The sequence below is a fragment of the Lycium barbarum genome, chromosome 4 (assembly GCF_019175385.1).
Source record: "Lycium barbarum isolate Lr01 chromosome 4, ASM1917538v2, whole genome shotgun sequence".
NCBI lineage: Eukaryota > Viridiplantae > Streptophyta > Magnoliopsida > Solanales > Solanaceae > Lycium > Lycium barbarum.
In genome coordinates, this window is record NC_083340.1 from 125,864,342 (window position 1) to 125,925,573 (window position 61,232).

The 61,232-nt window shown below is 37.1% G+C and overlaps 5 protein-coding genes across 5 annotated transcripts; 2 read left to right on the top strand and 3 right to left on the bottom strand.

Moving 5' to 3' along the window:
- The first annotated feature begins 11,246 nt into the window (after window positions 1-11,246).
- On the top strand, window positions 11,247-14,698 carry LOC132636379 (transcription factor bHLH123-like). The gene is made up of 7 exons (XM_060353221.1): window positions 11,247-11,758; window positions 11,857-12,256; window positions 12,531-12,638; window positions 12,738-12,803; window positions 13,122-13,187; window positions 13,782-13,832; window positions 13,909-14,698. Exons 1-7 carry the CDS (start codon window positions 11,454-11,456, stop codon window positions 14,050-14,052), a joined length of 1,140 nt encoding a protein of 379 aa, XP_060209204.1. The 5' UTR covers window positions 11,247-11,453; the 3' UTR covers window positions 14,053-14,698.
- Window positions 14,699-29,888: 15,190 nt separating this feature from the next.
- LOC132637746 (uncharacterized) lies at window positions 29,889-31,909 on the bottom strand. Its single transcript, XM_060354793.1, has 2 exons — window positions 30,688-31,909; window positions 29,889-30,145 (listed from the first exon to the last, which is right to left on the bottom strand). Exons 1-2 carry the CDS (start codon window positions 31,907-31,909, stop codon window positions 29,889-29,891), a joined length of 1,479 nt encoding a protein of 492 aa, XP_060210776.1.
- A 5,789-nt stretch (window positions 31,910-37,698) lies between these two features.
- LOC132638564 (calcium-binding protein KRP1-like) lies at window positions 37,699-38,582 on the bottom strand. The gene has a single exon (XM_060355403.1). The coding sequence runs from the start codon at window positions 38,189-38,191 to the stop codon at window positions 37,832-37,834; it is 360 nt and encodes a 119-aa protein (XP_060211386.1). The 5' UTR covers window positions 38,192-38,582; the 3' UTR covers window positions 37,699-37,831.
- Window positions 38,583-40,152: 1,570 nt separating this feature from the next.
- Window positions 40,153-40,920, top strand: LOC132637747 (uncharacterized). The gene has a single exon (XM_060354794.1). It carries the CDS (start codon window positions 40,153-40,155, stop codon window positions 40,918-40,920), a length of 768 nt encoding a protein of 255 aa, XP_060210777.1.
- A 4,751-nt stretch (window positions 40,921-45,671) lies between these two features.
- LOC132636380 (G-type lectin S-receptor-like serine/threonine-protein kinase At4g27290) lies at window positions 45,672-50,125 on the bottom strand. Its single transcript, XM_060353222.1, has 7 exons — window positions 48,778-50,125; window positions 48,135-48,272; window positions 47,842-48,005; window positions 47,025-47,235; window positions 46,490-46,727; window positions 46,216-46,366; window positions 45,672-46,132 (listed from the first exon to the last, which is right to left on the bottom strand). Exons 1-7 carry the CDS (start codon window positions 50,054-50,056, stop codon window positions 45,830-45,832), a joined length of 2,484 nt encoding a protein of 827 aa, XP_060209205.1. The 5' UTR covers window positions 50,057-50,125; the 3' UTR covers window positions 45,672-45,829.
- Window positions 50,126-61,232: the final 11,107 nt, after the last annotated feature.

The following is a 61,232-nucleotide window of genomic DNA, read 5'->3' on the forward strand; positions in this document are numbered from 1 at the left end:
TGAGAGATCTTGAGGAGTCTAGAAGGATCTGATTTTGTGAAAATATGAACCCAAGGTCGTGCCTCTCTTATTTATAATCAAGAAATAACTCTCCACCGCCTCAATTCGACGGCAGCATCGATGGTACCGTCGTTATTCGACGGCCCGTCGAATTGCACAGAAGAATCTCACAATTTTGTACAGGCATATCTTCCACTGTACGTCTCGGATTTTTGATCTGTTAGTTTTATTGGAAAGAAAACTCTATGAACTTCAATTTGCATAGGCTATGCATTCCATAACTCCTCATATTCTAGGAGATATGTCTCTCTCAAGTTGGACAAGAATTTCCTGTCCAAAATTCTGCCAAGTTTTTCCAAAATTTCGACAAACTTAATTCCTTCGATTCGCTTGATCCCGGAACCTTTAGACACTTGCTTGACACTTGTTAAAAGTATTCCTTAACCTTATAAGGGTTCCATGACCTCTCCGATCTTACGTTAGTTTACTTACGATGCAAACGGCGCGAGAATTTTCAAGGTGTAACTTTCTTCCCCCCCTTAGGAACATTCGTCCTCGAATGTTAGACTCTTAGGGGTATAAAAATTTCGGCCGAGCCTCCCCTGTAACTGTACCACTACCAACCTGCCACCCAGCAACCGAACAACACAATGCCACCTAGAGCTACAACAATCAGGAATAACAATGGCCCCGCACACCAATGATAGTAACTAACAACATACGCATACCTGAAGGTTATGATGTCTCGGTCTGAATCTCCTTTGATAATGGAAACAAATGCGGATATCTGGATCTCATATATTTCTTAGCTTCTCAAGTCATCTCTTCTACCTTCACATTCTTTCATAGTACTATTACCGAGGCTACATCTCTGGTTCTCAATCCATAACCCTAGAACTTTAGAGATCTAAGAGGGTAGTAGGAAATTCCTCATACGATAATTGTTCTGTACTCCAAATATCATCAATTGGTACAAATGTGGGGGATCTCAATACACTTGCGAAGCATAGACATGTAAAAGACTGAATATACAGATTCCGATTCTGAGGGTAAATTCCGTAGATCCTTCGACTATCATCTTGTGAAATCTAAGGTATCCAAGGTCAACTTATCCTCGTTATTACCTCTCATAAATCTTTTCGGGGGCGAGATTCAAAATTTCAAAGAATCTAACATTCTCCCATTCTTATAGAGCTTCATACGGGCCCATCTGGATATTAGAATGATGACTAATACCATATGCAAATTCAATCCACACTAACTGATCGTCCCAATTCTCTTCAAAGTTCTAATATACATGCTCATGACATATCCTTGGACATCAGAAAAATGTGCTCTACCTACCCACTTATCTCAAGGTGTAAAGCAATACTGGGGTACTCTATATTCTTCAGGTTTCTCTGAATGTAATAATCCTCAAACGCTAATAGAGAACTGGACATCTTAACTGGGTAACCAAAGTTACTAGATAACCGAATAATTTCATATATAGCTTGCCTGATTCCTTACAATTACAAAATCCATACTGATCATTCCCTCATTCCTCGATGACATATTCATATGATACTTCAGTCTCTCAGACTTCTGTTTACTTATTAATGGACCACGAACTCTGTAATATCTTCCTTTTATTGATTCACCAAGGTCATGATACATCTTTGTTGCCTCTGAATAGGCCATCTACCCTCGCTATATTTAGCATAAAGTCGGTTTGATATCTTAGGAATCCATTTTACTGAGATACTCTTTCCCTGAATCCTCTTTCGAGCTTTGGTTTAAGAGATATACCATTTCTAGGATACTATATCTTTACTCAGGTTTGCCAACATATACCATATATTGCTATTGCTATCCTCGGCTACGTTACGCTTCACTAGTTGAACCTCTATAGGGATCTTAGAAAGCCTCTCATATACTTATATTATCTATGTGGTATGTAATTCTACATCTTTCTGCTACCTTCTAGACTAAACATGTCCATTTCGGTACTAGATCTATCCTTATTCATCTTAATGCCATGAATTTGTCTTACATGAACTTACTTCCCATTATCCTCTTCACTATCGCCACTAGCCTTTAGTTCCTCATTTAAGCCCATTTTATTTCGTTTACTTACAACGCGACTATAATTCCTTTACGTCTTGAATATTCTATGCCTGGAATTCTTGTATCATCATAAGCTTTCACTTCCATATAATCATACACATTTATTCTTTTCATCATATGCTGTTACCGTCATATAATCGTGTTTCTTTCGAATAGTTCATTTTCATTTCAACCTTCTTCTATCGTTAACTCCGCATCCTTCTCTCAACCAAGACGTTACTAGATTCTGACTCGAATGCTTTTCCCTATAAGGCTTTCCTGTACAATGCTTTCCCAACCGATATATGATGCTAGACTTCGTATCCATGAAATTAGCTCGCGATGGCTATTTCACTTAACTTTTATCTTAGTCCACTATTTACTTCGAGTACCATCATACTCAATCCTGCTCTGTTTCTCTATTTCTGAACTTCCTATTACACCCTTATCTTGAAATTGTGAGTAATTTCCTCCTTGGTGTACTATCTTTCAGTCTTTACTTAGTCATGCATATAACTAATTAATTGGTTATGTTTATCTTCAAATAGTCCTTACAACTTATCGGCCTGCTAGTGTTATATCCCTTTGAGGTAGCTTCCAATTCCTTCATCATTATCTTTCCATCTTCTAACAAAGCATACTCCTGATCCAATACTTGTTGTCTTGTCTTCCCCCTTAAGGTGCTAACTCACTACTCTGTATTTGACAACATCCCATTTAGCTCTCCTCTTTCCTGCAAGTACTTACTCCCAGTAATTTCCGCTACTAATCTTAGTTGTAACTGTTCGTCGTCTGAGTCTATCTGGTCAGTCATACATACCTGTAAAGGGTCACATATCCTCATAGACATACTGGCCTTGAATGGCCTAATCTTTCATTAAAGAGGTCTTCATTGTTACATCCCGTGTTTTCACACGTTTGGAAAGAATTGGAAATATCCTTGACTTGTAAGAAATAAGGTCAAAATTGATTTTTTTTAACGTAGGAGTTATGCGTGAAAGAATATTGCTGTGAAAGTATGGAATAAGGCTAAGGGTAAATTTGGAATTTTGGAAATTAGCTTCGGGAATTACAAAACGTAGACTATGAATCATTGGGCTAAAAAAAAAAATTAATGAAATTGAGGCCCAAATCAAGGGGCATGGCCGGCCAACATGGCCTTGGCCCAAGTCCATTCACTTAGTCATGTGCTTGGTCATGTGACAAATTAATATAAGAAGACCAAGTCTTCGTATTATATACATTAGAAAGTTCAAGAAATTAGAAGGCAAGAAAACCAAGCAAAGCAAGAGCAAAAAAAAGAGGGGTTTCGGGTTTGGCCATAGAAAATTGACCACCAAAAATCTTGCTTCAAAATTTTTTCTCTTGTTGAATTTCTACTAAGTTGAGTGCCCTTTTCAACTTGGTATAGTTGTTTTGGAGGAAGGAGCACTTGGTTCCTCGAAGTGATCACATATCCAAGTAAAGAAGACTAAGGAAAAAGGTAAGAATTCATCCCTTTTATTTGTGTTATGAAGTCTTGTTTGTGTTGTAGTATGTGGGAATAAGTTGATTGTATGGAAATATGGAGGTTTACCAAGTGGACACATATATATGCATGTAGCCGTGTGTATATGTATATGTATACCTATAGTGTGTTGAATTTTTATGTTGTATTTTAGCTATGGTTATGGTGGAATGCACATTGGAAATGAAAGTTGAATAAAGTTGGTTGAAGTTGAAATATAGGTGTTTGGCCGTGTGGTATGGTGTTGGTAGGATGCCAACGAATTAATTTTGTTTAATGTGGTAGTTGTGTTGTTGTGATGCTTGCAATGTAAAGGAAGATAAAATGATATAAGTTTGCATTGAAATGGAAGGTAGAAGCTTATGTCGTTTTAGTACGATTTTATGACATTATGAAAAACGAAGTTGTTAGGTTGCAAATTGTGATGATCATTGATAGATTTGGAAGATGAAAACATGTTATGAATATGTATGCCAAAGATTAGAAGCTTTGGATGAATTATGACTTTAGCGGAAAGTTTGTATATTATGTATATTGTATGAATATTTTGTGAAAATGATACGAAATGCTTCTAAATTATATGGTGATGATCTTGATTAATGATGAATATGAAAACATTGAACTTGGTTTGGAAATGCGAAGTTGGAATGAAGGTTGCGATATTATGTTGGAAAGATACTAGTTGTGCTATATTATGTTATGTAGTGATTGTTGTTGTTGTTGAAGTTGTTGTTGGGTTGTTGTTGATTATTTTGGCCAAGTTAAATTCTCGGGGGTGCTATATGTATAGGGGAGGTGCTGCCGAAATTTCGGTAGACAAATATGAGTGAAGTTGAATTCGTAGAATCTATAACTCACAATTGGTAAATGTGACCATTTGCAGATTTTTGACGAAACGGGAAGTGAGCTTGGAAAAGAGTGAGGGGCCCAAAAGGTATGTGAAGCTACCCCGATTCTTCTTTTGGCATGCCCTAAGTATACTAGGATCGGATTCGGGCCTCGAAAGACTTTTTGCCCATCGGAATCCACAATTGAAAATGTCACTTTTTCCTTCAGTAAGACTGAACCCTTTTTGTATGTTTTCTTGTGAGTTATGCGAACCTTCCCCAAATTACTTGGAAAGTGATAGAATGTTCGTAGAACCTTCGTAGGTGACCCCATAAGCTTAAAAATGCGTAATTTGAGCCCACCGCCTTGCTTGTCTCGAAGTGGGCCCATTATTCCCGGTTTTGCCCTTATTGTACTTAAGACTTGTTTTCGAGCAGTTTTTTTTTTGAAAGAAATGTTCTGACTACTCTTTTAATTACTAAACAAAAATTGTTTTAAATATTCCATCAAGTTTTATAAAATGTTTTGACACTCGGAACGATTTCAGAAAAGATTACGCTTCTGTAATTCATTATGACATCCGAAACTCACTTATTATGAGCCCGTCCGACTTCATTGGATTGGTTTGCCATTGATATGCCTCATTGAGTCTTTGAAAATATTTATAATGTTTTAATTGCATTTAGTTTCTCACTACTCTATTCGTGGATGCCCCAATGTTTCCCACACTGAGCCCGGGCCAGGATATGTTGTCAAGCGTGATCCTCTGCATTGTTCGCCGTGCCTCGATGTGAGGGGGCAGGTATACGCGTACATGGGTTTGTGGGGTATGTTGTGCCATGTACGCTCGTTCTGATATGATTTGCTATGGCCATCTGATCTGACATATTATGTTACGGGGCTATGCCCCTATTCTGATTCTTCTGTGGTGGCACCAGTGTCGGGAGGGTGACCACGTTCTGTCTGCCGAGTCCCTTGGCAGGGGCCGGATTTGATATGACATATGTTTTCTATACGCAATCTGTATGTTTTGAAAATATGCATTTGATACTTTGGATTTTCTACTCACTTTTTCTGTACGTTCTGCACCAGTTATGATTTTGTTTCTGCAATTCAGGCTTTGCATATTCAGTACATATTTCGTACTGACCTCCTTTCTTCGGGGGCTGCGTTTTCATGCCGCGCAGGTACTAGCGACAGGTTTGCTGACCCGTCCGTCTAGGAGATCTTTTCTGCCATTTGGAGCGCTCTTTTATCCAGAGCCCATCTTTTGGTACAGTCTGTCACTATGGTATATATATGTACGTTATTCAGGGGTATGACGGGGCCCTGTCCCGTCTTATGATTTTGCTATGCTCTGTAGAGGTCTGTAGATGTATCTATGTAGGTTCTGTATATATATTTTGGGTTGTTTTGATCTGCGATGGCCTTATCGGCCTCCACGTGCCAAACCTGTTCATCTGTGATATTCAGTAGCGTCAACTAACCCTCTTATTAATATGTTCTAATAGTATGCTGGTTTAGGGTATCGGGTACGTCTAGGTGTCCAGCACGGGCACTAGTCGCGGCCTACGGGGTTGGGTTGTGACATTCATAATTCTCATTACCGTCCTTCCAGGAATCACCTTTCTTCTATTACTCGCTTCCCCATTTCATCACTGCAATGGTGTTTAGTATAGTATTCTATTTCCAAAAATCTACCCTGATTGGTACTACTTCTCCTTTCCTCGTTACATAAACACTCGTTCTTTAGGCAGGTCTCTTTCAGACTATACGTTCATCTCATTAATGAAGGGCGTATTTATATCAATTTGCGACTTCAAACTCTTCTAATGCCCCTTACATAAATAATCCATTTAAAAACATCACTCACTTCGTTCATTAGCTATTCAGCCTTGTACTACTAACTCAATAATCATGTGGTAATAAAACTTTTGGAGAGAATTTTTGAGTTCTAGATGATGTGAGGAATGAATGAAAATAAACCATGGATCAAAATTATATAATGACATAAGTTGCATTGCTTCACTTCGACGGGCCGTCGTTCCACTCGACGGTTCGTCCTGTTGCACCATTATTGTGTAGCCTTGGTTAGAGGCTAAGGTGGTGACTCAACTGGCCGTCGTTCTGCTCGACGGTCCGTCCTTCTACCCGTAGAGTTGCACAGCCCCTAAACTTAATTCGATTCGATTCAATTCGTTTAATCTCTAATCCTTCCAACTCTTATACTCTTTTCCCAACATGTATAACAATTTACATAACTCTAAAACACTCCGTAGGTCTCACATACAACCTTTTAGATGATTTTAAACACGAATCTTGCATTCCGTATCCTATCCCTTTTTAGATATTTAAGCAGCATCATCCTTATAACTGATACTCTTTTCTATTTTCGTAATTCCTGCTTTTACCCCTTTTTACTCATAAATCATTGGCATATTCATACTCAAGGGTTATATTTAAATACATACGTATCCTTTTCACGTCTTACCTCGAGGGAAAGTTACAATTCCCATCTAATCATATCGATGTATCGTTAATAAAACACTTCTAAGGCTACTATCCACTCAAAATATAACACAGTCTTTTACTATCGTCTGGCTAAAAATCCCCTCAAACTTCTCTCTCTTTTTAAGTCCCATCGGTAATACTTCAAAAGTTATCTTAACAAAATTGTATATGATAGATCGATGCCACCCTCAAGTATGTATAAACATTAATACAACACTAATTATACCTAGTGTCATTACTCATCCCCTCATACTGTACTATCTCCCCTTACTTGCAAGACATTCATATCTTACGAATTCATCTTGACATCCATCATTCGTAATGTTGTAAACATAATCTCTTTATCGAACTATGTTTCCCACACATCCCTTTCCTGCTTAATTATCTCTTTGCCTTATTACCACAACATATCTTTTTCCACCATTCTATCAATATATTCAACATTTTAACCCTTTGTCTGACCAAAGATTCCACTAGAGGCTCCTCTTTAATATTACTCCTTTCCCTTTCTTAATATAATCATTTGGGGCATTATAACTTACCGTTCTTGCATAAAATAAAATATTTCAATTCATACTTGCTTAATTTTCACACTATATAAAAACGACAAATATACCTTCCATAATTGGTTGCTCTGGTCTTGAAATTCCGACGGATGTGAGCCTCTCCATGGCCCTACTCTAGAACCCTGATTTGGCACGAATCGCTCTAACATGGGCTGGAAAAATTCTTCTTCCTGCTGTCCCTCTATTGGTTGTTCACCGCCACCTGAAACTTCCACAAATATACCAACTATACTAACCTGTTAGGTCTGACCACCGCCTTCATTTAAGCCTTGCCCTGAAGATACCGTCAAGTCTTGGTTAATAGGGTCCTTAGGTTGTAAACTCCTCGGTTTCTCGAAATGCCCTGCACTCTCCACTGGTCTACCATAATCTGAAGCTTGAGGTTCAACTCCCAGCATTGGCCTTTGTCTTACGTGTCCTACTATGGCCAAGGGTGAAAACGGGCAACATCAGAGCTTTTCCTGGCTCCTTTACTTTTATCAAAGTCGATGATACCTGCAGCGCTGATTCATCCTGAATCTCCGAGGGGTCTGTTTTTAAAGAAGACGTGATTTCAGATGGATCCGTCTCAATGGAGGGTATGTCCTCAATTGGGTCTTCATCCAAAGTGTAACTTAATTCTCCCCCTGTCATCATTACAATCCTCAAATTATCCATAATTCTTTCTGAAGAAGTCATCATCAAACTGTATAACAACAGAAGTCTGGGTTGAAGATTTACACCCTATGACTCAACTCTATGGCACGATCTAGAATATAAAGAAGGGTAGCCATCCTAAATGCCCTGAAGCCTCTTATTTATAAGTGTGGTGCACTTCACACCCATAAACAAGACTCTACTGGACACGGCTCGTAGACAATCCTTAGACAGAACTGCTCTGATACCACTTTGTCACGACCCAACTGGAGGGCCATGATCGGCACCCGGAGCTAACCTACCGAGCACCACAACACGTACATGCATCTCATATCCATACCTGAATGGGCCATCATGCTAACTCATAAATATTATAAACTGTATGGGACATAGGCTCGAAAGATAATATACATACATCATCAAACTGATCCAAGTACACATGCCGGTAAGGTTATCAAAATGATGATACAATAAAACATAGACCGAGAAGGTCACGAAAAATCTGACTATGCATAGCGGTCTACGAGTCTCTACTGGAGTGCATAACATAATAAGGACGGGACAAGACCCCGCCGTATCCATCTGTACACAAAAGGAACATACCAACTAGATTGCAACTCCGGAACAAGTGGAGTGCTCCTGTACAACTGCTGAGAAATCAGTCTATGAGTCTGAACCGTCTCCTTGTCTACCTGCGGGCATGAACGCAGCGTCCATGAAAAAAAGACGTCAATACAAATAATGTACTGAGTATGTAAGGCATGAATAACAACATAATGAAAAATTTAGAGATACCATAATATAAGAGAGATCAATCTGTACCTCTGAATGTCTCTTAAGGCGGATGTCATGCATGCTTGCCTTTAAAAAAAATATTTTTTTCAAATATATATATATATATATATATATATAATACCGTACCCGGCAATATAGGCTCGGTGTTATCATGATATCATCATCATCCTGCATTCGGGGTAATATCATAACATGCCCACTGCAGCGGTGTGCACATCTACGTGCCTGCCCGGCCGACTATAGCGCGGCTCAGTGTGAGAAAATACATATATATATATATATATATATATATATATATATATATAAAGCATGCATGAGAGCCCAAAGAAAAGCTATGACTCTATCGGAGTGACATAAGGTCGGTAAACCTCCGATTTTCATTATGGAACTACTATCATGGACATATGTCACCTTGAAGGAACAATAATCATAAGATGAGATCAACATCAATAATAAGATCAATAACCATAATATGAGATCAATAACCAATAATCATAAGATAAGGATCAACAATATCATAAGAACATCAAGAACATATGCTTCTAATATTTCTAAGAGAGGAATCATTATGGACATACTTTGTGTAAGCTCGAAGCAATGGAATCATGCCCAAGGTCGTGCCCCTCTTATTTATAATCAAGAAACAAGCCTCCACCGCCTTAATTTGACGGCAGCATCGACGGTACCGTTGTTATTCGACGGTCCGTCGAACTGCAACCGTCGAATTGCACAATTTTGTACAAGTCATATCTTCAACTGTACGTCTTGGATTTGCGATATGTCAGTTGTATTGGAAAGAAAACTCTATGAAATTCAATTTGCATAGGCTATTCATTCCATAACTCCTCATATTCTAGGAGATATTCCTCTTTCAAGTTGGACCAGAATTTCCTGTCCAAAATTCTGCCAATTTTTTCCAAAATTTCAACAAACTTAATTCCTTCAATTCGCTTGATCTCGGAACCTTTAGCCACTTTCTTGGCACTTGTTAAAAGTATTCCTTAACCTTATACGGGTTCCATAACCTCTTCGAGCTTACGTTAGTTTACTTACGACGCAAACGGCCCGAAAAAATTTCGAGGTGCAACAACAACACTCAACTACAAACTAACCGTCTACCCTAATCCACGACCTCCATATCCCCCTCTCTAAGGCATGTCCTCGGTAAGTTGAAGATGCGTTATGTCATAGCTAATAACCTCTCCCCATTAATTCTTTAGTCTCCCTCGACCTCCCCTTAACCGCATCATCGCCAACCTCTCACACCTACTCAATGTGGCATCTGATCTCCTCTTCACTTGCATGAACCATCTCAGTCTCGCTTCCCTCATCTTGTACACCATGGGGCCACTCCCACTTTGTCCCGTATAACTTCATCTCTAATCCTATCTCTCCTAGTATGTCCGCACATCCATCTCATCGTTCTCATTTTCGCAACTTTCATCTTCTGAATATGAGAGTTTTCGACTGACCAACACTCCGCCCCATACTACATAGTTGGTCTAACCACAACTTTATAGAACTTACCTTTAAGTTTTGGTGGCACATTCTTATCACACAAGACTCCGGATGCGAGCCTCCATTTTATCCACCCCGCACTAATATGGTATGTGACATCATCGTCAATTTCCTCATTTCTTTGAATTATAAACCCAAAGTACTTGAAACTTCCTCTCTTGAGAATGACCGGTGCATCAAGCTTCACTTCCACGTTAGTCTCATACTTAACATAAACTCTCTGACTTAAATCCTTTCTAACGTGGCATTTATAAAAAGTCAATTAAGCTGAAACAAAAAGAGATAATGCTGCTGCTTGCTATTAAGATAAGACTCATTAAAAGGAACACAAATTTTGTTGTTATTTTATTTCTTAAAATGAAAAAAGAGCTAATTAATCTGTTTGGCTAAGCAGAGAATTTATTCTCCTAATAAAGGAGATCCTTTCATTTGTCAAATTACTCCTCAAAAGTCAACCCAATTGTGGACATTTCTCCGGTCTCACTGACTCAAATAGTAGTACCAAATGAATTTCTACTCGACAAACTCCCTCCATTTTAATTTATGTGATATCATTTTTTAGAGTATATTTTAATTTTGATTTTGAATGTGAATATAATTTTTTTATATATATTTGATTACGTAAAAAATACTCTAAGTCACAATAATTGATAATTAAATCTTTTTAAAAGCATAATGAAAAACTCATTTGACTTTTCAATTAATCTGAAAGATGTCACATAAATTGAGACGAACGGAATAATATAAATTGTTAGATGCAGCGTAACGAATTCATTTCATTTTTTCTTTTCGAAAGAACAAGAGCCAAAAACCAAAGACCAAGAATAAAGCAAAGAGAGAATTTTACAATAAGATTCTTGCTTTCAACACCACAGAAAAAAGTGGGAAAACAAGGACATCACAACTTATTAGCTCAACTTGGAAGACCAAAGAAAAAGAATTAATTCCTTCTCTTTTTTCTTTATTTCAATTTTCTTTTTGTCAATTTATATCTTGAAAAGGCAACCATGGCAGAAGAATTTCAGATAGGAAGTGGAAACTGGTGGGAATCTTCTTCATCAACAACTAGGAATAGGTTTTTTGATAGTGGAATAATATCATTATCATCATCTACTACTACTCCTTCCACATCCACCGCACTAAGTAGCAATATGGCAAGCAACTTTGGTAATTGGCCGACAAATATTGTGGACATCAAGAATAGGTCTTCCTTGGATTCTGAGTCGGTATCTGAAGACGTAAGGCGAGACGTTTCATCTGATCCCAACTTACAAATGATGGGCTTAGGCCTTAATCGCAACCAAACTTTATTGTAAGTAACAGATATACGGCCAGCTAATATGACCAAGTTTTATTAATTGAAATTTATAGTACCTTATTAGGTTTTTTTTTTTTTTTGGTTACTTTCAGCAAGGGTACTACAAATCATCACCAAGAAGCATCATCTGAACATCAAGATCATCATTGGAGACAAACAATATATTCTGGGAATTCTGAGGATTCTTCTGTTAATGATTATAATAAGGGCTTATCTTTACATCATCAATCATTATACAGTTCAAATCTTGAAAACGCCGCTTATGGAAGCAGCCATTCAAATATGATGCAAGGAGTTTATCCTCCCTATAATCAATCAAATTATCATCAGTTTCTCCGATCATCCCCTCCGAATCAGCAGCCGCAGTTACATTTCTCGAATAATACTCCACTCTGGAATGGCACTGCAGATGCCATGAACGATGTCCGCTCAAGTTTTTTCCCTTCTTTACCTGTACAACTTCCTAACCAAACGGCTGATGAGAAACCAAAGGTACGTACGGAATATTTAGAGAGATAAGTGCGCATGTTATAGCAAGTAATCTGACTTATTTTTTAGGTTACTAATAGTCACTTTTGATGAAAGGTTATCTGTAATTATCTTTTAGGTAATTTGTTAAAAAGTTAAACTCATTTTAATTAGATACTAACTGAAAATCGGATGATATTGTCGTAGCAACTATTCAACATAAGTCACGTCTAGGGTTTTTGATTTCGTTTGATACATTCAATCCATACTTGTGATATTTGTGCGTTCAATGCAACAGGTTACAACAGAAGTTAGGGATGCAAATAGTATAGCAAAGAAAACTACAAGTGATACTTCAAGTAAAAGACCGCGGAACGAAACGCCATCTCCTGTGCCAGCTTTTAAGGTGTGTGCGTGATAGAGTTTTCATGATACAGATTTAATGAATAGTTACCTATAGTTATGCTTTAAATAATCAAGATATAGCTTTGTTCGTGATTTTCAGGTGAGGAAAGAGAAGATGGGAGACAGAATCACTGCACTTCAACAGTTAGTCTCACCTTTTGGAAAGGTAATCAATTGCAATTTAAAGCCGCGCCTGTAATCTTTAGTATATTCCTACTATAATTAGTGAGAGATGGATCTAGAATATGATATTTATAATTCACAACAATGATTTCAAGTTAATATTACAATAACATTTGAGTTCCCGGTTAAATATTTATAGATAGGTAGTATGGTCCTTTATATCAATAAAGTATGCGAAAAAGCTAGTTAGATTCACGTAAATCTATATCCGGACCTCTAAATCCGCCCTTGTCACTAGCTAGTGCACTTCCCTTGATTAAAACTTGCATTTATTTTATTTTATTTTTCTTTACCATTTCAGACTGATACAGCTTCTGTGCTCTCTGAAGTAATCGAGTATATAAAATTCCTCCACGAGCAAGCTACTGTAAGTTTCATACCATCCTTTATAATCTTATTCATTTTGCTTTCTATTCTCCACATTCATTTTCTTTTCGTGAGTGTAAGTTTCGTAAGGGCTGTTAAGCAAATTAAATCGGAGAAGGATCTTGAAATGAAAAGTACTTGAAATTATATAGGTCAATTACACAGATATATAGTGAAAGTTGAATTATTTTATGGTTAGGAAAGTAGTTTGATGATTTTCCTATAATTATACCATAGATTGAATGTCTTATTTTGTGAAATTAACCCTATTACTTTCTTCGTCCTAATTTATGTGACATACTTCTCTTTTCAGTTTATCCTAAAAAAATGTCATACTTTTTTATTTAGAAACAATTTAACTTAAATTTTCTATTTTTTTACACTCAATGAGACAATTTTAGACAAAAAGTTTAAAAATATTTTTTCTTAAAATTTGTGTTCCGTCAAACACTAGCTATCACATAAATTGAAACATATGTACAATATATACTACTAGTAAAAATTCAACTTGTTTGCACTGTCATTATGTATAATTTAGAATCTATATAGTAAAAATGACCACTTATTCATTTTATTCTTCAATATCAAATAACAGATGCTAAGCAACCCATACATCAAAAGTGGAGCTTCAATGCAGCATCCACAGGTACCCAAAATACTCGTTAACTTCTTTAATTTGCTGCTTAGCTCGAGAAGTTAAAGAGTATTTCCATATTGTGCAGAATTTTGATAAATCCAACGATAGAAAGCAAGATCTTAGAAGTCGAGGACTATGTTTGGTACCAGTTTCTAGCACGTTTCCTGTAACTAATGAAACAACAATAGATTTTTGGACTCCTAATTCATTTGGAGGAGCATTCAGATAATCACAAGGGCCCAAGAAGAAGGCATGCATGCAACATCATATAGTCATCAGTTATACTGATAATGTAAAAATCTTTTACGCTAATAATTTATATTTCCTCCGTTTTAATTTATGTGAATTTTTTTAGTTTGCTTAAAAAGTTAATCCTTTTTTAGAGATTTAAAAATAATTTAAACTAATTTCTCATTTTACCTTTATTAAGAAGCTTTTAAAGCAAACAAGTGTTATGACATATTTAACATAAATTTAATTTTAATTATAGCCTTAAAAATATTATGGCATGTATAAGATCACAAGTTTTAAAACAAATTTTTAAGCTAAGCTCATGCTCGGTAAAAATAACTTTACATAAATTGAAACGGAGGGGTAGAATTTATATACGCATTATATTGTTCCACTAGTCATTCCTACGATCTCATTCAACTCCCACACAAGTGGAGGATGAAAAGAAAAGGGCACAAAATTGGAACCAAAAATAGTACTCTACTATATATACCTGGCCAGGGGTGCAAGGAGTGTCAATCGAATCCTCTTCATCGGAAAATTGCACTATATATAAGGGGTCAAATTTTTTATTCATGTATAAATATTACCTTTAACATAATGGAGAACTCAGTTCAATGGCTGAGGTGCCTACTATTGAGCCCGTGGTTACATGTTCAATTCTCTGTAATGACATTTTTTTTAACCCTTTTTCATTCAGTCTTTTTTTCTTGAACCCCTTATCAAATGTTCGCTCCGCCCCTGTACCTGGCTGCGGCTGATGATCATGATGAAAAAGGATAAAAAGGATGTTGAAAGGGAAAGAAAAGAACTAATCCTTTAAATGGTAGGCATTTTTGGATAAGCTCCAAGCAAAATAATCATTATTTATAATCTTCGTAATCAATTAACTAGAAAGTAGCAAGGAGCAAAATATTGATTATTGATTTGCTAGTTTAGTAAAGCATTTGTCGTTTTTGATAAATAATTGAAATGAAGGGGTAAATGAGCTTTTAGCTAGATGATGTATCTACTGATTTGTGCGTATATTGCTGGCACTACCTTTCAAATTTTAAAGAAAAGAAATGAAGGAATAATTGAATTTCCAGAATATGTGTGATTGTGGAGGAGACCATTTGATTTGATATCTAACTTTTTCATTTGTTTATATATTTGGAATAAATATGTTAGTGGAAGTCAAAAGGTGGCCTAGGCCCCATGCCATCCTTCCCTTCTCATCCCCTCCTCCTCTTCTTCTTTTTGTTTTAGAAAAAAAAAAAAAGGATACATATTTTTATTTAGAAAATAATGAAATTTTAAAATTTATATTTTACTTTTAGTGAAAAAAAATTAATAATCATAAAAACATCATGATATGTTTATTTTAAAAATTCTTTCTTTCTTTACTCCGTCTATCCCGATTTATCTGAAGGAGTTCAAATTATGTGGGTCAAATTTTTTACTATGACTATGAATTCGAGTGTAAATTCTTTAAAATTTTCAAAAGTAAAAATTACCTATTTAAAAACTATGTGAAAAGAACTACAAGTTAATATATCTGATGATTCAAAATATTTATAAAAAGTTTGAGAAAATTACAATAAAAAAGAAAATAATTGACCTTTCAAGCAGTAACATAAAATGGGACGGAGGAAGTAGTAAGTTTTATATTCAATTAAACAAATTCACATACGAAATGAGTATATAATATTCTTGAATTGGTAATGGAGGGATGTAGGTGAAGGAGCTATCATTCATGCTTTTATGATTTTTTTATCATTTGGTCATATTAAAGTGCTTTTGTTTAACTTTAGATTTCGCTCTCTTAAATTAGCTCAAGATATCCACTAGTTTTTTCATATTTGATTCAATTTCTAAAGCCAGGAATGGCCCCATAGCACTTTTATTTTAGAATTCCTCACTCTTCCCGTAGGAATATTAAAATATATCATAATTAGAATTTGGTGTAAAAAAAAAAAGATTAAGATTTTGCAATGTATTTGTTGGCTTAATTTATTTTTCTATTAATATAAGAAGTTAGTTTTCACTAATATTTTCTTGAGTTATTATTATTTGAAGAAAAGCCGAAAGAGTTTAATTCAAATAGGAGTAAACATAATTTCAAATGAATGATAATCAAGAAATTTTAAGTGAGAGATTTACAAACGAGAAAAAAGACTAAAATATTAATTGAATAAGGACTCAAAACTCGAGAGTAAAATCTGAACTTTCGGCACTTGATGATTTGTCAATTGCGTTGACTTTGACTTCTGCTAAGACCAAAATGCTTGATGATAACATTTTCAGGAGCCAAACACTTAAAAGGCCTATTAGAAAACTTCCATAAAATTGGATATATATTAACACAACAAGTGCCCAAAATAGAAATGTATATTTTGGGTGGAAGAACCTTTGGGTCCATCAACCGGATAATGTAGGTTAAATTAATCGCAACTTTCCCTCTTCCTAATATTTTTAACAAACGGTAATTGATTAGTGCATGTTTCTCTAGTTAAATATTCAGCGAATCAAGCTGCTCACGCTTCAGCTAGGACGGTTGATTCTATGTTTGGTTCAATGGAATGATGCTCTGTCTCACAATCTTTTATTTCTAATGTACTTGCTTTTGATTTAAGTAATTGAGAAGACACCTTCTAAAGAAAAAAATAGTAGCTGGGAAAATGCAGGACCATACAATGATAGAGAGATATATGATCACCGATGAAAATTTTAGGGGTAGCAAAATTAGCCCATGACTTGTTCAACCCATTCAAAATTGAGCGGGTCATTAACCCGTTTATTTATTAACTTAGTATATTTTGAGCCGCCCAATTCAGCCAATCTAAAATCTAGGCTGATAAAGAGCCCAAATGGACCCATGAATAACCTTGCCAAAATATTTTCAAAATGACCTTTTTTTTGTTCAATATGTTATATTATATATAGTCAAAATAAAGAAAAATATATTAGGTATTTAAAAAATTATAAAAAATGTGTGTTATGTTCAGTTGATGTACACACGCTTTCAGCATGTCTCCGCAGTATCTGGCCTGAAGGTGAACAACAATATAAGCACTATCTACTTTGGAGGGGTGCCTGAGAACTGTCAAGAGGAGATTATGCAACTTCTGGAGTTCCCAAAAGGTGAGTTACCTGCTAAATACCTTGGAGTACCTCTTAGCACTAAGAGGTTGACAGTAGTGCAATGTTAAACCTTACTTGATAAAATGATAGAGAGAGTGACTTCATGGACCGCAAAGTTTCTGTCCTATGTTGGCAGGGAACAACTTATTAAGAGCATCATGTTCTCAATCGAAACTTTTTGGTCTCAAATATTTGTGTTGCCTAAGCAGATCATCAAATATGTTGAGGCAATCTACAGAAAGTTCGTATGGACTGGAGGCCTTGACCAATCTAGGAAAGTTTTACTATCTTGGTAAACTGTTTGTCTACACAATGTAGCAGGAACATAACTGATATGGAAGTGTGGAACAAAGTAGCAATATGTAAGCTCCACTAGAACTTGTGCCAGAAAAAAGATAAGAGTGTGGATCCAATGGACTCGTTTTTACTATATCAAAGGATAGTCTCTGTGGGATGTATGTCCTAAGCTATGCTTTTGGATTATTAGGAATATCCTGAAAGGTAAAGAGAGCTTCATAGATGTTGGAATGTCAATTGTGATGTAGTGTCTTTGGAGAACTTCTCTATCAGGAACATGTATTTGAAGCTTAGAGGTGAGTTTGCTAAAGTCCCTTGGAGGAAGCTGATATGTAATAACTTGGGGTGTCCTAAATGGATATTCATTTTGTGATTAGCTATTCACTCTAGACTCACAACTTGAGACTGGTTGATCAAATGGTCCATGACTTCTGAACCTGAGTATCTGCTATGCCAGAATGTTGATGAAACCTTGGAGCATCTTTTTTTCTGTTGCTGGTTCCCCGGTATGATATGGAAGAAATTTTTTGCTTGGTTGGGTGTGTACAAGGGAGTCTAGGGCTGGTCTGATAAACTTAAATAGGCTATCCAACATGGGAAAGGGAAATTTCCTAAAATGGAATTGTATAGGATGGCTTTGACTTGCTGCATATACCACATTTGAATTGACAGAAATCAGACAATTTTTCAGGAGAAGCCTAACACTTGTGAAAGAGTACTGAGGTTGATTGCTCAGGAAATAGCTAAAGGCGAAAGACAGGCCAGAATTGCTGGACAGCTGAAACAATTGAATTATTATCCATAAATCATTTTAGTTTGAGCTTATTCTGAATTTGTAGCAGCTAGTAGTTACACAATTGTCCACATAGTTACTTTGTTAAGTGGAGGTTATGAACATAGGTGGGTTTTTTGGCCATTTTTGGTTTGGTTTGTAAAGAATATTGTACATATTTTCCATGGTAATACAAAAATTCAGTTACCAAAAAAAGAAATTAAAATTTAGTAATAATTGGGCGGATGGGTTATGATCTATTTCTTAGTCTGTTTCATTCCAGCTCATTTGAACCCAAGTACATTTTGGATGGGTCAATCAACACAATCCATTTTGACCCGCTCATATTAAGTCCGACCGGTCAATTTAACACCCCTAATAAAATTTTGTGAAAGCAAAAAAATAAGAAAGTTATATGCTTAATTATTTATATATTTCATTAGGTTTTGCTAGGTTATTTTCATATTGTTGGAATATTGGAGGTATGGAAAATTCATAAGCTAAAATACAGCGAGAAGCTAGGCAGAGCGGATTCAAGATTTAAATTTTATGGGTTCAATCTTTAAGGTTATTAACATTCAACTCATTGTGCTAATTATGGGCTCAAACTTATCAGTTATTATAATTTTAATGAATCTTTACATTTAAATTTATACTCCACATTCGAGAGTGGATCTCTTTTACACATTTCATGAACATGACCCTGAAAGGATCTTCCGGAACCTTCCCATTCCCGGAGCAAATTCCAAAACCCATTCTAGGTTGTGTTGGGATTCCAAGTTCACGTTGCCAAAAACTTCCGTTACCGCTTTCTGTAGCTCCACCATTCTCTGATCTTGTTGTGAAGGTGCGCCATTATATCCCTACATGGAGCCGCCAGAATTCTCACAATCTCCTCCAAACCTATGCTATTATCGCGACTTTCATTGCTATCGTTGTTTTCCTCATAATCTTCCATGTCATCAGGAGTTCGGCTCCTTGCAGTCCATTGGTTATACCCTCCTCTATGGATGGGACTCCTATTCTCCTCCTCATGCCGAGTTTCCTTGGTTGAAAGTTCTACGTTCAAAATCAGGTGGCACCTTATCGCCGTTAAAGGGCAAAACGCCATTGCCCTTGTCATTATTGATTTGCTCGTTGCCTCCGTTGTTGGCCATCACTGTGATGAATTATCTAAGTGAAATAAACCTTAGGAAGTTAGAAAAAATCAGTAGGTCAAAACAACATCGCAATTGTCCAAGCCCCACGATGGGACCAAACTGTTTGCTTGTAAAACAGTATAGTTGAATTTGTATACGTGGTTTACAGACACGTGGATTGAGATGACTAGCTTAAATGAATTAGAAGTGTAGCTCAATTATATGATTGCAAAGAAAATAACAGGAATAGAATACTTTGATAAACAAATGAATATGACCTGAATTCCGGCATTGATGGCTGGTAATGTCGTTGAAACAAACCCCTAAATTGGAATAAGCAACGTCGCAATGAAGATTATGAACAAATAATAACCTTTTGAGTTGCAAAATGTACTTGTAAAGATTAGTGAATGACTCAGAATGGATCCCCATTCTAAGTCTATTACTTATACGTTATTTCGATTATGTAATGGCTGGTGGAGATCTTGGACTTCTCTGTTACGATTGGGCCTTTGATCTTATCTTGACCAATCACAGACTAGTATCCGATCATGTATTTTCGGAGCTAGGCAAGCTCTATCAATGTTACTCCGGCCTGAACTATCTTGTCTCTAGATCCTCTGTGAATACAGTCATCCTCGCTAACCTCACTCTACCAACAACACCTGGTACATCCCTGGTGAGTCCTGTCCGACCTATCCTTCTTGCCACGGGTCGCTTCTTGATTTGTCCATTTGCCAAGCCCATTTTTACCCCATACACTTCCTTTACTAGAAGACCAAATGAATACAAAAACATAGCATCCTGCAATCATCGTCATGATGGTTCTAGTGAAGTGCCAACTTATACGATGCATCTACACACGAAAAATAAAAAAGGACACTACAATTCTGATGCGTGTCTTATTGGAAAGTCTACTCTATTATTCTCCTTGAAGAAGTACCGCTAATTTGTGACCTTATTTTTACTTAATTTTGAGTTATGGTAAGAGTGTAACAATCCAACCCTTCATTTTAGTATCTGTGTTTCAAATTGAGTTGTGGAAATATGTGTATAAGTTCGTAATTCTATTTATGATTTATGAGAATGGTTCGTGTTGTGACTCGAGGACTCGGATATGATTTCGGATAAGTTGAACTTCTAAAACATAAGCTAAAAAAAAATTGATATCCAGTGTAGCCGAGCGTCTATTAGAAACAACCTCTCTACCCCTCAAAGGGTAGGGGTAAGGTCTGCGTACATCCTACCCTCCCCAAACCCCACTTTAGGGATTCCAATGGGTATGATGATGTTGATGTTGTTGTTGTTGTTTTTGTGTTGTAGCCAAAGAATTACAGACTAGTGTTGTCGCTCTATTGGTCCGCAATCTCCCCTTTAGGAAAGTCTCAGGCTAGTGGTGGTAGGCTTGGTGTTCATGATGTATATTGTTTGAGGTGCTTGTTACTTGAAGAGACACATAACCCGAGGTACTCGATATATTCTAGTTCTACATGTTGTCTAATCTATGCTCAAAAAAATAAACGTTGTTCGTAAAACAATGTTGAAAGCAGAAAATAATAACTCAATAAACTGAGAAAAGAAAGTGACGAATTTTCAGAAAAGTCCATACCTTTGTCTGTTGAAAAAAAAAACACCCGCGATTTTTAATTTTTTAAACTAATTTTAGCGAGGAAAATATCAGAAATGGAAAAATGAATAAAATAAATTTGGTCTAAAAATATTATCAATCAATCAGATCATTTGACCAAATCCAAATAATCCGAAGCCGAGCCGAGCGACGACGACAACACGAGGGGAGTCCTCTTCTCAACTCTTTAAGAGCTAGAAGAAGTGCTTTCATATATAAGCACACAACTCTTTGTTTCTACCACCAATATGGTACAAAGCTTCTTTCCAAAAAGAACTTTCCTTAAATTTCATTTTCCCACCATTTCTCATTCATACCCACTTAGCTAGCTTATTCATTAGCTAGCTTTAACAATCCCCCACATGAATGGGGAATGGCAATATGACGAAAAATATGCAAGCATGAAAAACTGTGTGATCCATAAGTAAGGATTAATTGCAGCCGGATAAGTAGGTTTCCCTTTGAACTTTCCGTAGTGAACATATGTCGGATATACTCGATCAATCGGTAGATTCTATATCTTTGAACCGTCGAACTTTGGTGTATACCTAGACAACCACATGTCACACAATTAATCCTTTAACCGTCTTTGGTTCTCACTGTTGTGTTCGTTTCAGCCATGAGCACCGCCTGGATTCATGAGTGCATAGAGTATGGGCCTTTACCTAACATACTCCTTGACGCGGCTTACACTTCACAACCACATAGTGATTCCTAAATGTGTTATCTCATAGATACACTATGTGGTCATACTTGCCAAACTTAGAAACCATTAAAAAACTTAAGCTTTATTAACTTGTTAAAAAGCCTTAATGTTTTATCCTTGTTTCTGAAGATTGTCTTCATCATGAGAATAGGTTGAGTTATTTGACAATGTTGAATTGTCATTCATAATTTTCTCTGATCTCTTTGAACCTAGCTCTTGGGATCTCCAGTCTACTAGGTAGAGTTACCGCCATGGTGACTTGTCCTAAGCCTTAAACCTATTCCCCTAGATGTTCTTTCAACCACCTCTCTAGTTAGGCCTTTTGTAAGTGGATCCGACACGTTATCTCTTGACTTTACATAGTCAATTGTGATAACTCCACTAGAGAGTAGTTGTCGAACGATATTGTGTCTCCGTCGTATGTGACGAGATTTACCGTTATACATAACGCTCCCTACCCTTCCTATTGCTGCTTGGCTATCACAGTGTATGCATATAGGTGTAACGGTTCGCTTTTTTGCGCGGGTTTAGGGCGCAAGAAGGCTATTACAAACTCGTTGGTGCTCTTTCAGACTTATTTGAAAAGAGTCGCCATCTACTTTTTAGGAAATTAGGAAAATCGGTTTTTGAAGGGTTTATTCAAATGCAGTGAAAAAACCTTCGTAATCCAGAGTTCTAGGTAAGGGTTCTGATAATCCCCTGGGGAAGGTGTTAGGCACCCCAGTACTAAGGATCCGTACTATACGGTTGACCTTCGAATTTCAATGTATGAGTATTTGTTTAAACTGCTTATTTCGTGTTTATTTTTCCTTAAAAAGAACTGTCGTGCATATCATGTATTCTTTGGAAGAATATATCCCCTTTATTTATAGAGGTATCATAATTTCGGATTTATTGTCCGAATATAAATAGCTTCCTTTTATGTATAAGTAATAAGTATAAGTTGTGAAGTAAACGTTGTTTATAAGTTGTTTTTTATACTCATACACTGGGTCTGGTTTGACTCGTATTGATATGTTTCAGGCTTATCCGGAACTTTATATTACAGTTAAGTTCTTTACTCGTTTATAAAGATACTTTTTATATTTGAACGAGTGTATCTCACCTGAAAATACGCTTCAACTTAGGCCCCTTCTGAGTCGAGACAGCATCATGAATAAAATCCTTTTATTTGTTTAAAAACCTTTTAAGGAAAAAGAATGTTATAACTTGAAAAAATCTGCCTTTTATCCAAATCGTTTTTGTGCCTATTTTGTCAAAAGGAAAGTATTGTCATTTTGTAAAAAAGAAAGTTTGTAAGGTTAGAGGCCATTTTCCTGTGTGAGCCCATTTTTATCCAAAATTACCACTTAAAAAGGAAGCCCGTTCGTATTTGACTGAGTTTAAAAAAGAACCTTGCTTCTCAAAAATTCTTTTAGTCAAAAAGTCGATATCCTTGTTTTAAGTTTAGAGAAAACTTTATCCTTAATTTGCATATATGAAAAATGGTTTTGAGTTATCCCATTTACATACTTAGTCATTTATATAAAAAAAAACGTTATTCAAGTTCGTGGTTTTTGAAAATGCGTAAGGGGACTTAAAGTTGACTAAACGGCATAAGAACCGTTGCCTTAAGACGTCTAGTTCCAATCATAAGTATTTTCTCACTATAATATGAGTTGAATACACATAATTACATACATAGGATCATACATATAAGGAACAAATTTTGAACTAGGGGCGTACCAAGCCCCTAGTGGCCATTTTCACCCATGGCTGGGCCTTCTGCGTGCCTCGTTATCATCTCTTTCCATAGACTCGATTTTAATGCGAATGAGAAATCCTATTGGGCCTTTGGCCTAACAGGGGCTGGTTCGTACCCGAGCGGTCATGCGAGTAGAGGAGAAAAAGGAAAAAGGGGAATTGGTTAGTTTATAATTAACTGCTCTTATAACTGGGATAATCAAACACACACATATGTATATATAAACGCATGCACCATATAAAGGATCATATACTTGCCCCCATATGTAACGAGACTACCTATAGGGATTTATTTTAAGGCTTAGTATGGCATGGGGACTGGGTTTTAGCCCCGTGTTCTCGATGTCGCACAAGTTCCAAGGGGTTTCTAAGAACCCCAAGCATGGCTAACACCGGAGAGACTAAAACTACCCCGAATTACCAAACCAGGTCCTAATACACATCCCCAACAGTCTAATATCCATGGAGAGTATACAAATCACACATTTATATAATAGCTGGGTACTGGACAGTAATAAGTAAAGAAAGAACAATACTTATAGCTATTTATAACTTTACATAGGAGGAAATGAATTACATGGTAAAAAGAAAAAAAGATAGAGGGACAGTCCTCGCTAAATACAACTATCATCTATTTTATTAGGCCCAAAAAAGAAAAGATAAGTCCACTACTGAGGCAGTTCTACTCATCCTAGGATCCAAACAATGCCCAAACACAGTATTTTATAAATAGAAGCCAACTAAGACATTCTTTCATAAAATAGTTTTGAAGGAAAAGCCCAACTCAATTAACAGGTCCAAATAACTACTCTATCATGATGCCCAAATTCTACTTCTATTCAGGACAATCCACACTTATGCACAACAATGGCAAAACATTATAGTCCTGCCCCGCTTAAGAGAAATAAAGGACTATACAACTTTTAGGGGGAGATAGCAAGGCTGAATGGATAGGAGTAAATATAGGAGACAAGATAAAGTCTGTCTAAAACTCCAGACATGAGACAAATCATCCAGCTATTAGAATTGGACTGGGTTTTAAAAGACATCATTTCATGTAAGGTGTGATTAGAACCATACCCTACTCTATATGAAAGATGAGGTTAGTTAATACAGTTAAGAGGTTTTAAAGCATTGCACAGAAAAGAAAGTTAAGGGAGCAACTTTCAACTTAATAGAATTTTTCTAGAGGAAGAAACCAGATTCATAAAATAGAAGCAAACATGGACAAATAATCCTGAACAAAGTAGCTTAGACATGACTTAGGGTGAAATGAGTGACACACTAGTTCAACACATAATTAGAAGTATTACAAATTCACATCATCAGGAACTATACAGCCAAACAATAAGCAACATCTTTGAGACATCAAGTCCATAGGTTTGACAAAGTGAGTAAGATTTTTTTATTATGAGAAAGGCTCTTGATGGATTCAATTTTGGAAACAACAGAGTAAACAGGATAGCCCGGTTAAGTGTACACTGATTTGAACAAATCAGGGTATCCCAGTTAACTATTAGCAAAATCAGTTTAGAGGAAGAGAAGAAAACGAGAAGGGGGCACACAACCACAGAGAGTTAAAAAAAGGAACAATCTTCACATATAACCTGGGAAAGAAAAAGCACACTCCCCTCAAACCAGTTTTTATTTTTTAGGAAAGAACAGACAAACACACACTCTTGGCTTCCAAAAGAAATAGTTAGTGACAAGTTAAATTCCAAAAGGGACCAAACAACTTGGCCTACCTGGTTTTTTTGAAAGAGATCAAACAATCCAATACAAACAGTTTTGAGGAAAATGAACACTTTACAGCTTAACTTTGAAAAGAACAGGTCAATCAACCCAACAGTCTTGAGAAAACAGACATCCTATATTTGGTTTTTTAAGGGAGTGAGCGTTCCCCATACAGATTTAGTTTTTTCCAATAAATCACAACCATGGTCTTTGAAAAGGTCAACCAATCCCAATTTTAGCTCTAAAAGAAACAAATACTCACACATGTCTAGACTAGGCACATATCACTATTTTATAAATCACATTACCATCATTTTTTAGGGAAAAATATTTCTCAATATAAGTCTGAACTTCAGATAAAGTAGGGGCACACAGAGATTACAACCATCACATGGAGATAGGAAATAACAAAAAAAAAACTTACATTCTTATAAGGCTAAGCAAAGCACCAAAGCTATAGCAACAAGTCACATAGGAGCAGAATGAAAAAAAAAATAACATTCAACCTAATGGACTTAAAGAGGTCCCTGATCTTTATTCATCTTTACCAAACAAAGAGAGAAGCTAGAACTAGCTTCCTGTTTGCTAGGCTTATTACAAAATAAGTTTGAAGTGACAAATTCCTTTTAAAGAGATAACTAATATAATCAATCAACCAAGGACATCAGGTTCTGCTTCTGAAAGACAAGTGAAAATATGTCAAATACTAGTGTTCTGTATTTGATGAAAAAAAAAAGAAACAGAAAATCCATTTTAGAAGAATCCAATCTCACTAGTAAGTTCATGACCTTAGGTGAGAAATCAGTCCCAAACAACTCCTTTTGAAAACTGAATATGACAAAATACTACACTGATTCTTCCAAAATAGCTACAAGTTTTAACAAAGATAGGTTCATCCGGGTTCTTCACAGAGAGAGAGAGAGAGAGAGAGAGAGAGAGAGAGAGATTTCATATAAGCATATTGAGTGTATAAGACAAAGACAGGAAAAATCACACTAGTTTGTGAGCTAAATTTCCCTTTTTGAACCAATCCATAAAGACTGGGCAAGTACAGATGAGAAAGTTATATATTTTTGGAGAAAACAAAGCATGGGCCAGTTCATGTCAACTATTTTGATAAAAAAAAAAATGAAAATGAAGTACTTAGTCAATCCCAGGACTTCTCATCTTGTCTTTTGAATGAAGTGACAACAAACAACCAAGTGCAGACACCCAGGCAGTGAACTTATGCCAATTAATAGTACTCAAATAAAAAAGAGAACCCAGAATTTAACTTTACCCTCCACAGACATTCAAACTTACTAAATTTCTATCAGCTTTCTATTCTTTTAATACCACTTAAGCTAAGTGAGGCATGATAGCATAAAAGGAATTGACTATGTCCTTTTTAGACCAAAACAAACCACAAGAACCTTTTCAATCATTTAACACTATTCCATCAATACCAGACTTATACAAAGAAGGCCCTTAACTAAAGTTTGAAAGAAACAGAAACTGCAAAAGGGGATTTAGTGATAGAAACTAACACTTGACTACAGAGCAAATTTTCAAAAGATAATAAGAGAGAGCAAACTAGGACTAAGCAGACTAAACCAGACAGAGAAAATCAAACAGCAGAACCTTTTGAACTTAGCCCTTTTCCTAGCCTCATCCTTTACTTTGAAAACTCCCTTTTTACAGGAAAACAATCAAATGTAATGCAGTACAAGTTAACAGAACCAAAGGTTATCCAAACAGTTTCAAAGAACCATGTTGACCCTTTTGAAAAGAATGCAATCCATTTACTTAACCATCTACTAGTGAAATCCTGCCCAATAAACTATCACAAAGTGATGCAAGTTCCAGTTCTATATTTATTTTTTTAAAGTTGTACAGGCAAGAGACAAAGTCCTGAAAACATCCAATGCCTCTGAAATGACAAATTCAATCCCAGTGATCACCCTTTGACTACTAGCCAATCTCAGACAACTAATGCAAGTTTCTAAACAATCAACTTCATCAAAACAAGTCACAACATGACTAAATTTCACACTGGAATCACATGATCAAATAGTTTGCAAACAGTTTACAAGTAAGGCACCCTCTTCTTTTTTACTTCAAAACCATCTTAGACAGTTAAACCTATGAATTAAGTGACTAAGTGATACTTAATCTGAACTAGGAAAAGCTGGTGCAAGTGATCAATTCGTGAGCCAACAATTCATACTAAATAATAGCACACTACGGGGGAACATAGGTTACAGAAAGTAAAAAGAAAAAAAAAACTAAATCCCCAACTAACAAACCCAAGATCCATAAACTATTTGGAATAGCAATAACAGAAACTAAAGAAATTAAACTAGAAAAAAAAGCACAAATAACCAAATGAAGAAACACTGAGTTCACAACGTAACAAGAACCAAACCACAAATTACTAAAAATAACAAAAGCACATATTACTAAAAATAACAGGAACATACATGGAAAACAACTGAAACTAAAAAAAGGAAATAATAAGAGCAAAGTTTACCTTTTTTGGACACGGCCAAGACCAAACGTGAATTTGGGAAGATCCTCTCTCCAAACACAAGCCCAGCAACGAAAAATAACAAAGAACTAAAATTTAGAGACTAGGTTTTCGAGCAAAATCGAAAGAACCTTAAAACTTTTGAGAAAAAATCCAACTTTTAAGGACTAATATTTTAAATCCCTAATTTCTTAATATTCCGACCTCTTTTCTTCGTGAATGGGGTTTTCTGTTTATAGAAACCCCAAAAATGCTCTTGAGACTACAACCAACGATGTGGGACTCTCCTATTTTTACAAGTTTAAGTCTAGATCCACGGATGAAGGGCTCAGATTCAAGGCATACGACAATCAATGGCTGTAATCATTTCCTACAACTGTAAAACAGAGTAAAATAAACACAAATACATGGATTGTACCTTATAGGGGCTGTTTTGAAAATAACAAATGACCCCTTCTTTATTTTTGTGTTATGCCGAAGGAGTATTATAACTCGGTTGGGCCGGGTCAGCCCTTAATGGGCTGGACCTAGCCCCCATTTTTTTTTAATTAGAAAAATTCTATTTGTATATCAAAGGTGTATATATGCGCATATATAGTGAACATGGGCTCGTAGGGGTAACACAGGAATTTTAGTAAAATAGGTCGTTGTTTAAGGCACGTAATCATAAAAAGAAATAATTAAAACGAGGTCGAATGAAGACATAATAAAATTAAAAGAGTTTCAAAACCTATTTTGCAAAAATAGCCTCAAATTGACCCTCAATTAAATAAAGACTGCAATTATGGCCAATCTTTGTAATTAATTGCATAAATATCCTCGCAATTAACTATTTGCAAGTGTAGCCTTACTTTGGTATTTAATTTAACCAAAGTAAGTGTAGTCTTACTTTGGTATTTGTTCTGCTACTGGTGAATTATAGAAAATATTGTAAAATGCTGATAAATTTCTGAATAATTAATAAAGCTTTGAAGGAGCCCCAATTAATTTATGGAAGTAAAAAATGTTAAAATTATTCAGAATTTTTTACGAGTGTGCAAAATTATCTTATTTATTATCCAAGGACCTTGAGTAAATAAAATAAATCACGGGAGGTTAAAAATCAGGTGTCAACAATAGGTGCCACAGGTTTGGGCCAGAAAGGAATATCTTCTAAGAAATTCCGGAGCCATTTAGCTTATTCACCGGCTTTGTCTAAAGCTATGAACTCAGACTCCATTGTTGAGCGAGCAATACATGTCTGTTTGGACGACTTCCAAGACACCGCTCCTCCACCAATCGTGAATACATATCCACTCATGGATTTGAATTCTGTTGATCCGATGATCCAATTAGCATCACTATATCCTTCAATAACTGCGGGATATTTATTGTAATGCAAGGCAAAGTTGTGGGTATGTTATAAATATCCAAGAACTCGTTTCATTGCCATCCAATGCGTTTGGTTAGGATTACTCGTGTACCGACTTAGTTTGCTTATAGCACAAGCTATATCTGGTCGCGTACAATTCATGATGTACATTAAACTTCCCAATACCCTAGCATAGCCCAATTGACACTCACTTTCACCTTTGTTCTTTACAAGAGCAAGGTTTACGTCAATTGGAGTTTTTGCAGTTTTGAAATCTAAATACTTGAACTTCTCAAGTAATCTTTCAATGTAATGCGACTGAGACTGAGCTAGACCTTGAGGAGTCTTGTGGATCTTAATTCCTAAAATTAAATCGGAAACTCCTAAGTCTTTCATATCAAATTTGCTAGCTAACATACGCTTGGCAGCATTTATGTCGACAATGTCTTTACTCATTATCAACATGTCATCAACATACAAACAAACAATGACTATATGATCAGAGTCTTCTTGATGTAAACACATTTATCACACTCATTAATCTTGAATCCATTGGCCAACATCGTTTGATCAAATTTTGCATGCCATTGTTTGGGTGCTTGTTTTAGTCCATACAGAGACTTAACAAGTCGACATACTTTCTTTTCTTTCCCGGGAACTTCAAATCCTTCGGGTTGTTCCATGTAGATTTCTTCATCTAAATCTCCATTTAAGAAAGTTGTCTTAACGTCCATTTGATGGATTTCAAGTCCATACACAGCGGCTAAAGATATTAACACTCGAATAGATGTTATTCTTGTTACCGGTGAGTATGTGTCAAAATAATCAAGACCTTCTCATTGTCTGAATCCTTTGACAACAAGTCTTACCTTATATTTGTCAATAGTACCATCATCTTTCATCTTCCTTTTGAATATCCATTTGGAACCTAAAGGTTTGTTCTCGGGTGGAAGATCAACCAACTCCCATGTATGGTTGTTTAATATGGATTCAATTTCACCATTGACTGCCTCTTTCCAATATTGAGCTTCCGAAGACGTTATAGCTTCTTTAAAATTTTGAGGCTCATTTTCTAACAAAAATGTCAGAAAATCTGATCCAAAGGATGTAGATGTCCAGAACTTATCAATAAAGCATTCATCATCTCCTTTAAAGTTCGATTCTTTCTTTCCGCAATCCCATTGGATTGTGGCATGTAGGGGACAATTGTTTGATGAATAATGCCATATTCCAAACACACTTCTTCGAAAGGAGATTCATATTCACCGCCCCTATCACTTCGTATCATTTTGATCTTCTTGTCGAGTTGTGTTTCAACCTCGTTTTTATATTGCTTAAATGCATCTATTGCTTCATCTTTACTATTAAGTAAGTAAACATAGCAATATCGCGTACAATCGTCAATAAAAGTTATGAAATATTTCTTTCCACCGCGAGATGGTATTGACTTCATATCACAAATGTCCGTATGAATTAAGTCTGACGGATTAGTTTTCCTTTCAACGGAGTTGTAAGGATGCTTAGACTATTTAGACTCAACACAAATTTGACATTTTTATTTGTTGCATTCAAACTTAGGCAATACTTCCAAGTTGATCATTTTCCGCAAATTTTTATAATTAACATGTCCCAAACGTTCATGCCATAAAGAATCTGACTCAAGCAAGTAAGACGAAACCTCAACTTTATTATTATTGATAGCAATTACATTAAGTTTGAGAAGGCCCTCGGTGAGGTAACCTTTTCCCATGTACATATCGTTCTTACTTATAACAACTTTGTCGGATACATAAACACACTTAAAACTGTTCTTCACTAGAAGTCCGGTAGAAACTAAGTTCTTTCTGATTTCTGGAACATGGAGAACATTCTTCAAAGTCAATGTCTTGCCCAAAGTCATTTTGAGAGTAATATTCCCAGCGCCTTCAACCTTAGCTGTTGCGGAATTTCCCATAAAGATTGTTTCTTCGGGCCCTGCAGGAGCATATGAGATAAACATCTCTTTATTGGAGCAGACATCGCGTGTAGCGCCAGAATCAATCCACCAATCTGTTGGATTTCCAACCAAACTGCATTCGGAGAACATTGCACACAATTCCTCCTCTTCTTCATTCTTCTCAATTATGTTTGCTTGATTTTTCTTCTTCTGGTTCTTGTGGGCACGACAATCTACAGATTTATGTCCAGTCTTGCCACAATTGTACCAGTCTCCTTTGAAATTTTCTCCTTTGAACTTTTTCTTCTTAGAATTGTTCGCCGGCCCGGATGATTTCTTCCTCTTGCTGGACTTCGGTTGAGCAGTCTCAACGATATTTGCACCTGATATTGTTGAATTACTGCGAACCTTCCTCTCTGCAGCTTTGTTATCTTCCTCGATCTTTGACGAATCACAAGATCTTCGAGCGTCATTTCCTTGCATTTGTGTTTCAGGTAGTTTTTTAAAATCTCTCCACGAAGGAGGCAATTTTTCAATCATAGCAACCACTTGAAACGCCTCATTAATTATCATTCCTACAATATTAAACTTGTAAGTAATGGTATAATTAATACTTGCAATAAACGTATTAACACGAATTATACCTTCAGCAAGGAGATCATGGATAAGGACTTGAAGCTCTTGGACTTGAGTTCCGACAGATTTATTGTCCATCATTTTATAGTCCAAAAATTTTGCAACTACAAACTTTTTCAAACACGCGTCTTCAGTTTTATACTTCTTCTCGAGAGCATCCCATAACTCTTTTGAAGTCTTTGCAGTACTGTAGACATTGTACAAATCATCCTCTACCACTAAGGATGTAGTTCTTGCACAAAAATTCTGAATGCTTCCAAGCCTCGATAACCACGAAGCGCTCATTGTCCGGTACTCCTTCTTCAGGAACTGGAGCATCTTCCCTTATGAACCTTTGCAAACTCAGGGTGGTCAAATAGAAAAAAAATTCTCTGTTGCCATCCTTTAAAATTAATTCTAGCAAATTTTTCGGGTTTCTTCGCCGGTTGCGGTGCCGGAGCAGAACGACTAGAACTAGCAACATTGCTCGTAAAGCCAATGACAGGGGTTGTTGTTCCAGTACCAGTAGCAGTCACATTTGCAGTTTGGTCTCCCATTTCTGTTTGGAAAAACATAAACAGGATTAAAAATCGGTGAAGTTTTTATATCTTCGAACCGAATGCACAAACTTATATATACTCGATGAAGTTTTTATATCTTCAAATTGAGTAAACAATTGAGTAGAAAGTTATGAAAACTTTAATCTCAATACCAGAGTAGAAAATCCAAAGACTTTAGTCTCCAAATGAGTAGAAAGTTACGAAAACTTTAGTCTCAAACTGGAGTAGAAAATCTGAAGATTTTAGTCTCCAAAAAAGTGATTTTTTTTCTTGAAAAGTACCTTTTATTTCAGAAAAGAGTAACTTTTTTATTTCTGGAAAGAGTACTTTTATTTCTATAAAAACACTTTTATTTCTTAGAAACAATGAAAATCATCGAAGATTTTATTTGTTCAAACCAACTCCATTTACTAACTTCGGCAAAGTTTTGACATTCTTTAAACCGAATTTACTAACTCAATAAAGTTTTTATATTCTTTAAATTGAGTAGCAACTTAGAAGTAGAAATGAACACAGAAAAAAAAAATATATATATATATATAGTAAATTCCTTAAGATTGTTGTCCAATCTGTGCTCAAAATAATAAACGTTGTTAGTAAAATAATGTTGAAAGCAGAAAATAATATCTCAATAAACTGAGAAAAGAAAGTGACGAAAATAGTAAACCAGAAACTAAAAACGATAAAACTATTCAGAAAATAAATATCAGAGTCCACAGAATTCACCGTGTGTCCTTAAGGAATTTAATCCCCTCAAGTACCCGAGGTTAAGGATTACTTCCTCCCAGGATAAAACGGATAAACCCGTCAAAGATGTAACGGTACCTCAAACGCCTTTGACTTCATGCGAACCCAAAGATGGCAACAAATCACACACGACACTGACTTAGTTTTTTGTTTGTACAAGTATGCAGAATGCAGAAAGTATGCAGAGAGTATTTTCAGAATTTCAGAATGCAGAAAAATGAGGCATTGCCTATGTATTTATAGCCACGAAATACCTGTTCAAAACAGGTGTGGTGTCTGTTCGGAAAAGGGTTGGGAAAGAAAAAACATTCTGTGAATTTTAATTTAAAATAAATTTGGTCTAAAAATCAATCAATTAGATCATTTGACCAAATCTGAAGCCGAGTCGAATGACAACGATGACGCGAGGGGAGTCCCTCTTCTCAACTCTTTAAGAGCTAAAAGAAGTGTTTTCATATATAATCACACAACTCTTTCTTTCTACTACCAATGTGGTACAAAGCTTCTTTCCAAAAAGAACTTTCCTTAAATTTCATTTTCCCTCCATTTCTCATTCACACCCACTTAGCTAGCTTATTCATTAGCTAGCTTTAACACTACAAAGATGTATCAAGACATTCGGGAGTTGTGTAGGAGGAAAAGGATGAAGAAAGAGGTGATTGAACATGTATCTCATTGCTGAAATATCAGCAAGTCAAGTATGAGCATTAACTACTAGCTGGTTTGGCACAAATGTTAACTATTAGTGGGAGCGGATCACTAAAAACTTTGTTGTGGGTTGACCGCCTATTTGTGAATTTCTTCCAAGAAAACGCTAATCTAAACCAATGATCCATACCAAGTGAACTCGTTTGGAACATAATAAAAATCTTTTATGGACTTCAAATATTCTTTCAATAGGATCCTAAATACAAACTAACACTTCCCCTCAATTTTCGTGGGTTTGGATCCTGTCTACTTTAAAGTAGAAGCTAACAACTTACCAGACATAATTTCCTTTTTTCTTCAAGCAGCCTTTTCAGAAAAAAGAGTCCAAATGAAAGATCTGAATGAGGCCATCACAAAAAAAATTGACCCTCGTTGAAAGGTATTTTTCGACCTTGATGCATTAAGTCATTTTTATTAACTTTATGCGAAGATAGGCTAATTATTGGGTACTAAAGATTAATACTTTAAACAAACATAACTATGGCTTGCGTTTGGTGGGAAGGAAAACATTTTTTTTAATTTTCCTAGAAAATAGTGATTTTCTTACTTATTTTCTTGTTTTTGATTAGTAAGACAAAAATCTTGTCCCAAGAAATTTTGATTATAATTTAGGCAAACATCATGGGATGGAGTTGGGGGATGGGGGTGGAGGTGGGTGTGTTGGAGGGTGGGGAGGACGCCATCACGGTGGAATGTGTGAAACTTGTTTTCGGACGCACTAGGGAAGTCAATATTCTCATTTTAAAAAACTTGTTCTCCGAAAGAAAATATTTTCCAAAAAAAAATTATCAATCAAATATGAAACAATTAGAAAATACTTTTCCTCGCAACCAAATACTATTCTTTTATTTTTTGTTTTACTCAGGTTTTCTTCTCTGAATTTAGGTAACTTTAGTAAGAGGGATCCTCTTTGCTATTGAAAAGAAAAAAAAACAGCTCTTCCTTTCCTTTCAATACATATACCCCCAAAGTGAGATAGAATCTCAAATTTTGTCGAGAGCATTTCCAAATTCAGCCTCTTTTCCTTTTCTATCCAACCATTTGGTAACCAGCTCCACAACGGCCCAGTATCGATCTTGTTCCTGGTCCAATACGAAGAAATTGCACGTTTTGTCCTTCAAATTATTGGTCTCTAATTTTTGTTCATCAAATGAGCCGGTCTTTCATTTTTGCTCTTTAGCAACGAACTTATGCCTAGCAGAACATAAGTTCTCTTAGGGGAAAAGTCATGCAGAACATGACTTCTGGAATATTATGATGTGAAAAAGTATAAATTTTATGCCTCACAAAAAAATTGTTTGTTATGAGAGACAAAAATTAAAGACCAACACAAAATAGGGTCAAAAGTTCCAATTACCCGTCCAAATCAGACCGGACTTGGCCATTTACCATGTCTATGAGTATGACTCCATTCAAGTATAGCATTCTAGAGATTTTGGTTTAAATCCTTTCAAGCATTAACAAACCTTATTATCCTAACACTCCTGAGCGGAAAAAAACTCGACAATCAATATTTACATTAAATGATACTATCAATTTATCATAGTTATATAATAAAACTAAAATGGGAATTCATATTAATCAGATGTCGTATAGTTTCTTTTTCGTTGCGTCGTTTCTATTTCTTGCTCTCTTTTTTCCGTATGACGATCTGTCATTTTCTGATTTTTGGTCCTTGCAGATTTACACTCGAAATTATGTATTCACTTATCGTATCTTTATCCTTGCTCGGCAGTTTTGTAGCAAGTTGTTCGGACGTTTTTAGCTGACAGTATTAGGATATTCGTAAAAATAGATTTTATGCGTTCATTGAGTTACTGTAAACCTTGAGTAGAGGTGATGAATATACCCTCCACGATTTTAAAGCTTCAATGCACACATACATTGTTGTAAAGTACTAGTATTAATTAACAGTGACCTTGAAATGATAGATTTTTTCGTGATTGATAGTTTGTTTTAAAAGAAAACCTTATTCACGTTCGATGTTTATATCGGATGAATAAATTTATTATAATTAAATAATAAATTAGAAAAAATATATAGTATTAATTAACCATGAGATAAAGTAATGGATGTGTGTATAAAAACTAGCTCTCACCAATCACCGTCCATAGAAATTGAACGTTAAAAATTTATCTGCATCGGATGTTTATATCAAATTATGTTAATTTATCATGATTAGGAAGTAAATTAAGGTGAGAATGCGAATTACTTAATTATGATTCAATTATAGCCATGTTTGCAAAGACGTGTTATATATTTATTGGATAGATGTAAACACCAAATACACATTTACCGAAATTAAACAATACTGTTAGTCGCTGTAGATGTTTTCTCAGTCGAACAACGAAGTCAAACATGATACAATAGTGCTACTAAACAACTCCCTAATCTATAACACGAGCTTATAGTATAAGATATTTTTTTCGTTGTAAATCCGTGGTAGTCTTCACTTGATGGTACAATTAGAGCTAGCTATAAGTCCATAGACCATAAAAAAATTGCTGAACAAGACTACAAGAGTGTGGACACATCAATTTTGTTCACATCTGCTGCTTCTTTCTGTATATTATTTTTAAATGTTAGATGAAATAGGAAAGGACGACCTGTTTACAACTTTACGTCATACAAAATAAAAGGGGAACTTTTTAAAAATATACGGCCAAACATAACATATTACGCCTGGTAGGCCATATTTTAAGTTGACAATTGTATAATAAACTTTTTTTTTCCGCAACAGTGTTTATATATCCGATGTACAAGATTATACAATATTATACACTTATTAGAGATCCGATGTACAAGATTATACAATATTATACACTTAATTTATATAATGTATCAATCTTATCTAAAATTGTATAATTGTGTATAGGACATGTATACACGTTTTTATATAGTTATACAAAATTATACAATAATATACAAACTTATATAAAAATTGGGCGTGCTTCCTACAAACTTCAACCCAGTAAAATATCACCAAATAACTCAAATCTTCATCGAATAGCTTCATATTTGAACCACAACTTCAAATGGCATCCCGACGAACTTCAACAAATCACAAACTCATTTGTGAGTATTCAAGCTTTTAAGAATACCAACCATGGGATGTAAAAATTTTCACTTTAATTTGCCTATTAATATTTAAATTTGTAATGATAAACATGGATATCACTCTCAATCAGTTTCTAAGCATTAAAAGAATGGAAATCATAATCACAGCAAAAAAAAGTATTGTATTTTCCTTAAGTCGAGCTGAACTCTGGGCCTCGTCCTCTCCATCTGAGCTGCTATCATCACCACCGCAACCACCCTCGGGCACTTGATGGTACAACTAGAACTAGCCATAAGTCAATAGACAATAAAAATTGCTGAACAAGAGTGTGTACACATCAAATCTTGTTCATATTTGCTGCACCTGTCTGTATATTATTTTTTAAATGTTAGATGAAATAGGAAAGGACGCCGTGTTACATCAGACCAAAAAAAAAAAGGGAATTTTTTAAGAATATATAGCCAAACATAACATATTACACCACGTATCCAATTTTTAGTTTCTCCAGTACAGTAAACTTTTTCTTCGCAATAGTATTTATATACTTGATATACAAAATTATATAATATTATACATTTACTTTAACAATGTATCAACCTTATATAAAAATGTATAATAGTGTATAGGAGATGTATACATACTTTTATACTATTATACAAAATAATACAAACTTATGCAAAAATTGAGTTTCGTTGGGACGATTGGGCCATGGACATAAGGGTCTTTCTGAAACAATCAACAATTCGCTTCCTACAAACTTCAACCCAAGAAACTATCACCAAATAGCTCAACTCTTCATCGAATAGCTTCATATTTGAACCACAACTTCAAAATGACATCCCAACGAACTTCAACAAATCACAAACACATTTGTGAGTATTCAAGCTTTGAAGAATACCAACCATGGAGTTTTAAATTTTTTCACTTTAATTTGTCTTTTAATAGTTAAATTTGTGGTGATAAACATGAATATCACTCTCAATCAGTTTCTAAGCATTAAAAGAATGGAAATCATAATCACAGACGAAAAAAGTATTGTATTTTCCCTAAGTATTCCAAATTATATCAAAATGGGCTAAATAGAACAAAATTTAAAAATGTGGGCCAACAATGTAAAGGTCTCATTAGAAAAATAGGTAAAAAGAAAAGAAAAAATTACAATGCAAAGTCACAATCTTTGAAGTCATTTTGTAGAGCCTCTTCTAATAAAAAGTTGAACTGATCCATTAACTTAGGACTCAATCTAAACATCAACACACAAAATTCCATCTGATTGAGAACTCCATCTCCATCAAAATCACCTTCTTTAATCATACTCCAAAGATCATCATCTTTCAAATCTTGAAGCCCCATCAAAGCAGAATTCTTCTTAAGGCTCTCAAATGTGATGACCCCTTTATCTTTGTTCATTAATAATTGAAAACCATTACACATCTCATTTATCAAACCATCTCCACCTAATTTTTCAGCCATAAGAGGCAAAAAATCATAAAATTTCAGCCTTGCGGTTTCCATTGGAAATAGGACACTACAAAAATAACAGTAATTAGTGAAGGACAAATTTTGTAGCTATATAGAAAACTCCGTTGTTACTCTTATTTAAAGATGAATGAGCAACAAATCATAAAAAAAAAAACTGTTAGCTACGAGCAATTCAACGACGCATTTGTAACTAATTTCAATTTTTTTGTATTGTATGGGGATTAAAAATTAAATTGATTCTAAGAGAAGGCAATGGTGTTTTGGAAAAAAAGATTGGTGGATAATACTATGTATAGAACGATTGGATTTTTTTGAGGGGCTTCGTAGAAGGTGGCATAGGAAAAAGCCATTTGATATATACAACTAAGATACAGATTGCATTAACACGAAATTGCCTTTACTTGGCCTAGCAGTTGATGAAGAAATTGCCTGCCTATTTCGATGGTAGTCCTCTTTTAGCTGCAATATGCATAGGGATAAATTTATTCTGTTCATACAATAAATGTGAACCTTCATACTTGGGACTTCCGTGCTTCTTTGTTTCCATTTTTTGATAATACCAAGTATAAGAAGTGTATTGACCCGATTAATCTAAATTTGTATATCATAAAATAATTAGAGAAAAAATGCTTCCTACCGGAGGTTTTCATGTTGACTTTAGTTTAGACTTTTATGAGTCTTTGATAACTTCTTTTTAGAAAGAAAATATATTCACATAGTTATAATTTTTATCTTTTGAAATTTATGAGTACATTTAGATTGTATTTGTTTGTAATTAATAAAAGTTCGAATCTTAATCATTTAGATAGCAATCATCAAGTATTTGCTTTTAGATCTGACCTTTAATCGTTAAGTGCATCTTTTTCTTTTGCAATTACTTATTAAATATAAATATATCTGACTGATTAAAATATGTATTAACGTTTTAATATAATTAAGATATTATTCATTCAAGAATTTTCTAAAAGAGGATATTTCACCACTAGTCCACTACCATAACCACTTTTACTACTATTTGTCATCGCCCACCGGCCACCATTTGCAGAGCTAGAAATTCAAATAAAATGTTTCAAAAAAAAATTATGCCAAGGGGATTCAACCTATACATATACAGAAAAAATCATTTTTACCCTACTTACACAGTATAATTTTAACGAAGGAGGTTCAATTGAACCCCTACCGGCCATCACTCACAACCATCATCCTCAACTACAACTACCATCACTGCAGATCACCATAGTCAGCCGTCACCATAACTAGCCATCATCCACAATCATTACCAATAACCACTATTACTAGAATGACCACCAATCACCACTTCTACAGCATTAGTCACTGCCATATAAATCACCAATCACCTCCTCATAATCATTAGCTATCATCATTAGGTATTACCAGGAGGATCCTATTGCTCCTGTAATGCATGGTTGACTGATGAAGAAGATGATGATGATGAGGTGCCTCTTATAATTGTGCACAGACAAAGGAGGAAGTCCAAAAAGACATCAAAACAGGACTCTCCTCTTAAGAAGGGAAGATTGATTCGAGGCACTGGGGAAAGTGTGGTCTCTGCCTGGCTGCCTCTCATGCTACTGCTGAACCATCAGCTCCTACTACTAGCATTCACAATAATGGTGATTGCCATTCAGAGAGATTTGGGGTTGGAAATTGATTTCAAGAACATCTCATTGTACAACATCTAACTGAGAATTCTGTTAGATTATGTAAATATTTAGTCAAATATATTTTGTAATCTTCTATTTTAGGATAGCGTATGTTAGAATTAATTAGTCAAATTAGTTCCTAATTTGTAGCCTACAATTATGTTGTAAATGTTGTATATTAACCTATTCAAGGAATGAGAATAAGCACGGCAAATATTCTCTTACATGGTATCAGATTAGGTCTCTCCTAAAACCCTAGCATCCTAAACCCTAGCCGCCAACCCTCCTTTTCGTTCTCCTCCTCTTCGGCCATTCTTCCTCCTCTTCTCAATGGCTGACGCATCCAAGTTGCATCCTGCGACTACAGTCACCAATATCAAATCATGCATTCATATTGTTCTTGACTATGAAGGAAGCCAATACAATAACTGGGCTACCCTCTTCAAGCTCCATTGCCGAACAAACTTGGTGATCGACCACATCCTCCATCCTGCCTCCCCCACCGAGACACCACCGGCAACTGCAGCCGAAAAAATTGCTACAAAGGCTCTATGGGAATGGCTAGATGACATTGTTAGGCAATGGATATATGGTACGATATCGAATGATCTTCTCAACACGATCATTCATCAAGAGGACACCGCAGCCGAGGCTTGGAATCGCCTTGTCCATCTCTTTCAGGACAACAAATCGGCTAGGGCTCTTGCTCTTGATGCAAAATTCACCAACACCAAATTGGTGGATTTTCCGAATGTGAAAGCATACTGCACCAGGCTGAAAGTTCTTGCAGACAATCTCGCCAACGTCGGCCACAAAGTTTCCGACGAACGACTTGTGCTTCGTCTTCTGCTAGGGTTATCGGAAGAATATAAAACTTTTCGAACAACGGTGCAGCACCGTACTCCTCTCCCATCTTTTGACGTTGTCCGGTCGATGCTCGAACTTGAGGAAGACAGCCATGGCGAGGACGCCATTCACGACTCCGGGTCGAATGCTGCTCTCGTTTCCCAAAATATTAATCCTCATAATTTCTCTGGTAATGGGCAGCCTAACAATTCTGAAAAATACTTTCAACAATCGAGGAAATTCTCACAATAGTGGAAAGAGGAACAACCGCGGTCGCAGTAGCGGCAACCGCAACAACAACCGCGGTGGCGCCGGGAATGGGCAAAGCAGCGGCGGGGGCAGCCGAAACAATGCCCAGGCAAACCAGCCCGCCGCGTTGCCTCGCCAGGGAGCCACTGCCCCGTCGTGGTATTTTCCACCATGGGCTGCTTGGGGGCCACAGCCGTGGGCCACCCCACCATGCCCGTACCCCACCGCGGGTTGGCAGCAGTCACGCCCAGCCCCAACGCAGCAGGGAGTCCTTGGTGGTCGTCCTCCACAGTCGTTCTACTCGGCAGCCCCATCATCACATGGTGGGTATGCGCCCACGGATATTGAGCAGGCTATGCACACAATGTCTTTGAATCCGCCCGATGACAACAATTGGTACATGGACACCGGAGCCACATCTCACATGACCAACTCCCAAGGTACTCTCTCGTCTTACTATCACTTGATCAAAAATAATGGCATTGTTGTTGGTAATGGTAACATGATTCCGATTCGTGGTTATGGTCATACATCCCTTCAAGTAAATCCCTCCTTAAACCTGAAAAATGTTTTACATGCACCTAAACTCTTCAAAAACCTTATTTTCGTTCGTAAATTTACTATCGATAATATGGTTTCTGTTGAATTTGATCCTTTTGGCTTTTCTGTGAAGGATTTATAGACGGGGAGCAAACTCATGAGATGTGAGAGTTCAGGTGATCTTTATCCATTCTTCAAAAATTATCGAGCCATCTCGCCTTCGGCACCATCTGCTTTTACCGCCATCTCTCCTCATATTTGGCACTCCCGTTTAGGTCATCCCGGGGATGTGATTCTTAGTTCTTTACGTAGTAGTAATTTGATTGAATGTAATAAGGCTCAAAACAATGTTTGTCATTCTTGTCCTTTGGGGAAATTAATTAAAATGTCTTTTTATGACTCTCTTTCAACTACTACTATGCCTTTTGACATTGTTCACAGTGATTTATGGACTTCACCTGTTCTTAGCTCTTCTGGTCACAGATATTATGTTTTGTTTCTTGACAATTATACTAATTTTCTTTGGACTTTTCCCATCAAAACAAAGTCCCAAGTTTATGATTGTTTCTTGTCTTTCCGGATTTTCATTCGCACTCAGTTTGAAAAAGAAATCAAAACCTTTCAATGTGACAACTGGCGTGAATTTGATAATGGTCCTTTTCATAAATTTTGTGAACAAAACGGGATGCTTTTCCGATTTTCTTGCCCGCACACCTCACCCCAAAATGGTAAAGCGGAAAGGAAAATTAAATCCATAAATAATATTGTTCGTACACTCCTTGCCCATGCATCTATGCCCCCCTCCTATTGGCATCACGCCTTGGCCATGGCAACGTACCTACACAATATTCTCCTTTCTAAAATTTTAGCATATAAGACACCCACTCAGATTTTTTATCAAAAGAATTCATCCTACTCTCATCTCCGAGTTTTTGGTTGTCTATGATTTCCTCTCTTTCCGCCCACACAAATTCATAAGCTACAATCTAGGTCCACTCCGTGTGTTTTCCTGGGGTATCCTTCTAATCATCGGTGGTACAAATGCTATGATTTATCAAGCCGAAAAATAATCATAGCTCGGTATGTGTGGTTTGATGAAAACTTCTTTCCATTTTCACAAATACATAGTCCATCTTCTACCTCATATGAGTTTTTGGGTGATGATAATTCCCCATTGAGAATACATTTGTTGCATGACCAGGCCGCTGCTCCACCTCCTGCAACCCAACACCCGAGCTCACCCATCTCCTCTCCTCCCTCGTCGTCTGTCCAGCCGGCAGTCCCGCCACTGCCAGCCCCTCCATCTCCCTCGCTGCCAGCCCCCCCTCGCTGCCAGCCCCCCCCCCCCCCCCCTTCGCTGCCAGCCCCTCCGCCTTCCTCGCTGCCAGCCCCCCACGACAGCAGCAGCCCCCTCTCAGCCAGCCCCCCACCTGTTCCTCTCATGACTACACGTAGTCAACATGAGATATTTAAGCCGAACTTGAAATACCATAATCAAGCCTTAAGTGCCACCAACAATTCCATCTCCCCTATTCCCCGGAATCCCATCGGTGCACTTAATGACCCGAATTGGAAAAATTCTATGCAAGATGAATATAATGCTCTTATTGATAGTAAGACTTGGGAGTTGGTCCCTCGTCCTCCAAATGCTAATATAATTCGGTCTTTATGGATTTTTCGGCATAAAAAGAAATCTTATGGTTCTTTTGAGAGGCATAAAGCCCATCTTGTAGGTGATGGCAGGTCTCAACGGGAAGGTGTTGATTGTGACGAGACTTTCAGTCTGGTGGTCAAGCCGGCAACTATCCGTGTGGTTCTTACTATTGCTTTATCTCACTCTTGGCCCATTCACCAACTTGATGTAAAGAATGCTTTCTTACATGGCAATTTGAATGAGACCGTCTATATGTATCAGCCTCTGGGATTTCGAGATTCGGCTCGTCCTGATCATGTTTGTCTCTTGCGTAAGTCTCTTTATGGCTTGAAACAGGCACCACGGGCATGGTATCAGCGTTTTGCTGAATATGTGGCAACCATTGGTTTCTCGCATAGTACATCTGACAACTCTCTCTTCACTTATTGTCGTGGAAAGGATACTGCTTACATTTTGTTATATGTGGATGATATTATTCTAACTGCATCTTCAGACTCTCTCAGACTAGCTATTATGTCCAAGTTAGCTACGGAATTTGCAATGAAAGACTTGGGCCCGTTGAGCTATTTTTTGGGGATTGTCGTCTCCCGGGACAAAAATAGCCTATTCATGCCTCAGAGTTCTTATGCAGAGGATATTCTTGACAGGGCAGGCATGTCACAATGTAAGTCTTGCCCCACTCCAGTTGATACAAAAGGCAAACTCAGTGCTACTTCGAGCGCCCCGTATGAGGATCCTACGAAATATTGTCGTCTGGCAGGTGCTTTGCAATACTTGACATTTACTCGTCCAGACATATCATACGCGGTCCAACAGGTTTGCCTGTTTATGCATGATCCCAAATTTGAGCATATGGAAGCATTAAAACGCATTTTGCGTTACATTCGAGGTACGATTGACTTTGGTACACACTTATACAAAACCTCTCTACAGTCACTACTTTCATATACAGATGCTGATTGGGGTGGATGTCCAGACACTCGACGCTCCACATCGGGTTATTGTGTATATTTTGGGGATAACTTGATTTCTTGGTCTTCCAAGCGCCAACCTACTCTATCTAAGTCTAGTGCTGAAGCTAAGTACAGAGGGGTTGCTAATGTTGTCTCTGAATCTTGTTGGATTCGTAATCTGTTGCTTGAACTCAATTGTCCTATTCGTAAAGCAACTTTGGTCTATTGTGACAATGTGAGTGCCATTTACTTGTCTGGAAATCCGGTACAACATCAACGTACCAAGCATATTGAAATGGACATTCACTTTGTTCGTGAAAAGGTTAGACGTGGAGAGGTTCGTGTCCTACATGTTCCTTCCCGTTATCAGATTGCCGACATCTTCACCAAAGGTCTTCCACGCGTACTATTTGATGATTTTCAGGACAGTCTAACCGTTCGTAAACCTCCCGCTTCGACTGCGGGGGTGTGTTAGATTATGTAAATATTTAGTCAAATATATTTTGTAATCTTCTATTTTAGGATAGCGTATGTTAGAATTAATTAGTCAAATTAGTTCCTAATTTGTAGCCTACAATTATGTTGTAAATGTTGTATATTAACCTATTCAAGGAATGAGAATAAGCACGGCAAATATTCTCTTACAAATTCATAGTGGAAGTACTTTTGTCCAACCTAAGTACATAGGGACCATTGAAGATTATATTTTTGTCGATTCATTGAAGTAAGCTCCTGTTTCAGGTTCAATGACTCATATCGAATTAAGCTTGAGGTTTTACTTTCTAATTGTTTTTGTCTTCCTCACCTTATGCAGAATATGTGGATATTGTCTAGGATGACCAATACCATTACTAGTTCAAGCACTAAAAGCAGTTTTACTGCAATAAAATCCTTTCTGACTTTATGTTTTGGTGCTGGTATACTTTAGTCGTTACAACCTTTTTCGGTCCTTTCCATGGCAATGAACCATTCAAGCGGGTAAGCTGAACAAACAAATAAGCTAGGTATTTTGAAGACAATGTCAATTCACACACAATGGAGTGATCTGACCGAAAACATGTTTGTTTCAGCTAGAAATATGTTAGGCTGGAAAATGACTCAATGCAATCGCATTATAAACTTAATTGAGAGCTAAAATCAGATTATTGAGGACTATATTTAACTTAAACTAAACTAATCTATTATTACTAACAAAGTGTCAATGATTTGTCTTAAACTAAACTAATCTATTATTACTAACAAAGTGTCAATGATTTGTACTCAGACAAAGTCTTTTAACATTTTAAAATGAATCACTGGAGACTAGAGAGTTGCTTCTAGTCCTTGGGGGATATCTTGCCCCGGCTTTGCATTATCTGAAATTCTTGGTCCAAAGTTTCAGAAGTTGTTTATATAAATTTTCAAAAATTTTAAAGGTCTTTTCACTTCCAGCTTCCTTCTCCACTACTCAAACTTTGATCTCCGGTCGATACTACTTGGCTCATGGCCAGTGGACTACAAACCAATTTCGGGTTTCATCTGAGTCTCACAAAAGCCAAGATAACCAGTCATGTAGAGGTAAGTTTTTTTTTTTTTTTTTGTTCCACCAAATGACAGAATGCTCAGGAGATATAAACAATGTACACATTTGGCAGTTTTTGCACCGAGTTACAAGAAGATGACTGCACTCTTCTTGAGCAGCTCGAAATAGGAACTTTCACTATGCATGGTTAGCTACATTGCTAAAAAGAACAAAAGAATTAAGGGTATAAAAAATTGTTATTTTCTATCTTGCATCTAATGTTGTGATGGTGATCTCATTTGTACCATGTGCATATTGACTAGAAGAGAATTCTTTATCCGGTGCATTTGCTTCTACGTAGAAACCTGGCTGTTTAGCAGGTGGCAGTACACCCTCGTTGTTTAACATCATAACCACTGAAGACATACTTGGACGATCTTCTGGACAATGTTGCACGCACAATAGACCAACATGGATTGATCGTATCACTTCAGGTGTAGAACGAACATCAACGGGGAATTCCCCAAGTGATTCCATTGATCTACCTTCTTTATAGAGTTTCCATGCCTGTAGATTTAAAGAAAATCTTGTTAGCAGGACCTGCTTTGTGAGATATTTCTTGATGGAAAACAAAAAATTGCAACCCTTACATGTCCAAGGAGGTTAAGGCTATGGTCTGGATGAGAGAATCTTCTGTTGCTTTTACCGCTCACAATTTCCAGCACTAAGACACCATAGCTAAATACATCTGACTTCACCGAGTAGACCCCATGTACAGCATATTCCGGTGAGAGGTAGCCACTGCGTACAATGTATGAAGAAGTTAGCATTACTAATGATGGAAAACATACTATGATAATCTCAAGGTTCTTCTTCTATTCCAGTTTCCAACTACTCAGTAAAAGATCATCTTAAGAGTCTTACTATGTTCCAACTACTCGGTGTGTCTTGGCTCCAAACTCGTCGTCTTCACAACTTCTTGCTAGGCCAAAATCTGATATCTTTGGATTCATGTCATTGTCTAGTAAAATATTGTTAGCTTTCAGGTCCCTGTGAATGATCCTCAACTGAGAATCTTGATGCAGATACATTAGTCCCCGTGCTATCCCGTTGATGATGTGAAAGCGCTTAGGCCAGTCTAATACCCAGCTTTGTGTGTCATCTGCCAAAAGTTTCACAGTTGGATCATTAATGCACACCAATCAGGTAGAATCAAGAATGGGACTAGAACATCGAATTAAATAAAATAAAAAATCCTTAAGAAGGAAAAAAATATAAAAACATAACTTTGGGCCTCGTACATTTTTTTAGGCTCATAAATCTTATTCCCAGTTCTTTCACTCTGTTTGTCCTGCTTGATGTGGGTTCAAATGGGAGGAAAATTATTTAGGTATTCCTATAAGGCATCATTCAAATGAAATGCAAATATTAAGCACAATATTTGTTCGAGAATTCTTACCAAATATGAATGAATCAAGACTTCCATTTGGCATGTACTCATAGATCAACATTTTTTCTTCTCCTTCAATGCAGCATCCAAGAATCTTCACCAGATTTCTATGCTGAAGTTTCACAATATACATCACTTCATTCTTGAACTCATCTTGTCCTTGTGTCGAAGTCCTAGATAGCCGCTTCACAGCTATTTCCTGTCCTTGTTCAAGCACCCCCTAAACATCAAATGTATGCACGTTAAATTATTTTAATAGCTAAGATGAAAGTCCAAACCATGCAAGACAGTTCTATACTTCCAAGTTCCAACTAAAAGGTAGAAGCACAAAATTTGAAGAATAGAGCAATTCTAATAAGTTCGATTAAGTTTAGCTGTAGTTTATAGAACTCCTCCACCACATCTTAACTCACTATATTGTTCTTACCAAATTAGGTTTAATTTGGACGGATTAAGCAAATTATATCCTCCAAAACCATAAATTCATTAAGCCATTCCTCTGATTAGATATTAATGAGCCCATTCGAAAGACAAGTTTCCAGAAACTTTTGGATCGACTCTGAAACATTTTGAATATTTTGAAATTCATGCACCAAAAGTTCATTCCCCTCAATCCCCTGCCCTCCATTTCTTAATGAATTATGCATAAAGTGTTCTCTTTTCTGTCCGAATGTCCCATTTGGTAGAACAAAGCTTTTGTTTTCAGTCACCATTTATCGAACAAATCTGAAGTTACTGTCAGTCTTCCAGAATCAATCTATGCTCAATTATGTGGGCCGTTAATTGCTTATTTGGTGTACAAAACTGCAAAGCTATAAGTGGTTACCTTGTAAACAGGTCCATAGCCACCTTCTCCAATTTTGCTTGCCACTGAAAAGTTATTCGTAGATTTAGCTATTGTAGATAAATCAAATAGTGGTAACTCAAATTCTTCACTGTGGTTTACGTTGTGATAATCCATCTTGTGATTGCCATTGCACCCCCCACATCCTGCCAAAAGACCGATGTACTAAATTCAGTTTGGCAAATACTAGACAAGGAAGATAAATCTTTTGACTTCTAATTGAATTTGAATTCCTCTACTACTTAATTCCGAACAAAATGACTTGTCGAGGTTACCTTTCTTTTTCTCTGAAGCTCTTTTCCTTCTTCTAATGCAGATCACTAGGCTTAGGATTACCAAAATCACTCCAGCTGATAATGGGATAATCCAGGAAAGTAGTTTTCCTTTGTGTCCATTTGATTTATCCTGACTAGCTGCAAGTATTCAATCCAAATATAGGTAATCAGTTCGACTTTTCCCATCAGCTGGTTAGACAGGAATATACTAATTTTTTGTCTAGACATCATGGTTACAGGTTCAGCATAACTCCACTCTAACTCATTTTTTTATTAAACCAAAGCTGTGCTAATATCATAATATTTCTTTCTGTTAAAACTGTGAGTTTTTACTTTGTTTTTTAAAGAACAACATGTTTATAACCATTGGCACTGTATGAGACTTCTCTATAACAGCCATCCTCTACAATAACATTTCACTATAACAATCATGTTTTCTGCGGAACCAAGGTTTCATGTTATAACAACATTTCGCTATAGCAACCAAAAAATATTCAGACAGACGACGCAGTTATGAAGAGGTTTGACTGTATAAGTAAATTCAGATTTTCTCTATTCAGGGCTCCTGCAACTCATAAAATTTACTCTCTTTAAGAAATCAATCACAAACTATTAATTTTCTTTTTTCAGCAAATAACCTTACCTAATTCAGAGGCAGCCATTCTAATGTAGATATCTTGCCCTTCGTTGGGTAGCTGTCGAATATCAAGCAGATCTTCAAACCACAATAAGCAACCGCTTCCTCCATTGCGTAAGTCAAGATTTGAGTAAGCCATACAAGAGCAATTTCTCAAGCAAATTCTCTTACATTCTTCAAGGTCCATAGTTACATTGAACCATGAATTTCGCGTGTCTGGTAATTTAAGTCTCGAATACTTCAAAAACACATCACCCTTAACGCAATTCAGTTCAGTTCTCCTAACACAACCACTTGACCAATCTGCTTTCCTCCAATCTTCCGCGTGTTTAGGCACAAACTTGTCTAAACATCCACATACTGGTGAATTCAAACTATTACAACTACCATATCCCCCACATAACTTATAAGTATCACAATTATCCGTTGGCAACGAGAGGTAAAGTGCCCAACCCTTATTCCTATCGCCCCAAGTCCATCGTTGTAACACACCATTCTGATTCAAAACAAACCTAGTAATAACCGAAGCTAAAAGCCGATAACTAAAATACACTTCTGTTTTAGTTGAAAACACACCAAATGTATAAAATGGACTTTCTCTTGAACTTGCTGCACCACTAAACCTTAATCCATTCCATGGTCCAGACCTGTATATCACTTTTTTCCCTTTCTTCAGTATGTTCTGTGGATAACCAGAAGGATCACAATGGTATGTATAATCACCTGGAGCTGGATCCTCCTCATTCTTCCACGGCGACAAGTAAACTTCTTTACCAGTCACAAAATTCCACCCCATTTTCATACCAGGTAAAAGTGTATCAGTAGGATAATCAAAACTCTGCCAAAGAAAACTCCTTATTTCATCATCACCAGCATCTTTAACGACAAGATTCCCCGAATCCAACAACTTTGCAACAGGATTTAGCACGGATCTTGAAGTATTTGTAGACCATATGATGTGGTCAGTATCATTCATTATGACAAGTCTTCCTGGTTTGATAACTTTTAAGGTACCTGAATTAGTTGTCAGTGGAGATTCTCTGTTGGCAACCCAAACAACTGTAGTAACAGGAATGTTCTTGTACCATATACCAAGATAACGGTTCTTGGAGTTACCTGGACTAAAGAATCCCATTTGGAAAGTTCCACCAGATGAAGTGATATTGAGTTCACCATCTTTGAGAAACTGAGTTGTTGTTATGGTATCTGATGCAGCACTTAGAATTTGGTGGATGGAAAATAAGGAGATAAGGAAGAAGAGTTGAAAATGAAAACCGACCTTCATGGTGCTTTGCAAATTTGGAAGTCTTCCATTTTTAGAGTTCTTTGGCAGCTGGCAGCAGCACAATAAAGTCTTCTATGTTTATTACTCCCCGGTCTCATTTATAAGATATTGTTGAATTTTGAAAGTCAAACTATATCTTTAATTTTTTGAAATATCATACTATAAATATTTGAATTTTTAATTATTCTGTCATAAAATATTTTTTACATATTTTTCAAATTGTAAATTTTATTTTAACAAAATATAAAGATTCCATATTTGAATTTTAAACTAAAATGAAAATTTTAGTTCTCAAAATTCAAAAAATTGTTACTTCCTTTGTCTCAATTCACGTGACATCTTTCGAATTTCGAGAGTTAATCAAATTTTATTTCTTTGACCGATTTTTTTATATATCTTTAAATATTTAAAGTTATTAATTATTGTAATTTGTAATACTTTTGACGTAATTTTTAAATATATAAATTTTATTTTAAAAACTTTCACAGTCAAAATTTAAAATTTTGAATCTTAAAATTTCAATTGGGTCATGATACAGAAGAGTATGCAAATTAGGACGAATGGCGGAGTCAGGCAAATCGCTCATCTCAAGAAAAGTCATACATAGTCGCAGACGTTCAGTCGTTAAATGATGTTTCATCACACTTCTTTCATGATTTTTCTTTAAATTTAAATGGTGAAATTTGACAAACATTTAATAACGGATCTGTTTATTTTTGTATTTATAAAAGTAATTTTCACTCTGCTCTAGTCAAAAGCACGACTTTTGACTCAATTTTTGATTTATTAAACAAATCAAACCGGCTACTTGGTTCTTGTCTGATTATTTAGAATAATATGCTGTACTGTTCGAAAGATCTTAATGAGGTGCTTAGTTCTACCCACTACTTGCTCTATTATATATTCTAAGAAAAAACTTATCCGCATTAAATATTTATATCATATTAACAAATTATTTATATATATAACTTGATCATGGATAGTTAACAGTGTATATTTCTACTTTATTAAAGTACTTAATCATAATAGCTTAAAGCCACGAGCCTCTACATTGAAATATTTTCATATTTTCTATTTACAACTAGGTAATTAACAAAGCCACAAGCCCACAAAGTACAAAACCATCCTGGTGAGCGTGAACAACCGGAAGGTTTGTGATTAGCAAAGCTTCGGCGTGGTTTAGTGGATTTAATATCAAATCAAATTAAACTTTTTACATTTTTTAATTTAACCCAAATAATGTTTTCTTACGTGCCCTCGGTCCATTTGTAACTTTCATGGAGTATTTATCTCTTTGGGGTACTTTAATCAAATTCTGTTAGAAAAGTAAGCAAAGAAAGATGGTAGCATTGTAGACAACAAAATTTTATTGGAATAAATTCATAATGAAATTTGGATTAAATTTTAAATTCATGACATGTTGACCAAATCAAATGTAACGACTCATTAGATCGTTTTGGCTATTTTGATTGTCTTACCCCAATTTGACACTTCCCCTAGCTTCATCATGATTTGTTTACCTTGGGGTGACACGATTTCCGAGACAATTGGGTGTGATTTGAGTGAGAAAATGAAAATTTTGAAATTCTTAAGTGTTGAGTTGACCAAAGTCAACACCAGGGGTAAACAGGTCTTTTTGGAAGTTTCACGATTCCATTACTTCCGGAATGTCGATTATAACCAACTCAACACTTGGTTGAGTTGTTGGTTCGGGTTCCGAGGGGCTCGGTGGTATTTTGGTTATTTGGTTGGAAAATTAGTTTTAGGGCATTTGGGGTTGATAGGGTCAAAATTACCTCATTTGGAAATTCTGAGTGCATGAGTAAGTTCGTAGCGTGCTTTTTAGCTAAGATGCATATCTAGTTTGTATTCGGGAAATTCCGGATGAGTCGGGATTTTGGGGGGAAGGAGTCAAAACTAGAAAATCTGGTTTGCTAGTGTTGTTAATCGTGATCACGATGCCACGTAGCGCGATCGCGATGCCACATAGCGCGATTGCGAGTTGCTGACAGTCTGGTCATCACGATAGTGAGGCTCTTACTGCGATTGCGACAGTTTATTTTCCGTGTCCTCGCAATCACGTGGATGGGTTCCGCGATCGCGAAGAAGAGGTACCTGGGCAGATCCTAGAAAACCCCATTTTCGTGATTTGACTCCTCAGTCACAAAATTATCTTTTGGGAGCTCAATTAGATGTGATTTTGGCAGATTTTGCAAAGTTCACCTATTGGGTAAGTTTCTAACCCTCTTTTTATGATTATCCCATGGATTAATAAGGATTTTCATGTTAGGATTCATGATTTAAGAGTAGAAAATTGGGGATTGTGAACCCTAGGCTTGAACTATGAAATTCTTCAATTGAGTATGAAATTGTGGATGGATTTGATTGATTTTTTGTATATAGACTCTATAAGTCATGGATAAACTAATTTTGGATTGAATTTCCTATTTGCCCTTCGAGGCTCGAAATCCTATTTTGGGTGGCTTTTGGGTTTGGAATTGAAGTATAGCATTATGAATACCGTTAGTCTCGCATTCTTACTTAGATACCGTATTTGAACAGATTGGGATCGATCGGAAGCTCTACGGAAAGACAAGGCTCCGTTGTGACTATCGGACTCTATACTCAGGCATGTTTAATATCCAATCAAATTAAACCTTTTACATTTTTTAATTTAACATAGAAAACCGGACCAAATAATAAATGAATTGATCGAGTTGGTTTAGTTCTGTTATTTGACTCTTTTCAGTTACCTTTGAACGTTAATATATAATTGGAGTACCTCCAATGTTTCACATTCATATTGGAATTGATTAAATTTGGATTTGTGTCCGGAAGTCTTACATTGTTGTAAAGTACTCCTAACAAAGGTAATTTTGCACTCAACAAGGTCAAACCCAAAACATATAATTAAAAATGAAGTGATACTTACAATTTCTTTACAACTTTTGTAGGTCATACTTATTTGGTGATGTCCAATTCACAGGAAAAACAAAGAAGGAAGTAACTGTACTGAATACAAACAAGAGAACAGATGGAAATGAGCACATGGGATAAGAAAACAAAATTTCTTGAATTTCCTTATTGACGTCTAAGGTGACGTGACTAATTTAAACTACTATTCCTTTATGGATTACTACTAAATCTATATATAATATAATGATAGGCAATAAACAGATGACGTGGCACGTCTCTTTAGCGAAGGATCCTATTTATCTTTTTTCTCCTTTTTTGAATTTTTCCATCATCTTTTCAATTTTTCCTCTTTTTAATTCTTTCACTTATGTGCTACATTAATTATCCATTATCTTGCTTAACCGTTCCCTTTTTTTAAAAATAAAAAGTCATGCTTTATATTCTCTTCATCTCCCAACATTTACTTTTAATTATAACTAGTTAGTTTGTCCGCGCTTCGCGCGGTCGTAAAAAACCTCAATTAAATTTGTGGAGAAAAAACATCAATAATATTTCTTAAAAGAAAAAAAAAATATGTTCTTCAAGTCCAAAGTGATTAAATTTCAAATTTTAGTCTATTTTATTACTAATTAACACTTGGTTTTATATTTTCTATTTTTCTTTTCTTTTTCGTTTTCTTCCTTATTTTTACTCATTCATTTTTCAGATAAATTGAAAAATAATAGAGATAGGTAATCAGTGAGATTTCAGACACACTGAAGGTATCGCCTATGAAAGGCGTGATGCGGTTCGGCAGAAAGGGTAAGCTCAATCCGCGTTATATTGGGCCTTATCAGATTGTTCGGAAGGTTGGAAATGTCGCCTATGAGTTAGATTTGCCATCTGATTTGGAAGCGGTACATCCGGTATTCCATGTGTCTATGCTCCGCAAATGCGTTGGTGACCCTTCCAGAGTATTCCCTGCTGATGATATTCAGGTGACGGAGCAGTTATCGTACGAGGAGCAGCCCGTATCTATTTTGGATCGTCAGGTAAGGAGGCTTCGGAATAAAGATGTAGCCTCTGTTAAGGTACTGTGGCGGAACGATAATAGGGAGGAAATGACAAAGGAGGCCGAAGAGGAAATGAAGAAGAAATATCCTCATTTGTTCTCTATACCCACAGGTAACCTTAAATCCCTGCTTTAATTTATTCCAATATCAATCGTGTGTCATATGTGATGTCTGTAAACATGAACTCCCCCAAAGTATTTTCAAACCCTATGAAATTAATTTAACATTCGAGGACGAATGTTCTAAAGGGGGGGGGGGATGTTATATCCCGTATTTTTGAACCTCGGAGCATCTGCTGGGGTGGGGCCCACATACCGAGATTTTTTTTGGAACATCTGAAAAGTCATATGAATCACATATGTAAAGTTAAACACAACTCATGAAGTACCTTTGGACCAAATCAAAGTGGAAACCCTCCAAACGAATATTTTTAAGAAAACGTTTTCGGGTGACCTGACTTTGGGGGGGCAAAACCTGTATTGTAAGTTTGGAATTTCGAAAATACCTTGAAATAGAAGTTGTAGATAATTGAATTAGCTTTCCATCCATAGGTCGTGGGTTCCCAGGTGACGTCGGTACAAGGAGATATGAACGTTTTAAGGTCGAAAGGTCAGTGGGCTAGGCCCAACTCGGGACCAACCGAGTTGGCCCAAAAAAATGAAAAAAAAAAAAATTCAGGCCCAAGTGAGGAGCCATTCGGCCATGGTCCATAAAAAGGATCCACGCCCATGGAATTAAGTCATGTGGTCAATGAATAAAAGACCACTTAATCATCCAAATTCCATAGAACTTTCAAGAGAAAGAATAGGAGGAAAAACAAGAGAAAAACAAGAACAAAAAGAGGGCATTTCGGGTTTGGCCATAGAAAAATCACCCCTCAAAATCTTGCCTCTAAAATTATTTTCTTGTTGAATTCCTACTAAATTAAGTGTCCTCTACAACTTGGTGTAATTGTTTTGGAAGAAGGAGCACTTATTTCTTCAAGTTGACAACTTGTTCAAGTGAAGAAGTTTGTAGAAAAAGGTAAGAATCAATTCTTTTTTCTTATGTTATGAAGGTTTGTTTATGTTGTGGTATGTGGAAATGAGTAGAAATTATGGAAATAAGGAAGTTTGCAAAGTGGGTATGTATATATATATGTAGCCATGGGTGTATATATGTTGTATACATATATGAGTTGAATTTTATGTTGCATTCTAGTTGTGGTTATGATGGAAATTATATTGGGAATGAAAGTTGAATGAATTTTGGTTGAAGTTGGAATGTAGATGATTATGTCACTTTAGAATAATTTTGTGATATTATGGAAATGAAGTTGTTAAGATGTGAATTATGATTATGGTTGATGAATTTGGAAGTTGGAAACTTGTTATGAAGTTGTATGCCAAAGATTTGATGTTTTGCATAAGTTATGATTTTGGCGGAAGATTGTATATCATGTATATCGAGTGTATATCTTAAGGAAAACGATATGAAATGTTTCTAGAACTATATGGTGATGATCATGATGGTTGTTGACTATGAAATTATTGATCTTAGTTGAAAGTTGGGTTGAATTGAAGATTATGTCAACTTGTGAGAAAAATGACTAGTTGAAGGATATTTGTGTTTTTAATGTTCATTGTTGATATTGTTGTTGTCGTTTGGGTTGTTGATGATGATTTATAGCCGAGTTGAATTCTCGGGGTGTCATATGTATAGGGGAAGTGCTGCCGAAATTTCGGTAGCCAAATATGCTTAAAGTTGAAATAATGGCATTAATAATTCACAATTGGTAAACTTGACCAATTGCAGTTTTTCGACGAAACGGGAAGTGAGTTTGGAAAGGCTTAAGGAGCGCGAAAGGTATGTAAAGCAACCCCAATTCTTCCCTTGGCATGCCCCTAGTGTGTTAGGGTCGGATCCGGGCCTCGAAGGACCTCTTGGCCCTCGGAATCCGCAAGACAAAATTTCAGTTTTTCCTTCAGTAGAATTGAACCATTTTGATACGCTTTTTCTGAAATTATGCAATTTTGCTCTAAATTATTCAGAAAATCATAGAATGTTTGTATAACCTTTTTAGGTGATACTATATGCTTAGAGGGCACAATTTGAGCCCGCCGCCTTGTTTGTCCCAAGGCGGGCCCGCTATTTACGGTTTTGCCCCTAATGTGTTAAAGCTTCCTTTTTAAGCGATTTTTGAAAGAAATGTTTTAATTACCCTACTAATCGCTTAACGAATATTATTTTAAATATTCTGTTAAATATTATAAATTATTTTGACACTCGGAATGACTTCGGGAAAGTTATACTTCTGTAATTTATTATGATATCCGAAATACATTTATTATGATTCCGTCCGACCCCATTGGATTTGTTTGTCTTTGATACGCTTCATCGAGTCTTTGAAAACATTTATTATATTTTTAAATTGCATTAGTCTCTCACTACTCCATTCGTGGATGTCCCAATGTTTCCCACACTGAGCCCGGGCCAGGATATGTTGTCAAGCGAAATTCTCTGCATTGTTCGCCGCGTCCCGATGTGAGGGGGCAGGTATACGCGTACATGGGTCTGTGGAGTATGATGTGCCATGTCCGCCTATTCTGATCTGATCTGTATGGCCATTTTGATATGACATTATATGATACGGGGCCACGCCCCTTTTTCTGATTCCTCTGTATAGTGGCACCAGCGTCGGGAGGGTGGCCACATTCTGTCTGCCGAGTCCCGTGTCAGGGACCGGATATGATATGATATGATATGATATGATATGATATGACATATGTTTCTGTACGCATTCTGTCTGTTTTGGAAATATGCATTTGACACTCTGGATTCTGTACTCATTTTCTGTAACCATTATGATTTGACTTCTGTGATTCCGCTTTACATATTCAGTACATAATTCGTACTGACCCCCTTTCTTCGGGGGCTGCGTTTTCATGCCGCGCAGGTACTGACGACAGGTTCGCTGATCCACACGTTTAGGATCCTATTTCTGCTATCTGGGGCGCGCTCTTCTACAGAGCCCATCTTTTGGTACAGTCTGTCACTGCTATCTGGATATGTACTTTGTTCAGGGTATGACGGGGCCCTGTCCCGTCTTATGATTATGATATGTTCTGTAGAGGTCTGTGGATACATCTGTGTGGGTTCTGTACATATGTTTGGGATATTCTGTTCTGTGATGGCCTTATCGGCCTATGTGTGCCAAGTCTGCTTTTCTGCTAAATTCTGTAGCGACCACTAATATTATTATTATATTATTATTCTGTAGTTAATATGCTAATTTGGGGTATCGGGTACGTATAGGTGCCCAGCTCGGGCACTGGTCGCGGCCCACGGGGTTGGGTCGTGACAAAAGTGGTATCAGAGCGGTTCGTCCTCGGAATGTCCACAGACCGTGTCTAGTAGAGTCTTGTTTATCGGTGTGTTGTGCACCACACCTATAAACATGAGGCTACAGGGCATTTAGGATACTACCCTTCTTTCTGTCTTAGATCGTGCGATAGAGCTGTGTTATCAGGATGACCCCTTCCTAACGAGTGGCTATATTTGCAGATATGCCTCCAAAAAAGGCGACAGCGGCCCAAAAGGCCAAGTCAGTTGCCGTAGGAGAGACTAGCCGGGTCCAGAGGACTACCAGGGCCCAGGTATATATTGCTCCGGAGACTTTGCCCCAGACAGAGGGTTTTTCTACACCGCCACTCGTGGAGGAGATTGGGGCAGCCGTAGCTGCAGATCGGGGGACGGCTCCACTGCCAGCTCCCGCAGTTCCAGTACCTGAGCCTCCAGCTCCACGGCCAGGCACTGAGGATCAGTATATGAGGGAGGCAGTCTAGTTGCTGACTAGACTTGTGGCAGGGCAGGTTCAGGGGCATGGACTGGGAGGTGACCGGGCAGTCAGGCGTGATAGTTCGAGAGCCCGTGAGTTTTTGACTTGTAACCCTCCAGAGTTCTTCGGAACAAAGCCCGAGGAGGATCCTGAGGAGTTTATTAGGAAGATGTGACGCACTCTAGATTTGATTAATGCTTCCGAGACAGAGTCAGTCGCGTTAGCTTCGTACCGGTTATATGATGTGGCGGCAAACTGGTACGAGTCATGGGGGCTATCCAGGGGGGACGGCGCTCCTCCAGCAGTTTGGGGCGATTTTTCTCAGGCATTTCTTGGACACTTTCTGCCCCCAGAGTTGCGACGAGCCAGATCTGATAGATTCTTATTATTGAGGCAGAAGGGCCGCAGTATTCGGGACTATAGTTTGGAGTTTGATTCCTTGGCCCGATATGCACCTACTGTGGTGGCTACTATGGCGGACCGGATGCATAGATATATTATGGGGCTGGATCGGTATTTTGTTGATAGCTGCTTAGTATTGGCTGCTCAGCCCGGTATGGACATTGCCCGTATCCAGGCCCATGCCCAGGGCATGGAGGATCGGGGCAGAGGAGGACACCAGCCTGACAGGGGCCAGGATCGGAGACAGCCCAAGAGGGCCAGGTCATCTGGAGACTTTCGGGGCAGACAGCCCCAACAGCCGCAGCAGCCTAGCAGATTTTCATCTCAGCCGGCGCAGAGCGCGCCTCCCCAGCCTGCAGGTCGCAGATTCGATAGCCCAGGGTATTCAGGAGCAGGCCAGAGCTCCAGGGCTTCAGGTTCGCGGACAGATAGGGGTTCTGGTCAGATGAGGCCACCCAGGGTTCAGTGTTCTTTTTGCGGCAGATACCATACGGGAGAGTGCTACAGAGCCACCGGTGCATGCTTTTCTTGTGGCCGTCAGGGCCATTCTGTGAGAGATTGCCCGTATAAGGGTAGTTCGGGTGGTGCAGCGCAGCCTACCGGATCAGCCGCTGGGTCTTCATCTTCGTCAGTGGCTATACGCCCTACGGGGCAGGGTATTTCGGCACCAGCGGGTCGCGGCAGAGGCCGTGGTGGAGCTTCTGGTATTAGCGGTCCTTCGAACCGCATTTATGCTTTGGCCAGCCGCCAGGATCAGGAGGCATCTCCTAATGTCGTCACAGGTACTTTATTGGTCTTCTCTCGATCTGTGTATGCACTAATTGATCCAGGTTCGACTTTATCATATATTTCACCCCTTGTTGCCGGTAAAATTGGTATTATGTCTGAACCTATAGAGTCATTTGAGGTAGCCACACCGATAGGGGATTTTGTTGTAGCGAAACAGGTTTATAAAGACTGTTCTGTGATCGTTTGTGACCGTGACACTAAGGCAGATCTGGTAGAGTTAGATATGACTGAATTTGATGTTATTATGGGTATGGATTGGCTAGCTTCCTGTTACGCTAATGTTGACTGCCAGAATAAGGTAGTTCGCTTCCAGTTTCCCGGGGAGCCAGTTTTAGATTGGGCTGGAAATACAGCATCGCCGAAAGGTAAGTTTATTTCATACCTTAAGGCAAAGAAAATGATTAGAAAGGGTTATATCTATCATCTGGTACGGGTGCAAGACTTGGACGCAGAGACGCCGACACTTCAGTCAGTCCCCGTGGTTAATGAGTTTCTAGATGTTTTCCCCGACGAGCTTCCAGGTCTTCCTCCAGAGCGGGAGATAGATTTCTCTATTGATTTACTCCCAGACACTCAGCCTATCTCTATTCCTCCGTATAGAATGGCGCCTGCAGAATTAAAGGAGTTGAAGGAGCAGCTGAAAGATTTGTTGGATAAGGGCTTCATCAGACCCAGTACTTCGCCTTGGGGAGCCCCGGTATTATTTGTGCGTAAGAAAGACGGGTCGCTGCGTATGTGTATTGATTATCGGCAGCTGAATAAGGTAACTATAAAGAATAAATACCCCCTCCCCAGGATTGATGATTTGTTTGATCAGCTGCAGGGCGCTAAGTGTTTTTCGAAGATAGATCTTCGATCCGGTTACCACCAGGTGCGAGTACGAGAGGCCGATATCCCTAAGACAGCTTTCCGGACCCGATATGGGCATTACGAGTTCAGGGTTATGTCTTTTGGGCTTACTAATGCCCCCGCAGTATTCATGGATTTGATGAACCGGGTATTCAGGCCATTCTTGGATATGTTTGTAATTGTATTCATTGATGATATCCTGGTTTATTCTCGGTCTGAGGCGGAGCACGCAGATCATCTGAGATCGGTATTAGGGGTACTCCGGCATCAAAAATTATATGCGAAATTTTCTAAGTGTGAATTCTGGCTGTCTTCAGTGGCTTTCTTGGGGCATGTTATTGCAGCTGATGGTGTCCGGGTGGACACACAGAAGATTGAGGCCGTGAAGAATTGGCCCAGACCTACGACGCCCACAGAGGTACGCAGTTTCCTGGGGTTAGCAGGCTATTACAGGAGATTTGTGGAGAAGTTTGCTTCGATTTCAGCGCCTTTGACAAGGCTGACTCAGAAGGGAGCTAAGTTCCTGTGGTCTGACGCTTGTGAACGGAGCTTCCAGTTGCTGAAGGAGAAGCTGACTACAGCCCCAGTTCTGACTCTTCCAGAGGGACCGGACGGGTATGTTATTTATTGTGACGCTTCTGGCATGGGGTTGGGCTGTGTATTGATGCAGCATGGCAGAGTTGTAGCGTATGTGTTATACCCCGCGTTTTATGTAATTGGATAATTCAAGACAATCGCGGGAAAACGACAAGCGAGGCTACATTTTATTGTGTTTGGCACTTGAGTTGTTTATGAAGAGTCTAGGAGTGGAAATAATGAGAAAGGTCAAGAGCATGAAGGGGAGTTCACGACATGACTCGTGGAAATACGGAGGAAGACGAAGGGCAAAATTGGAAGTTGGAAAAATTGCCTTCAAGAATTTCAAGTAGTAGCCCAAAATATAAATGGGCTTGAAGGTTTTCTTTGGGAATTTATAGGCCCAACCGGCCTTGGAGAGGGTCCAAGCCCAATATGAAATAAGACTTAGTCAATATAAGGGATGACTAAGTCATCTTCATCCATTAAGTGTCTAGAAATTTCAAGAACTCAAAAGAAAGAAAGAAGGGGAGAAACCCCAAGGCCTTTCGGCCAAGAACAAAATTTCCAAGAAAAATTGAAAAAAATCTCTCCAAAAATTATTTTCTATCAAGTAGAGGGTGCACAACAAGGTGAAGTTGTTGTTGGAGCAAGAAAAATTCAAAATCATATAGGTTTCCAAGAGATAAGCAAGTGAGAAGTTGAAGAATAAAGGTAAAATTCTAACCTTGCTTTATGTGTTATACATGGTTTATATGTGTTGTAGTATGCTAAA

Bases quoted from the DNA above. Each gene is read 5' to 3' on its own strand.
- LOC132637746 (XM_060354793.1), bottom strand. From the start codon at position 31,909: ATGAGCGCTTCGTGGTTATCGAGGCTTGGAAGCATTCAGAATTTTTGT. The intron at 30,146-30,687 runs GTTTGGGACATG...CCTTTGGATCAG, and splicing joins AGATTCTTTATGGCATGAAC to ATTTTCTGACATTTTTGTTA.
- LOC132636379 (XM_060353221.1), top strand. From the start codon at position 11,454: ATGGCAGAAGAATTTCAGATAGGAAGTGGAAACTGGTGGGAATCTTCT. The intron at 12,639-12,737 runs GTGTGTGCGTGA...CGTGATTTTCAG, and splicing joins CTCCTGTGCCAGCTTTTAAG to GTGAGGAAAGAGAAGATGGG. The intron at 12,804-13,121 runs GTAATCAATTGC...TTACCATTTCAG, and splicing joins TAGTCTCACCTTTTGGAAAG to ACTGATACAGCTTCTGTGCT.
- LOC132636380 (XM_060353222.1), bottom strand. From the start codon at position 50,056: ATGAAGGTCGGTTTTCATTTTCAACTCTTCTTCCTTATCTCCTTATTT. The intron at 48,006-48,134 runs GTAACCTCGACA...GTCTTTTGGCAG, and splicing joins AGCTTCAGAGAAAAAGAAAG to GATGTGGGGGGTGCAATGGC. The intron at 46,367-46,489 runs GTAAGACTCTTA...CATTGTACGCAG, and splicing joins CACCGAGTAGTTGGAACATA to TGGCTACCTCTCACCGGAAT.
- LOC132638564 (XM_060355403.1), bottom strand. From the start codon at position 38,191: ATGGAAACCGCAAGGCTGAAATTTTATGATTTTTTGCCTCTTATGGCT.
- LOC132637747 (XM_060354794.1), top strand. From the start codon at position 40,153: ATGGCTGACGCATCCAAGTTGCATCCTGCGACTACAGTCACCAATATC.